At 40.0% G+C, this 72,089-nt stretch overlaps 3 protein-coding genes and 2 pseudogenes across 3 annotated transcripts; all 5 read left to right on the forward strand.

Moving 5' to 3' along the window:
• The first annotated feature begins 11,639 nt into the window (after positions 1-11,639).
• Positions 11,640-12,572, forward strand: LOC108388439 (olfactory receptor 7G2-like; annotated as a pseudogene).
• Positions 12,573-17,947: 5,375 nt separating this feature from the next.
• LOC108388438 (olfactory receptor 7G1-like) lies at positions 17,948-18,945 on the forward strand (annotated as a pseudogene).
• An 8,194-nt stretch (positions 18,946-27,139) lies between these two features.
• LOC108388437 (olfactory receptor 7G1-like) lies at positions 27,140-28,114 on the forward strand. The gene has a single exon (XM_017646934.3). It carries the CDS (start codon positions 27,140-27,142, stop codon positions 28,112-28,114), a length of 975 nt encoding a protein of 324 aa, XP_017502423.3.
• A 10,877-nt stretch (positions 28,115-38,991) lies between these two features.
• LOC108388440 (olfactory receptor 7G2-like) lies at positions 38,992-39,927 on the forward strand. The gene has a single exon (XM_037013156.2). It carries the CDS (start codon positions 38,992-38,994, stop codon positions 39,925-39,927), a length of 936 nt encoding a protein of 311 aa, XP_036869051.1.
• Positions 39,928-49,817: 9,890 nt separating this feature from the next.
• LOC118971485 (olfactory receptor 1M1) lies at positions 49,818-51,987 on the forward strand. Its single transcript, XM_037013056.2, has 2 exons — positions 49,818-51,158; positions 51,552-51,987. The coding sequence occupies exon 1, from the start codon at positions 50,031-50,033 to the stop codon at positions 51,027-51,029; it is 999 nt and encodes a 332-aa protein (XP_036868951.2). The 5' UTR covers positions 49,818-50,030; the 3' UTR covers positions 51,030-51,158; positions 51,552-51,987.
• Positions 51,988-72,089: the final 20,102 nt, after the last annotated feature.

A 72,089-nucleotide genomic window follows, 5' to 3' on the forward strand; every position in this document is an offset into this window, starting at 1 on the left:
TAATTTTGTCGTATGCTTTTTCAGCATCTATGGTGATAATCATGTGGTTTTTGTCCTTTTTGTTGATGTGGTGGATGATGTTGATGGATTTTCAACTGTTGTACCATCCTTGCATCCATGGGATGAATCCCACTTGGTCATGGTGTATGATGCTCTTGATGTATTTTTGAATTCGTTTTGCTAATATTTTGTTGAGTATTTTTGCATCTACGTTCATCAGGGATATTGGTTTGTAGTTTTATTATTGGTAGCGTCTTTGCCTGATTTTGGTATTAGGATGATGTTAGCTTCATAGAATGTGCTTGGGAGTATTCCTTCCTCCTCTATTTTTTGGAAAACTTTAAGGAGAATGGGTATTATGTCTTCTCTGTATGTCTGGTAAAATTCCGAGGTAAATCCATCTGGCCCAGGGGTTTGGTTCTTGGGTAGTTTTTTTATTACCACTTCAATTTCTTTGTTGCTAATTGGTTTGTTTAGATTTTCTGTTTTTTCCTTGGTCAGTCTTGGAAGGTTGTATTTTTCTAGGAAGTTGTCCATTTCTTCTAGGTTTTCCAGTTGTTATTATATAGGCTTTTGTAGTAGTCTCTAATAATTCTTTGTATTTCTGTGGGGTCTGTTGTGATTTTTCCTTCCTCGTTTCTGATTCTGTTGATGTGTGTTGACTCTCTTTTCCTCTTAATATGTCTGGCTAGAGGCTTATCTCTTTTGTTTACTTTCTTGAAGAACCAGCTCTTGGTTTCATTGATTTTTGCTATTGTTTAATTCTTCTCAATTTTATTTATTTCTTCTCTGATCTTTATTATGTCCCTCCTTCTGCTGACATTAGGCCTCATTTGTTCTTCTTTTTCCAATTTCAATAATTGTGACAGTAGACCATTTATTTAGGATTGATCTTCTTTCTTTAAATATGCCTGGATTGCTATGTACACTCCTCTTAAGACTGCTTTTGCTGTATCCCACAGTAGTTGGGGCTTTGTGTTGTTGTTGTCATTTGTCTCCATATATTGCTGGATCTCCATTTTGATTTGGTCATAGATCCATTGATTATTTAGGAGCATGTTGTTAGGCCTCCATGTGTTTGTGAGACTTTTTGGTTTCTTTGTACAATTTATTTCTAGTTTTATGCCTTTGTGGTCTGAAAAGTTGGTTGGTAGGATTTCAATCTTTTGGCATTTGCTGAGGCCCTTTTTGTGGCTTAGTATGTGGTCTATTCTGGAGAATGTTCCATGTGCACTTGAGAAGAATGTGTATCCTGTTGCTTTTGGATGTCGAGTTCTGTGGATGTCTATTAGGTCCATCTGTTCTAGTGTGCTGTTCAGTGCCTCTGTGTCCTTACTTATTTTCTGTCTGGTGGATCTGTCCCACTGGGCTGTGGCTTGTATCTTACCCCTTTAACCAGGCACTGGGTTCTCACAGGTGTGGTTGTAGTCTGGCTGTTTTCCTGTGTCTTCTGGTCTCTCTTTTAGGGATAGTTGTATTTTTTGTATTTTCAAAAATATATATGTTTTTGGTAGGAGATTCCCACTGTCCTACTCACGCTGCCATCTTGGCTCCACCCCCGACTGTTTGTTTTTTTAAGAAGAATCATCCCATCTGGAAAAAATTGAGGAAAAATAAGTTTTAGAAAGGCTTTGTAATAATATGTTGACAGAAGCAAGTAAAGCCCAAACCTAATCTGAAACATAGGGGAAAGATAACCTCAAGTTCCTACGGTGTGACACAGGTGGAATAATGATAACAAAAATGAGTAAGACATGTGTGGATTTCTCTTCTATTATTGGCCCTAAACTCAGGAAGACAATGTGGGAGGAAAATGCTTTCATGAACAAAGGTATGACCATTCCATCATTAAGTGTTATGTCATTTTACTAAAGAATGGTTCTATCTTGAGTGAAAATTAAGCTAGCAGGCAAAGACCATTACATATGCAAAATGGGAAAAAACAGACAATGATCCCAAATGTACATATTTAAGAGCAAGACAGATAGCTCTCTCAGAGCATAGGGATGTATGAAATGATTGGCAAAATCTGAAAGGTTTCACAGAACTGAACCTACATAAGGAATCACATACTAACTTGTCTCTGCCTTCTCCTTAAATTTAAAAGGCATTTGTTTTAAGTTTCCTGATTGACATTTCATAATGTATCTCTACCTTACCCCAACCAGATCTGTAGGCAAAACATTCATATATGTTGGGTGCTCACCTGAACAAGTATCTTGGAAAATTCTTGCTCCTACTGTGTCCGTGTTGTTTTCCAGCTCCATCTGAGTACTAAGAGTGGGTGTGCTGAGTGGATGTCTTATAATAGGAAAGGATACATGCGGGAGGACTCTGTAGTGTACAACAAAACTACAATCAATCTGTTGCCACCACTTTGTCTTTGCAGTGCTGAAGACAGACAAGTATGACTTTAGGAGCGGCAAAATTATGACAAATTTCTAATCAACAAAGCAACAGGAGTAAAGCCTTTGGGAAACTGGCTTCCAGAATGATAGAATAAGGGCCTGGTTAATTTGTCCTTCTTACAAAACTCATTATGGTCAAGGAAAAATATCAGAATCATTGATTTCATAAATCTGCAAATTAACCAGAGCCAAAGAACACACAGGAAATTGTCTATCCATGAGAAACTATGTTGATAGGTGAACAGGATGTGTGACATTTTAATCTGAGATTATTCCCCTCCATTCTCTCTTACCAGATCTATGGCACTATAGTCAAAACCCAGCAGCCTTGCAGTCAAAAGAGAGGTCTGAGATCTTTTAAAATAATCAGTATCCTTAATATATAATGTCCACAACTCAGTAGGAAAAAAATTACAATCCATTGAATTGGGAAAAGGGTTTAAATGGACATTTCTCCAAAGGAGATGTGCAAACCATGGCCAGTAACCATGTGAATAGATACTCAACACATTTGTCATTAGGGAAGTGTAAATCAAAGCCACAACGAGTACCATTCAGAACCAATGAGATGGTTCTAATTAAAAAAGCAATAATAAGCATTGGCAGAAATGTGAACAATTGGAGCCTTCATACATTGCTAGTGGGGATGTAAAATGATACAGTCAGTTTGTAATAGCCTGACAGTTCTTCAAAATGTTAAGCATGAAGTTACCAAGTGATCCAGTCATTCCACTCCTAAGCAGATAACTAAGACAAATAAAAACATGTCCACACAAAAACTTCTACAGAAATGTTTGAAGTAGTATTACCCACAGTAGGAACCATGTCAAAACTCCAAGTGACCATTAACTGATGAATGGATTGACAATATGTGGTGTATATATATATATATACAGAGAATGCTATTCAGCAACAAATAGGAATTAAGTAATTGATATATGCCACAAATGTATGAACCTTGAAAACATTATTCTAAGTGAAAGAAGCCAGTGCCAAAGACCACAAGTGGCATGACTCCATTAATATGAAATGTCCAAAATCTATAGAAACAGAAAATAGATTAATTGTGAAGGATAGGGAGACAGTATTGAAAGCAGAGAGGGACAGAAAAAAAAGATTACTTAAAATGGAAACCCCATCAGGCTATCAGCAGACTTCTCAGAAGAAACTTTCCAAGCCAGAAGGGAGCAGAATTAAATATTTAATGTATTGAAACAGAAGGACCTTTAACCAAGAATCCTCTACCTAGCAAGATTGTCATTCAAATTTGAATCATAGATTAAACTATTGCCAGAGAAAAGACGGCTCAGGGAATTGATAACCACCAAACCAGCATTATGGGATGTGAGAAAAGGATTGCTGTAGATGGAAATGTTCCTAAAGCTAAATAGCTTTCACCAGTGAAAATAAACTCCAGTAAAGGTAGTAGACCAATTAATTACCAAGCAAGTACAAAAATTAAATCAACTACTCACAAAATCAGTCAAGGAATATGCACAAAGTGCAGAGTATGATATCTAATACATAAAGTGTGGAAAGGGAAGAAGAAAAATAAGTAGTTTTAGATGATCTTTGAATAGAACAATCAGCACCTAAATATAGACTGTTGTACAGTCAGGAAGCTATCCTTGAACTGTATGATGACCACAAACCTAAAGCCTACAATAGATACACAAAAATATTTTAAAATAAGAATACAATCGCAACACTAAAGAAAACCATCACATAATCAGAAGAGTGTAAGAGAGGAAGAAAGAAACAATGATGAATTATAGAAATAACCAGAAAACAATTAATAAAATGGCAATAAGTGCACAACTATACATAGTTACCTTTGATGTAAATGGACTGAATGCATTAAACAAAAGACACAGAATGGCAGAATAGATAAAGAAACAAGACCCATCTATATGTACCTATGAGAGACTCATTTCAGACCCAAACACATAGACTAAAAGTGAAGGGATGGGAAAAGACATTTCATGCAAATAATAAAGTGGAAATTCTTTTTTCAGACAAAATACATTTCAAAACAAAGAAAGTAACAACAGACAAAGAAGGATACTACATAATGACAAATGGGTCAGTCCAACAAGAGGATATAAGCATTATAAATATATATTCACCCAACATAGGATCACCTAAGCACATAATAATGTACCTAAAGGAGGAAAGAGTTTGCAACACCTTCATTTAAGGAGACTTTAACACACTATTCACATCAATAGGCATATCAATCAGACAGAAAATAAATAAGGAAACAGAGGCACTGAACAATACATTAGATCAGATGGACTTAACAGGTTGCTAGAGAACATTCCACCCCAAAGCACCAGGATACACATTTTTATCAAGTGTACATTGATAAATGGAACATTGTCCAGAATGAATCACATACTAGGCCACAAAAAGATCCTCAATAAATATTTTAAAAAAGGAATTCTATCAATAAGCTTCTCAGACCACAGTGGTATGAAATTAGAAATACATTATATGAAACAAACAAAAAAGTCCACAACAAATGAAGGCTGAACTTGCTCCTAAATAGTCAATGGATGAATGAACAAATTAATACAGAAATCAAACAATACATGAAGACAAATGAAAACAAAAATAGAACAGACAAAATCTGTAGGATGCTGCAAAAGCAGAACTAAGTATATAGCAAAACAGGCCTACCTCAAGAAACAAGAACAATCCCAAATAAACAAGCTAAACTCACAGTTAAAGAAACTAGAAAAAGAGGAACAAATAAAATCTAAATTTTATTTAGTAGAAGGAGAAACATAATAAAGAACAGAGCATAAATAAATAAAATAGAGAATAAAACAATAGAAAAAAATCAATGAAACCAGGAGCTGGTTCTTGAAGAAAATAAACAAAGAAAAGGTAAACCACTAACCAGATTTAGCAAGAAAAAAGAGAGTACACAAATACACAAAATCAGAAACAAAGAAATAATAGCCACAACACATACCAAAAATATACAAAGAATTATTAGAGAGTATTATGAAAAATCATATGCCACCAAATTGAACAACCTAGAAGGAATGGACACCTTATTAGAAAAATACAATCTTCCAAGATTGACCCAGAAAAAAAACAGAAATTCTGAACAGACCAATTTACCAGTAATGAAATTGAATTTATGATTAAAAAAACTACCAACAAACAAAATCCATGACCAGATGGCTTCACAGATGAATTATACCAAAGGTTTAAAGAAGAGCTATTACCCATTCTTTTAAAAGTTTTCCAAAAAGTAGAAGAGAAGGGAATACTTCCAAACTCATTCTATGAGGTCAGCATCACTCTAATATTAAAGCCAGGAAAAGGGACCACCACAAAAAAAGTAAAATTATAGACCAATATCCCTGATGAACATAGATGCAAAAATCCTCAACAAAATATTAGCAAACTGAATCCAAAAATATATCAAAAGGATCATCCACCATGACCAAGTGGGATTTATTCTAGAGATCCAAGAATGGTATAATACATATAAATCAATCAACATCAGACACATCACTTAACAAAAAGGATAAAAAACACATGATCATCTCTATCAATGCTGAAAAGGCATTTGACAAAAGTAAACATCCATTCATGATAAAAAAAACTTTCAATAAAATGAGTATAAAGGGTATGTACCTCAACCAGATATGACAAACCCACAACTAACATCATACTCAATAGCAAAATCTAAAGGCTCTTGCTCAAAGATCAGGAAGAAGGCAAGGATGTCCACTCCCACCATTCTTACTCAACATAATCCTCGAGGCCCTAGCCATGACAATCAAACAAGATTAATTAAAAGGCATCCAAATTCATAAGGAAGAATTTAAACTGTCACTATTTAGAGAGAACATTATGTTATACATAGAAAACCCTAAAAATTCCACTACAAACCTCTTAGAACTAATAACAGAGTTCAGCAAAGTTGTATGATCCAAAATGAATGCATAGAAATCTGTTGCATTCCTATATACTAACAAAAAATATCAGAAAGAGAAATGAAGAAAACAACTCTATTATACAATTGCATCAAAAAGAATACAATTCATAGGAATAAACCTAACCAAGGAGGTGAAGACCTGCACTCTGTAAACTACAAGACACTAATGACAGAAATTAAAGAATATGCAAATAAGTAGAAATCTACCTTATGCTCATGGACAGAAAGAAATAGTATTGTCAAAATTGCCATCCTGTCAGATTCAATGTAATCCCCATCAAAACTCCAAAAGCATTTTTTGGTGAATGAGTACAAATAGTTCTAAAATTAGTGTAGAACTACAAAAGACCCTGTATAGCCAAAGCAATCATGATAAAGAACAAAGCTGGAGGTATTATGCTCGCTGACTTCAAGGTCTACTATAAAGTTACAGTAATAAAAACAGCTTGGTACTGGAAAAGAACAGACCCACACATAATGGAACAGAACATAGAGCCCAGATATAAAACCACACGTGTGTTTGCTCTGATCAATAGTGATTGGGATCTATACAGAGAGAACTCATACTGTCTTTTTAGACTTTCGTAACCACCTTTTTCAATTTCCACATAATAGATACAGTGTATATATTGCCCCATGTTTGGGGACTTTTGATTGAATTGTTATTCTTCATTTTTATTTGTATTTCAAAAAAACATAATGCTACTGAAAGGCAGTAATGTACAATTATGTTCATGAGTCAGTGAAAGGCAAATATTGCATGATCTTATAAGTGGAACCTAAAAAGTTCAAGTCATAGTAACAGAGTAGAATGATGGTTGCCAGGGACCGAGGGCTGGAAAAACGGAAAGATATTTGTCCAAGAGCATAAACTTCCAGTTATAAGATGAAATAGTTTTGGACTCTGATACCTAACTTGGTGACTGTAGTTATCAATTCTACCAATTCTCTATCTTGTACTTGAAAGCTTCATGCTTTTTGTTTTATTGAGGACAGACAAGACACTGGACCAATTCTTTGGGCCAATGTGGCATTGCAGGGAATATTTGGTACAATTAAGTAAATAGTGCTGAAGTTATTATTATAAATATTGGAAAAAGGAAATTGGGTTCATGGAACAGCATACATCACAAATCAAAAACCTCTGTTTCCAGAATCATATCATGTCCTTGCCAGTGGTCAAATTTCTCTATGCTTTTTGAAAAATTTGCAATCACTTTCCTGAATGAAAGAAATAAGGGCAAAGAGAACAATACTTCCCAATTCAATTTTTAAAAGGTCAAAACCTGTCAAAATGAAGGCTTATGTATTGTATTTTGCAGAATAGTGAAGCTACCAAGAAAATACAGGAAATTCTGACTAAAAATCAGAGTATTGGACCTTTCCTGAGGGAGACAGACAGGACATTGTTGGAACAGAATATTAAAGATACCATAAGGTGTGGAATTATTCTTTTTTCCCAGCTTAATGGAGATATTATTGACCTATAACATTGTATAAGTTTAGGGGGTACAATGTAATGATTTGGTAAGAAACATTCAATTACAACTTAAAGAATTGTAACTACAGTCACCTGGCTGTATATCAGATCCCAGATCTAATTCATCTTATGACTGGAAGTTTGTGACCTTTGACCAACATTTGTCAGTTTCCTCCACCACCCAGGCCCTGTTGACTGTCTACTCTCTGTTTCTATGAGATCATGTTTTTAGGTTCCACATATAAATTAGATCACACATTATATGTCTTTCACTGACTTATGCACATAATTTTGCACATGGTGACATTTCAGTAGCATTTTTAGGTAGATCACAATCACAATTGGTCAGAAGGAGATCAGACTCTTCTGCATGAAATAGAACAGAAATTATGGTACAGGAAACATTTGAGGACTCTCCAATGAAATACCCCTAGATGTTTGAATTTTACTGTATCTTAGCTGAATTTATAAATATGTTATTTATTCCTCACCCATAAACTCTGTAACCACACTTGAGATTGCCATCAGCCTTCTTTATGTCAATGACATAGATATACCTTTGCTGGTACTTAAAAACAGCAACTCTGGATTCACTACCAAAGGAGCATTCAATTTATGTGGTATGGAGGTGGGCTTGTCCAGGTAAGAGGGTGGGTGGTGGACACCTGGCCTCATGGGGTCACGGATCAGCCATCAGGAATTCCTCTACTGGGTTTTCTTGTTTGGTAAGGGTTTGCACAGCACAGGGATCAAAGTAACATGAAAAATATTTGTCAAATAAGCAACTTTGTATATTGGTCCCCCAGGGACATAGAGACCATGAGGAGTCAGCCTCTGACAATATCCTTGAGCAGCACTTAGCTAGTCAAGAGGTACACACCTGTGCTCCACGCTGGGAACGCCTTTCCTGACCAGAAGCCTCCTGCCTCACTTGGTATCTCTGCTCTTCCTGAGGACAGACCTTCCATCTTCAATATCCAGGTGACATGTCAGGAATCATTCCACACTGATGCTGGCAGGTAATTTAAATGTTTGGTAAGGGAAGCAATGAGGAGGGGACAGGCATTAAATGATGAGAGCCAAGTGTCCCATGGTCCCCAGTCTGTCTCTCTTCTCATTAACAAGTTCCCATGTGCATTGGTACCAATAGCCAGCCTGTTCTCAGTCTGTTGGTCTCTGAATTCTGTAAAAAATAGAACCTATTATCCCCATGAGAGGAATTCTGGCTCTTCTGAAATATGATGGCTTTTATTAAACTTTCTGACATTGACTTGAATTCTAGGTGATCATGGGAAGGGGTTTAGTCAGTTTTCCTTTTTTCTCCAATCCTGACTCTTGATACACCACTGTCCCAAAGTGTGTTTGTATTACTCACATGGCTGGGATTTAAGATGCAGAGGAGCAATCAGAGACACAGTGACTCATCTGCTGCCTTTCTAGTACACATGCCTCTCTATATAAAATTACCAAGAATTTTATATAAGAACAGCAAAGATAGTATGATATATTATTTTAAATATGACCACCCATCCATTCATTCCAGGATTAGCTAATATAAACATTCTGCTGTATCATCTTCAGATCTTTTCATAAAGTAACAAAATTATGTGCTTACAGGAGGCCCATATCCTGTATCCCCTTAGCCTTTATCTGTTTTCCCAGGGAAATGTCATCAGGAATTCGTGTGTACCCCACTTACATGCCAAATGTACTCTATGATTCTGTTTATATAAAGTTTTCAAATGCAAAACAATGCAATTTTATGGAGCAATAACACCAAGTAAAGTAAAAATTTCAGGGGAACATAGATGAAGATCATATATCAGTTCCCCAAGGAAGAAAAGGTGTGAAGTAATGTCAAATACAGGATATGGAGGCTTCACCTGTACCTGCATTACTTATTGCAGTAGAAACATCCAGAATGAAGATGGTATAGCGGGTAAAGTTTATCTTATTCACTGCTGTGTATTTAGTTCTTCATTGTTACCTCTGTTCCTATTTTATTGAATAATCCATAATAAAACTTAAGCTGCATGGGAATCATATGTTCATTTCAAATGAACAATGAGAAACCTGATATTCCTTTAGTCTCTTTCTGCATGATAAAGGTTCCCAGCTGGAGTTTCACATCATAATCTCTTTCCTGAAATCTGTACTTGGCTCAGTGGGGCTATTATTTCTTCTTTTGCACCACATTTCCTCAACTTGCCGCACACCACTACTTCCCTGTGGGGTGTGAAACATGCAGAGTGCCTGTGTTCATCACAAGAAAAATAGCCACAGTAGGAAGGTTGAGAATGAGGGTCCCATGTGGTTGAACATCATGCTGGATGTGTTTCTTCTATTCATGCTCATCACTGCAATGTCCCCACCAGGTTTGATGAGCATTCCCATTTTACAAATGGGGGCATGAGGCACCTTTTACAAATGAACAATTTCCCCCGTTCACAAAGCAAGTGCTAGTCTGGATTGAATTGAGGGTTTGAGTCTAAGTAATCCACTCAATGATAAAGGCTGTTGTGGCTGCACATCTCTCCTCCAGGCCATGAGGACCACTGCTTTATAGAAAATACCCTCATGGGATGCCTGATTATTTTGTAGATATTCTGTAAGTGTCTTATGTGTTCATTTTATGTCTTTGCAAGATCAAAAATTGTTATTTCCATCTAGTTCTTAGAAAACTATGCATTTCTTCCTCTTTCTCATTTAGATGTTTCTTTTTAATGTTATGTCACCTATCACCTTGGGGAAGAATCCCTTTTAGGGTGAAACAAAGTTTTCATTCACACTTGCCCAACTTCTCTGAGAATTAATAACTAGGGCAGATGTAAGCGTTTCCATGAGGGAACTTATGAGCTTCAGGGTGAAGGGCAACATATACTTATCTTTGTCAGATACAGAGCATAAACTTGTATGGATGCTGTGACCTGTTACACTCTACTACATGGGTACCCATGGGCATACCTTACAGATGAGGGAAAAGGCTAGTGGCATGGTTCAGGATGAAAAACTACAGTTTTACAGAGAAATTATGAAACCTGGAGTGTTGGTTTAGGAATACCAATGCAGTATCATGCAGAGGCATTAACAATGATTGGTCAACAGAGTCACCTTAGCAACCAGATGATCTAAGATCAGATTGAGTCTTTGACATGCACTGCACACTTCGTGTCCCTGATGTAACCTCATCTTCCCTGTTGCCCTATGGATGGGTGGAGTGGCAATGTCATCTAACACATTTGGATTTAGCAAGCCTTTCAGGGGACTCTGAAGAATGCCAATGTTTGAGCACCATACTGTGCAAGAGAGCTTGGGGAACTTCATTCTCATCATTCTCTTTCCTTGAAGCAAGAAATATTTCTGAAGGAAATGCCATGTCATGTCTTACATTTTCATCAGATTCAGCACATGGCACAGGGTGTGAAATGGAGTTGGTGATGAATAACAATAGGGACGTTAAAGGAGTGGAGGGAGGAGAAGGTGTACAAGATGGGGACGGAGGGGCAAATTAGCAGAGGGAAAGATATGAATATTCACCTGGCTTCACAATATACAGAGAGTTTTATTTATTATTATTTTATTTGGTTGTCAAACTTTAGCATACATGAAACCAACTGTAACGTTTCTTCAAATGTAGATTCCTGGTCTTCACCCAGGGCTTCTCAGCACTAAGCCAGTAGAGGAAATAAGAATGAGCATTTCTAACAGCTTAACTTCCTATGCTGCTGGTGCTCATCTGGGAACCATTTATATTCTTTTCATTTCACCCCATTCTCCCATCAGGTTCCTTAATTACATGGAACCCAGAAATCACAAAGACATTTCAGAATTTCTTGATTGACAGACGATCCGGAACTGCACCCCCTCCTCTTTGGGCTCTTCCTGTCCATGTACTTGGTCACCATCCTGGGGAACCTGTTCATCATCCTGGCTGTCAACTCTGACCCCCACCTCCACACCCCCATGTACTTCTTCCTCTCCCACCTGTCATTTACTGACGTATCTATAAGCACAACCACGATTCCAAAGATGCTGCTGAACATCCAAGCACACAGTCAGTGCATCAGTTACACAGGCTGCCTTACCCAGATTGGTTTGATCATGTTCTTAGGTGGATTTGAAAGCTGTCTCCTTGCAGCAATGGCCTTTGACCTCTAGGTGGCCATCTGTCACCCCCTGAGATACATGATCATTATCAACCCCCAGCTCTGTGTTCTGCTTATTCTGCTCTCTCTGCTCCTTAGTGCTGGGGATGCCCTGCTGAACAGTCTGATGGTGTCATGGCCGTCCTTCTGCACAAACGTGGAAGTACCCAACTTCTTCTGTGAACTTGCTCAGATCATCAAGCTGACCTGTTCTGATGCTTTCATCAATAAGATCATGATTTATTTTTGTGGCTGGCACCTTTGGGGCTCTTCCTGTCTCTGGAATAGTTTTCTCTTATCCTCAAATTGTATCTTCTATTTTGAGAATGCCATCAAGAGAAGGAAACCTAAAAGCTTTTTCCACCTGTGGGTCTCACCTGTGCATTGTTTCCTTGTTCTACGGGACTGTGCTTGGTGTGTACATTAGTTCTGTTATCACTGAGTTTTCCAGGAAGGTGGAAGTGGCTTCAGTAATGTACAGTTTGGTCCCTCAAATGATGAACCCCTTCATCTACAGCCTGAGGAATAGGGACATGAAGGGGGCCTTGAGGAACCTCATCAGAATTATACCTTCTTCTCTGTGATTACATCACCTGCTCTGGAATTGGTTTTCCATCTGTGTAGAATGATGGAAATTGATAGAACTACGAAGGAGTCATAGTGCCTGATTTATTCCATCATCAAGTATCTCTATAATAATGAACGGCCAAGGGCATTTTACTTGTGGTTGCCACCATATTTTGTTTCTTGTCTATCTCTATGAAGTTTTACACTTGATTTCAATTTGCTAAAATCAAGTTCCTTGCTCAAGTTCTATAGAAGAAGAGCCTGAGGCAAGGGTTATAGTTGTTTTGTTGTTGTTGTTGTTTACTCACAGAGGAAAGAATATTACTTAAAAAAATGTAGGACTGGTAATGCATTGAAAGAAAGCTGTAGCCATAGATAGAAAACAGCTTCCACCTGAACCATGGTAGGGCCATCCTACATGATTTATACCTACCGAATTATAGTGGCATAAGGGAGCTGACTTCTCACACAACTATTTAGTAACAAATTAGCCTGGTTACTGGTAAACTGCCTCCTTATTAATAACATTGGAATCTAGCATACTCAGTTTCATTATCTATGAAGTTTTCATAGTTAAATTATCTCAGTAGATTGAGGTGATTGTGAGATATTTGAACTTCATCAGTTGAAAGACTTCAGTTCTAATAAGAAAAAGTATATCTATCTCTAATATCACCCAACAATGAGAGAGTTACCTCTCCTTACAAGGACTTCAGAGGTGGAATGTCTTGGAACAGCAGAGTAGAGATCCAGTCAGTCTTCCATGTGTTGTCGTATCCTAGGAATGGTTCCACTGTGGGTCACCAGGTGGAGAAACACCCACAGACATGATGCCAGAGTCATAAAATTGACTGTTCTTTGAGTTAGGTGGTGATTAGAGAATTTTCCATGGAGTCAACTAGATGTCTCTGCAATGGACTGAATAGGGGTCCTCATCACATCCTACCTGTCCACATCCTATTTCCAGTAACTTATAAATATATGATAAAAGGATGAATTCTATTTACCTGGAATTAGAGTGTTGGTTGAGGATGAGCTTCTCTGAGACTATTTGCATAGGCACTAAATATAATCATTTATACCTTATAAAGTGGACAGAGGTGCAAAACAGCCAGAGAATAGGGAAATGTGATGTAACCAGGGCGATAGACACTGGATTTTTGCAGCCATTATTTGATTTCTCATATTTGATCTTTCCTTCCCCCTTTATTATGATAGAACTGACACATACAATTGTGTAAGATTAAGGGGTGCAGTGTGTTAATTTGATATATTTATGTGTTGCAAAATAATTATGACCATAGACTTAGCAAAAACATCTAAGCTGTCACACTGACATACTTTGAAAAAAAATTCCTCTTTTTAAGAAAAATATTTGAGAATATCTCAGTTCTACCCCTTTAGCAATATTCAATAGCCCAAAATATCAGTAACACAGGGTGACTAGTTATAACCACCATGCTGCACATGAGATCCTCATAAGCTGATCCTATACCTGAAAGCTTGTGCTTCTGGTGAGCATCTCATTTCCTCCAGCTCCCTTGTAACCACCCCTCTCCTGTTTCTATGATTTTCATTATTTATTTATATGTTTGCTTAGTATTTATAGAAATAGAGCTGATGCACAATATTGTACTGGTTTCAGGTGTACAACACGGTGATTCACATCATACAAGTTTGACTCTTACTTGTCCCTTGTGACAGTGTGGCTTTAGGTGCTTTTGGTGTCATATCCAAACAATCATTGCGAGGAACAACATCAAGGAAATTTCCCTGCATGCTCTTAGAATTCTATGGTCTCATGTTAAATCTTTAATCCATCTTAATATAATTTCTGGGGGGGGTTTAAGATAGTGATCCAATCTCATTTCATTGCATATGGTGACCCAGGTTCCCTAAACCATTTATTGAAGAGACAATCCTGAACCCACTGAGAAATCTCAGTGCCCTCGTCAAACACTGGTTGGCCATGTACATGTGGGTTTATCTGTGGGCTCCTGCTTTGGTTCCATTGGACTATGAGTCGGTTTCTATGCCAGGACCATTCTGCTTTGGTTACTCTAGCATTGTAGTAGAGTTTGAGGGTAGAAATCATGATGCCTCCATCTTTGTTTCTCTCAATATTGCTTTCACTATTCAGGCTCTTTTACCACTGTAATCAGTTGTAAGTGTCCAGGTCAGTGGCATTAATCACACTTACATTGCTGTGTTTCCCTCACCACCATCCATCCATACAATTCTTCATCTCCCAAACTGAAATCAGTACTTATTGACAGTCCACCCTGGTCCTCTTGTCCCCAGACCTTGGCAATCTCATTCTAATTTCTGTGACTGAATTTTACTACCCTTGGAACCTCATGCAAGTAGAATCAGACACTATGTATCACTTTGGGACTTAGTTTACTAAGCAGAATGTCTTCAAAGTTCATCCACGCTGCAGCATGTGTCAGAATTTCCTTCCTTTTAGGCTCAATAAAATCCCATTGTCTGTGTACCATATTTGTTCATCCATTCATCAGTTGATAGACAGTTGGGTTGCTTCTACTGTGTAGCCATTGTGAATAATGCTGCCATGAACATGGGTATACAAATGTCTGTTCAAGTCCTTGCTTCCATTCTTTGGGGAATACATCTAGAAGTGGAATTACTAGATCATAAAGTAATTCTACATTTAATTTTTTGAGGAAATGCCATATTGTTTTCAACACAAGGTCATCTAAAAAGTTAAAATGAAAAAATAAATTTATCAGTGAATGAAAACAGCAAATTCATTAATGATGAAATTTTAGTAATGAACAATAAAATGGAGCAACATGTTTACCTAGAATTTGAGGTTGAAATCTCATTCATTCCACTGACAGTACAGATCACTCAGCAGACAAGTGCTTTGCAGAAGATATTGTAATTTCTCATAACTCTATCAAAGATGAAGTGTCATAATTTCAACTTATGATCCTATGAAGTAAAAAAGTGCCCTGAACCTATTGAGATGAAATAGGAAAGGTGTTCAAAAATCTCAGGTCTGATAATGCGTGATCAAAACCGAAAGTTTCTGTGATGAATGCCCTTATACTGTTCACCATGTAAGAATTTATTCACTATGTAAGAATTCGTTCACCATGTAAGAACTTGTTCGTTATGCTTCAGAAGATTGGAGACTGACGAGAATTAGGCTTGAGATGGATTAATGATTGTACATTGAGCATTGACCCCCCTATACAGAATTTTATTGTTGTTAACAACCATTTGATCAATAAATATGAGAGATGCCCTCTCAAAAAAAATTTACCATCTTAACTATTTTTAAGTGCACTGTTCATATATTAAATACATGCATAATGTTGTGGGAAAAAAATCTCAGGTCTGTCTGCTTTGATGACAAACAGAAAAATGTTTAAAAATTCTACATCAGACATGCAGTTTGAAATAGAATGAAGATTAAGAATCAGGAAACATTCGGGGGATCTTGAATGAAATATCTGATTGCATTTCACCATTATTTAGGTTTCAGATGTAGAACATAGTGACACAATAATTTAATATATATATTTATATATGTTAAGTGTACCTATTATTTATTTCTATGGAAATACCTGATAATCCACTTGAGAGAGGATGATAATGTGTGAGAATTTGATAATCTTGACTGGTGGGTACATATTGATGTATATAATAAAAGTTAAGAATCATGATATCCATCAGCTTGGAAATGGAGAATTGAATCGTGATATGCAGTATAGAACACTCTACGATATTTAAAATGATGAGACAAAGTGAGCGTCAGTAATCTTATGTTTAGTTAAAAAGCCAATCGTTAATGCGTGCAGATCATGACTGTCCAGACAGCTTTAAAAGGCAAGAATGATGCATCAATTTTGCAAGAATAGTAGCTAATATAAGAAAAAGTGCTTCAGGATAATGGATATCAAGCTACTACAGCATTTCCCACAGGGAAGGAAAAGAACCCAAATTGTACAAACCTCAAATGTACATTCTTCTTACTGCAATAGAAACACCTATAGGAAGGATATGGCATAGAGTGTGAATTTGCTAATGTTGGCTGGAGGGTACCCCGTCCTCTGCCACCATTCTCTGTACTTTTTAATGCTTGAATAATCCCTCGTAAATAGACTTATCAAAGTCATTTAAAATGTGTTTAAAACGTTTGCATGCTACAGAGTTTATATTGAGCAATTGTATCTACTATAGATTTTCATTGCTTGTATTGATTCACATATCTAGTTTATTTTCGCAATTAATTTATTTTTATTGCCTTATGTCCATGCCAAATGGAAATTGATATGTTGGTCTTTCCTTCCTTTCCCTGTAATGGGGGATGCCTGGAGGGACTTTCAGCACATCAACCCATCTCTGAAATGGGCAGTTGGCACCCTAAGCATGTCCTCTCTTTCTTCCACTTCCTCAGCTGGCCACACCCACCTGGTCCATCCTAAGAGTGGAACATCCAAGTTGCTGCGGTTCATGGGAGAAAAAAAATCACAATAGGAAATATCACTATGCAGGTCCCATCCCGGGTCCCATTGTGCTAGCTTGTCTAACCTCTTCATTTCTTATGGTTATGAGAGTTCTCAAAATACAAACAAGAACACTGGTCTTCTTTCAACAGTTGAAAAGTTTTCCCCATTCACATAGCAAATTCTGGGGGCAGGATTAAACTCACATTGTCTGATTCTATATTATACCAAACAACTGTTCTCTGATGGCCATGATGTCCTCAGGAATCGGAAAGCCTTGAGTGCACAAGACACACCTGTTAGAATGCCTGGAGCTGGTGCTCTCTTACAAGTCTGTGTCTTCCCAGGACAAATTGTCATTATTTCTATCTACCTTTTCAGATTCCTATGCATTTCATCTTTCCCCATCAACTGGGTTTGTTTTTATCATATGTCCTCTCTTGCATAAAGGTAAGGTCCTAAAGATGAGACAGATTTTGTAATTTCATTCTTATATTTTTGATTGCTTCAAAATGTGGAATATTCTGAAGGAATAAACTCATGTTGTCTTTATTCTACTCCCATGTCTTGCCACAGTGTGTCAGACAGTCATTCTCAATAGAATTTGGGCTGATTACGTGAAAGGATTGTAGAGAAGGAGAGAGACAAGAAGGATAGAAGATCAAATCATTCCTGGATTCATGGTATGGATAAGCATATTTCTAGAACAGCAGCCCTCAATCATTAGCATAGGTCAGCAACATCTGAAGGACTTGTTAAAGCAGGTTACTGGGCAACAGCCCTGGAGCGCATCAGTAAGATGAAGTGGGACCCAAGGATTGGCATTTCTAACAAGTTCCCAGTTGCTGCTCCTTTTGGTCTATGGACCGTGTTTTATTTTCTTGTCACCCAACATTTTCCATAGACTCATTAACTACATGGATCCCAGAAACCAGACATATATTTCAGATTTCCTCCTTCTAGGATTGACAGAGGATCCAGAACTGCAACTTTTCCTCTTTGGGCTCTTCCTGTCCATGTACCTGTCACCATTCTGAGGAACCTGCTCATCATCCTGGCTGTCAGCTCTGACCCCCTTCTCCACACCCCCATCCATGTACTACTTGCTCTCCCACCTGTCCCTGGATGACATCTCTTCAAGCACAACCACAATCCCCAAGATGCTGGTGAACATCCAAGCACAGAATCAGCACATCAGTTACACTGAATGCATTGCCCAGGTCTGCCTTGTCCTGATTTTTATCAGTTCTGAAAACTGTCTCCTTGCAGCAATGTCCTATGACTGCTATGTAGCCATCTGCCATCCACTGAGGTACATGGTCATCATGAATCCCCGGCTCTGTGTTCTGCTCATTCTGCTCTCTCTGCTCCTTAGCACTGGGAGTGCCCTGCTCCACAGTCTGATGATGCAGAGGATGTCCTTCTGCAGGGACCTGGAAATCCCCCACTTCTTCTGTGAACTTGCTCAGGTCACCAAGCTGGCCTGATCTGATACCCTCATCAATAACCTCCTGATATTTGTTGTGTTTAGCCCATTTGGGGGTGTTCTCTCTGGGATCATTTTCTCTTATGCTCAAATTGTCTCCTCTGTTTTGCGAATGTCAATAGGGGTTAAGTATAAAGCCTTTTCACCTGTGGGTCTCACCTCTCAGTAGTTTCCTTGTTCTGTGGAACAAAATTAGGGGTGTACATTAGTTCTGCAGTTACAAACTCTTCCAGGAAGATTGCAATGGCTTAAATTATGTATGTTGTTGTGCCTCAAATGATGAACCCCTTCATCTACAGCCTGAGGAACAGGGACATGAAGCAGGCCTTTAGGAAACTCATTAGGAGGCAACCTCACTTTGGTAATGTGTCATCATATTTGGATCAGGTTTCTAAAATGAGTAAAAGGGGAAGTTTTCTATTGTTATAGAATTCCTAATTCTTCAATTATCGAGGTCTTCTAAAATGAGTAGAAAACCTAATGGCTAAGAACATTTCAACTTGAGGCTTCAAATATGATTTTGCTGTTTGTCTATCTTTGATTTTTGACAAATGACTTCAGGTTTTTGTGGTCATCTCTAGAGGTAGAACTTGAATCCTTGTATCCTGTTACAGTCATTATGCAGGACGACATTCTTAGAATAAAGTGGAGAAGGTGGAGAGGGGAGGGAGAGGCTATAAGCAAGACTGTGGTCTTAGGTAAAGACTTACCTCTACCTTATTCCAAGACCAGGACCATGTGAATTTCTCTCCAGACTTAGGCAAGGGAGCCTACTTTTCTAACCCAAGTTGTTAATTGCTTGAAGTCGTCTCTATTAAACTCTGCCTCTCTGGAGCAATATGTGAATCCACCACACACAGATTCATCATTATAACATTTATATAGTTAGATTATCTCAGTGTTTTGAGACAAATATGAGATTTGTGAACTTCAAGTTGAAGATATCTTTGGTTCTAGCAAAAGAAAGATAATCTGTCTCCAATATTCTTACACAAGAAAGAGAGCTACTTTTCATTTTATGGACTTCAGAGGTTTAGAATATATGATGATAAGAGAATAAGGATTCATTCACTTCTCCATGAGGTTGCTTCATTCTGGGACTACCTGAATAGTGTATACCTGGTGGTAGCACCTACTTGAATAGGACTACCTGGAGGCAGTAGATGCAGGTGTCATATTTGGTCGTGATACCCAGATGACAGAAAACTGACTGTTCTCTTCTGTGTCATTTGATAACTAACTTGTCCACAGTGTCACAATAAGATACCCCCTCAGTCTGACACTGAGAATAGACTCACACACCCCTTCTTAATCTAATTACTGGTGTGTGGAAAACAACTAGTGTGAAGGTCTTAGACTGACTAATTGGGTTAATTCCTGTGGGGCAAAAGTCATACTCATTACAGGAACTTAACACAATAACTCACTCAATGGTACTCAAGAACATGTTACTGGTATCATAGGTTTTCATATTTTGTCTATATGCATAAATCTTGTAATCCTTTTACACTCACATATTTTTACCATCTGCTTCAGTGTTTAGATTTGTTTACCTTTATAGTGGGTTTTTCTCATCTGAGTAATATAATCTGATCTCTAATTACTGAGTAGGCAGGATAATGGTTGTTAATCTTTTTTCTGATATCTTAGTTGCTCTGGCTCCTTCCCACTGATTTATGGAGAAGAATCAATCTGACCTTTTGCTGATCACTTTAGTGAACACTTCTTACTGTATTTCCTACTCATCCTTGTGTAGTCCACACAGAGAAACATAATTGAGTGAAATGAATGGAATGACTGAAGTTTTATACCCCTGGCTGCATGATTAGGGCTCTTAGGCAAAACTTTATGATATATCTTTATGAGGAACACAATGTATTTTGTGGAGGGGATGTTTAATGTTCTGAAGCTAGTATTACAACTGGAGGAAAAAAAATGATAGGGTTAGATGCCATCATTTTCCACAATCACAGAAATGTGGGACCAGAACATCTTTCTGGATGTGTGTTAAGGAGAGAAAGATGGAGATCTCCCTGGAAAAATCAAGAAAGAGCCCTTCATGTGTGTGGAAGGGAGATACTGTTTCAGCCCCGCAATCAGTGGACAGCTCCCTGTCTGCTTCCCTTGGTGTCTTCTGTAGACTTTCCTCCACTGACATTCATAGAACACCTGCAGCAATGGATGACTTGGGGTCCTTGTTCATACCACAGGTTTCCATATCTCACCCAAGAACACCTGACTGCTGGGATGGTGTCCAAAGGATGAGTTTTTAAATGAGCACTTTGTGAGTTTCTGATGCACTCTGAAGTCTGAGAAATGTGACTTAAGTATTAAAAGGACATGGGAGGATATATTTTTATTTTGGAAGGTGAAAAGCCTTACCTTGATTTTACTTGTTAAAATATCAAATATGAAGTGATATTTAAAACAGATTTCTAGTTCTTAAATAGTAGCAGTATGATGAAAACAAATATACCCATTACCAGGTTAAGAATTAAAGCATGGCCCATACCTGAAGAATTTCCTCATCAACTCTCCTTTCCCAATCCAGTGATAACTACTCTCCTGAATTCTATGTTTATCATTTTTTTAAGTTCTACTAGGTTGAATTCTATGAAATTAGCAGTATTTTATCATGTTAATCTCCACACTGACATATTCATAGACTCAACCACATGTCATATATATCCCCATACACACCTGTATATATCGCTATGCTAGTTATTAACTCTGTTTTAAAAATAATTTCCATCCTTTTGAACTTACTAAAAATTCATCTTATGGTTTGAATTCTGAGTCTGGGTTTTGTTTTGTTTTTGTTTTTGCATCATTTAGCCACCATGTTTCAAACATGTTGTTGATGGTAGCACTAATCTGTTCACTATCTGTGCCATGTAAGTGTATATAATGTAAGGTTCTATCACAAAATAGTATCTTTTCTGATGTGGATAGAGATCTAGGTCAATCTGCTACTACAAATATTTCTGTTTGAATAATCTTATACATGTATCCTGGTAGAAATGAGGCAAAATTTTATATTAAGAGAGGAGTTATTCAGTATATGGGGATACTTCCCCTCTGTAGTTCCAAAGAGTTTTCCTGGGAGTTTGAACCAGTTTTCATTCCACAAGACTCTTCTGGAGATCTACACTATTTCTATCATGTTTTCCTTAACTCTAACAATCGAGGGATTATAAAATATTATCTAAATAATTTACACTTATCTTACTGAGATTCAGAATATTGTCATATGTCATAGGCCATTTAAGTTTATTCTATGAAATATTTGTTTATAGGATTTCTATTGCCCTACCTATTTTTTTCATTCATTTGTAACAGCTCATTGTTTAATTGAGATAGCACATTTTTCTTAGCTATATGTATTGAAAACCACCTCAATAGATTGTGGTTTGTCTTGTAAATCTTTTGTAATGTGTTTTCAGTGAACCTAAATACCAAGTTGTAATATAGTTCAATTTTCCAATATTTTACTTGGTGGTTTATTCTCAATATGTCTGGTTCCTATCAGCCATACTTCCCCCAAAATAAAAAATTTCTCAGTTGGGCTTGTATGTTTGAGGCACAAATCCACTTGGAGTTGAATTTTTTCTTTGAAGATAAGATACTTAACTTACTTATGTCCCCATACCTTTTCATTAGTTCATCCATTTACTATAATCCCTCTTCAGCAATAGATAACCTATCCATTTATGTCTTGGTTTTTCTCTGGGCTCTCCCTCTGACCAATAAGTCTGTCATACCTCTCCCTGTCTTAATGACTGTATCATAACAGTCAGGTACAAAACTGTTATAACAAACAGGCCCAAAATCATATGGTATGTCCTCAAAGTCACATTGTATCACAGACTGACTGATCCTCTGATAATTTGCAATTTACTGCAACAATATTGACAACCAAGAACCATAATTCCAACCCATGGTCCATCATATGACAAAGAAAAGCATATTGAAGCCACTGATTTCAGAAAGTGGAAGTGAAGTACTAAAAAGGAGAATCAATGCCTGTTACATCCGAGTACACAGAGTATAGAGGCAATTGATAAATAAAATACTGACCATAAGACTCATTAGTCAGTGAACCATGCACAAAATTAGCCTTTAGTTTTTAAATTTTGGGGTACATTTCCAATGGCATCAAAGTATTTCTCCAGGTAATATATATCCACGCATATAAGGAAACTATATTTTTGAGCTTATATATAGTACCAGTCTTCCTGACACTGTTATTAGAACAGGGTTGCACTTAAATGTTCCTTTGAAGCAAAGGATAGAATCTAATAACTGTAGAAAGATATCCTTTGGTGGGCAGGTGACTTGAAAGCCGTGAGCTAAACAACATGAAGGAAGAAGATGGCATTTGTTAGCCTTCACCAGGTAAGAGATCAGATAAAACCAAGTTATTCATCTTTGAGCTTTGCTCTTCAAGTATTTGTGCTGTCCTGTGATCACATGAGTGTAACATGTTTGACTAATGAGGAATTTAGGATATTGAAGTCCCAAGGGACACAGAGACTGCAAATAGTCTTCCTATGACCACCCACTCAACATCTGTGCCCAAGTCATATGCAGCACACCTGAGCCTGGCCCCAGTGACCATGATTTCTGCACCGAAACCCAACTGCTTCACTATCTTTCCATGCTCCTTGAGTACATAGCTTTCCATTTTTGCCTTCACATACAGGAAAGAACTAAATGCCATTCCTTATTTTTGGCACCCAGGTTATCTGGAAGTCCCTACTTTCTGTTTTGCAGGAGAGACAGGTCTGTTTTCACCAGTATCGCTGGAGGGAACTGTGAGACAAATACATGCAGACAATAGCAGAATAGGCCACCTGAAAGGTGTCTACCTAATGGTCTATCATGTTCTCCTGAACCTGTTTTCTTCTGCCTTTGCACCTTTCCATTGTTTTTCCCTTGATAGCAAACATTTGAGGACTTTTAAATTCAATACCCCTTGGTGTTTGAATTTTACTGTATCTTAGCTGAATTCATAAATACATTTGTCCCCAACCCATAAACTCTGTTGTCACACTGAAAATTGAATTCAGGCATCCTTATGCCAATGAGATAGAGATGCCCTTGCTGGTACTTAAAACAGCAGCTCAGGATTCACTAGCAAAGGAGTGCATGTACCTGTGTGCATTTTATGTTATATGGAGGTAGACCTAACCAGGTAACAGGCTAGGTGGTGGTGGGCACCTGGCCTCAAAGAATCAGGGATCAGCCTTCAGAAATTCCTCTCTTGGGTTGTCTTGGTCTATAAGGATTTGCAGAGCCCAGGGATCACAGTGACGTGAAAAATAGTTGTCTAATGAGCAGTTGTCTAATGAGCTTTGAATACCAGCCCCCCAGGGATGTAGAGACTGTAAGGATTCAGCCCGTGACCACCTCCTTGAGCAGCACTTACCTAGTCAGGAGTCACACACCTGCACTCCATGCTGGGATGACCTTTCCTAACCAGGAGCCTCCTGCCTCACTTGGTGTCTCTGCCCTTCCTGAGGACAGACGTTGCATCTTCAATATCTAGGTGATATGTGAAGTGTTGTCCTGCACTGAAGCCAGCCAGGTAACTTAAGTACTTTGGTGAGAACAGGTGTGTAGTGCACCTGCATCTATGGGAAGCAGTGAGAGGGGTACGGACATGAAATGATCAGAGCCAAGGGTCACATAGTCCCCAGCCTGTCTCTTCTCACTGACAGGTTACCATGTGCATTTGTACCAACAGCTTGCCCTTTCTGAGGTTGTTGGTCTCCAATTTCTCTAAAAAAGGGAAGAAACTATTATCCCCATGAGAACAATTCTGGTCATTCAGAAACATGTTGACTGCTGTATAACTTTCTGACATTGACTTGAGTCCTGGTGTGGTCATGGGAAGGGCTTTAATCAGCTTTTCTATTTTGCTACATTCCTGGATCTTGATACACCTCTTCCCAGAAGTGTTCTTGTATTATTACCATAGCTGGGCTAGAGGATGCTGGGAGAAATCAGAATCACAGACTCATCCAGCTGCCTTCCTCATACACCAGCTTCTCTTTATAAAATTACCAAGAATTATATATGAAAACAGCAAAGATAGTGTATTACATTATTGAAAATATGACCACCCCTCCATTAATTCCAGAATTAGCAAATATGGACCTTCTGCTGTATCATCTTCAGGTCTTTTCATGAACTAATGAAATTATGTGCTTACAGAAGTTCCATCTCCTGCATCCCTGTATCCTTTCTCTGCCTTCCCAGAGACCACATCATCTGGAATGTGCATGTACCCAACGGGCGTGCCAAATATACTGTATAGTTCTGTTCATATAAAGCTTTCAAATACAAAACAATGCAATTTTATAGACGCAATTAGGACCAATGCTTTAAAGAAAATATCCCAATAAGATGCTTGATTATCTTGAAGATATTGTTTAAGTCTCTTTCATGGTAATCTTTTGTCTTCCAAAGGTCAGGAATTGTTATATTAGTCTCATTATAGAAGAATACACTTTTCTTTTTCTCTCTCATTTAGCTGTTGTTTCTTTTTGATGATATTCCACCTGTCTCCTTGGGGAGGAAGTCCCCCTGGGATGACACAGATTCTCATCACACTTATCAATAATGCCAAGTGTAGTAAAAATTTCAGGGGAATAACATAGATGAAGATCGTGTAGTGGTTCCTTAGGGAAAAATAGGCATCAAGTTATGTCAAATACAGGATGTGGGGTCTTCACAGGTACCAGCATTATTTAATACAATAAAAACATCTGGAATGAAGATTGTGTAATGTGTAAAGTTTATCTTATTCACTGCTAGGTACTTAGTCCTTCATTGTTATCTCTGTTTCATTTTCATTGAATAATCCATAATAAAACTTAATCTGAACAAGAGTCATATGCTCATTTCAAATGAATAATGGTAAACCTGAGGCTCCTCTACTCCCTTTCTACATGACAAGGTTCCCAGCTACTGTTTCAGCTCAGTCTCTTCCCTGACATCTGTATTCAGCTCAGTGGGAATACTCTCTCCTTTCACCATATTTCCTCAACTTACCCCACCCCAGTACTTCCTTGTAAGGAGTAAAACATGCAGAACGCTCATGTTCATGACAGGAAAAATAACCCACAGTAGGAAAGGTGAGTATGAGGGTCCCATATGCTTGAACACCATGCTGGGTGTCTTCTATTCATGCCTCATCATGATAATGTAGTCATGAGTTTTGATGAGCATTCACATTGTGCCGATTGGGACATGAAGCACTTAATACAAGTGAGAATTTTCCCTATTTACAAAGCAAGTGCTGGTTTGGATTGAATTGAGGGTTTGAGTCTAACTAATCCACCCAATGATGAAAGCTGTCATGAAGACACATCTCTCCTCCACGCAATTAGGACCAATGCTTTAAAGAAAATATCCCAATAAGATGCTTGATTATCTTGAAGATATTGTTTAAGTCTCTTAGATGGTAATCTTTTGTCTTCCAAAGGTCAGGAATTGTTATATTAGTCTCATTTATAGAAGAATGCACTTTTCTTTTTCTCTCTCATTTAGCTGTTGCTTCTTTTTGATGATATTCCACCTGTCTCCTTGGGGAGGAAGTCCCCCTGGGATGACACAGATTCTCATCACACTTACCAAGCTTCTCTTAGAATTAATAAATACTGCAGGTGAAAGCATTTCCATGAAGGATCTTATGAGCTTCTGGTTGATGGGCAACATTTACCAGTCTTTTTCAAATGTAGAGTGTTTACTTGTATAGATGCTCTGACCTGCTACATCCTACTTCATGGGTATACGTGGACATACTCTATAGACAAGGTAAAAGGTTTGGGGCATGGCTCAGGATGAAAAACTATAATTTTTTAGGAAAATTATGAAATCTGGAGTGTTGGTTTAGGAATGCCAATGCTGTATCATGCAGAGGCATTAACAATGATCACTCAAAAGAGTCATCTCAGCAGTCAGATGATCTAAGATAAGACCGAGTCTTTGACCTGTACTGCCCACTTTGTGTCCCTGATGTAACTTCACCTTCCCTGTTTCCCCGTGGATAAGCCTAGTGACAATGTGTTCTAACACACTGCGATTTAGCAAGCTTTTCAGGGGACTCTGAGGCATGTCAATGTTTGGGTACTCTACTCTGCAAGAGAGCTTGGAGAACTTCATTTTCATCATTCTCTTTGAGGCAATAAATACTTCTGCAGGAAAGACCATATCATGTGTTACAGTTTCTTCAGTTCAGCACTTAAGCAGGGTGTGAAATGGAGGTGGCAATTAATAAAAATTAGGGACATAAAGGAGTGGAGGGAGGTGAGAGATGGGGATGGGGGTGGAAATTAGCAGAAGGAAAGTTGAATATTCACCTTGTTTCACAATATACAGAGTTTTCTTAGTTTTTATTTAATCACTTGACAAACTTTAGCATACGTGAAACTAACTGGAACATTTGGTCAACTTAGATTCCTGGTCTTCACCCCAGAGTTTATGAGCACTAAGCCAGTAGTGGCATGAAGAATTAGCATTTCTCACAATGTCCTTTGCATTGCTGCTGGTGCTCATCTGGGGACCATTTATATATTTTTTGTTTTCACTGTGTATTCCCATCAGATTTCTTAAATACATGGAATCCAGAAATCACACAGATGTTTCAGAATTTCTTCTTCTGGGATTGACAAAGGATCCAGAACTTCAGCTCCTCCTCTTTGGGCTCTTCCTGTCTATGTACCTGGTCACCATCCTGGGAAACCTGCTCATCATTATGGCTGTCAGCTCTGACCCACACCTCCACACCCCCATGTACTTCTTCCTCTCCAGCCTGTCATTTACTGACATCTGTATAAGCACATCCACAATCCCCAAGATGTTATTGAACATCCAAGCACAGAATCAGCACATCAGTTACGCAGGCTGCCTTACCCAGATTGGCTTTGTCCTGGGTTTTGGTGGATTTGAAAGCTGTCTTCTTGCAGCAATGGCCTATGACCGTTATGTGGCCATCTGTCACCCACTGAGGTACACATTCATCATGAACTCCTGGCTCTGTGTTCTGCTGATTCTTCTCTCTCTGTTCCTTAGCACTGTGGTGGCCCTGCTCCTTAGTTTAATGGTGTCACGACTATCTTTCTGCACAAACCTGGAAATCCCGAACTTCTTCTGTGAACTTGCTCAGATCATCAAGTTGGCCTGTTCTGATACCTTCATCAATAAAATTGTGATTTATTTTGTGGCTGGCCTCTTTGGGGCTCTTCCCGTCTCTGGGATAGCATTCTCTTATGCTAAGATTGTCTTCTCTGTTTTAAGAATGCCATCAAGAGAAGGAAAGATGAAAGCTTTTTCCACCTGTGGGTCTCACCTGTGCATTGTTTCTTTGTTCTACGGGACAGTGTTTGGTGTGTACATTAGTTCTGTCATCACTGAGTTTTCCAGGAAGATGGCAGTGGCTTCAGTGATGTACATTGTGGTTCCCCAAATGATGAACCCATTCATCTATAGCCTGAGGAACAGGGACATGAAGGGGGCCTTGAGGAAACTCATCAGAGGGTTATCTTCTCTCTGTTTTTATGCCATCTACTCTAGAATCAAGTTTCTAAAATGAGGGAAATTGATAGAACCACGAAGGAGCCATAGTAACTGATTTATACCAAATTTAAAAATTTGTCTACAATAGTGAATGGCCAAGGACATTTCACTTGTGGTTGACACCTGATTTTGCTTTTTGTCTATCTCTATGATGTTTTACGCTTGATTTCTGTTTTCTAAATTTAAGTACTTTGCTCCATTTCTATGGAAGAAGAGCCTGAGGCAAAGGTTCTAGTTTTTTTTTCTTGATCACTCATAGAAGAAGGAATATTGCTAAAATTATGTAGGAAAGGGAAAGTATTGGAAGAAGGCTGTGTTCATAGATAGAGACTGGCTTCCACCTGAACCATGGTGGGTCATCCAATTACACCTACAGGATTATAGTGGAGTAAGGGAGCTGACTCCTCACACACCTATTTGGAAATGAATTAAACTGGTCACTGGTAAACTGCCTCTTTATGAAGAACAATGGCATCTACCATACTCAGTTTCATTATATATGAAAATTGCATAGTTAAATTATATCAGTGGGTTTACATGATTGGGAGATATTTAAACTTCATAAGTAGAATTCCTCAGTTCTGGTAAGAAAAAGTATCTCTATCTCTAATATGACCCAATAATAAGAGAGTTATCTCTCCTTACAGGGACTTCAGAGGTGGGGAATGTCTAAGACTTGGGGAGCAGGGATCCATTCAGTCCTTCATGTGTTGTCTTCTTCTAGGACTGGTTCTGCTAAGGGTCACCAGGTGGTGGCACCAAATGGGGAAACATCTGCAGACGTGATGCCAGGAATGAAAAACTGATTGTCCTTCTCTGAGTCATGTGATTAGAGAATTTTCCATGGAGTCACCTAGAAGATAACTCTGCAATGTTGAGTAGTGACCCTCATCACATCCTACTTGTCCACATCCTATTTCCAGTAAATTATTGTTCTATGTTGAAAGGGTGAGTGTATTTACTTTAAATTAGAGTCTTTGTGGAGGATGAGCTTCTCCCAGACTATCTGGGTTCAGCACTAAATAGAATGATATGTATCCTTTTGAGAAAGATAGAAGCAGAAAGCACCCAGAGAAAGGAAGATGTAATGTAACTGAGGTGTCAAGAATTGGATTCATGCAGCCATTATTTGATCCTTTCCTCCCCCCATTATTATGATAGAATTGACACTTAAAAATGTGTAAGATTGAGGGGTACAATGTGTTGCTGTGATATCTTTATGTCTAGCAAAATTATTACCACCATAGCGTCAGCTAAAATCTTTAAGCTCTCACAATGACCTCTTTTGAAGAAAAATTTCTTTTTTAGAGAAATATTTGAGACCATTTCAGTTCTACCCCCTTAGCAATATTCAATAGCCCAAAATACCAATAGCACAGCATAAAACTATCATGGTACACATGAGATCCTCATAAACTAATCCTATACCTGGAAAGTGGTGCTCTCTGATGAGCATCTCCTTACTTCCTCCAGCTCCTTTGTAACCACCAACTCTACTGTTTCTATGAGTTTGGTTACTTATTTATATGTTTACTTAGTATTTATTGAGATAGAGCTGATACACAATATTATACTGGTTTTGGGTGTACAACCTGGTGATTCACATCACATGAGTTTGACTCTTACTTGTCCCATATGACAATGTGGCTTTAGGTGCTTTTGGTGTCATATCCAAACAATCATTGCCAAGAACAACGTGAAAGAAACATCCCTGCATGTTCTTTTATAATTCTATGGTCTCAGGTCTCATGATGTCTTTAATCCACCTTAATATAATTTATGTGGGGGTGTAAGATGGTGATCCAATCTCATTTCATTGCATATGGTGACCCAGGTTTCCCTAAACCATTTATTGAAGAGACAATCCTGAACCCACTGAGAAATCTCAGTGCCCTTGTCAAACACTGGTTGGCCATGTACATGTGGGTTTATCTGTGGGCTCCTGCTTCGGTTCCATTGGTCTATGAGTCAGTCTCTATGCCAGGACTATTCTGCTTTCATTACTCTAGCCTTGTAAAAGAGTTTGAGAATAGGAATCGTGATGCCTCCATCTTTGTTTCTCTCAAGATTGCTTTCACTATTCAGGCTCTTTTACCACCGTAATCAGTTGTAAGTGTCCAGGTCAGTGGCATTAATCACACTTACATTGCTGTGTTTCCCTCACCACCATCCATCCATACAATTCTTCATCTCCCAAACTGAAATCAGTACTTATTGACAGTCCACCCTGGTCCTCTTGTCCCCAGACCTTGGCAATCTCATTCTAATTTCTGTGACTGGATTTCACTACCCTTGGAACCTCATGCAAGTAGAATCAGACACTATGTATCACTTTGGGACTTAGTTTACTAAGCAGAATGTCTTCAAAGTTCATCCATGCTGCAGCGTGTGTCAGAATTTCCTTCCTTTTAGGTTCAATAAACTCCCATTGTGTGTACTGTATTTTGTTCATCCATTCATCAGTTGATAGGCAGTTGGACTGCTTCTACTGTGTAGCCATTGTGAATAATGCTGCAATGAACATGGGTGTACAAATTTCTGTTCAAGTCCTTGCTTCCATTTTATGGGGAATACATCTAGAAGTGGAATTACTAGATCATAAGATGACATCTACATATAATTTTTTGAGAAAATACCATATTGTTTTCAACACAAGGTCATATAAAAAGTTAACATAAAAATAAATTTATCAGTGCATGAAAACAGTGAATTCATTAATGATGAAATATGTGTAATGAAAAATAATATGGAGTAACATGTTTACCTATAATTTAAGGTTGAAATATTATTCACTTCACTGAGAGTACAGATCTCCCAGCAGACAAATGCTTTGCCCAAAAATTGTAATTTCTCATAACTCTATCAAAGATGAAGTGTCATAATTTCAACTCATGATCCTATGAAGTAAAAAAGTGCCCTGAACCTATTGAGATGAAATAGGAGAGGTGTTCAAAAAATCTCAGATCTGTCTGCATTGATGACAGTCAGAAAAATGTTTAAAAATTCTACATCAGAAGTGCAGTTTGAAATAGAATGAACATTAAGAGTCAGGGAACATGGAACAAGGTCCAGAACGCACGAAGGGGTGTGGTTCTCAAAAGAGAACACACCCGGTGTGGCTGCGACCCTGTGCAGTGCTCTAGGCTAGCCTGAGGGTGGCCCCATCCACAGAAGTTCAGGATATTGTCCCAGAGTCTATTTCCAGTGGGCGGGTAACTGGCACAGGCAGGGGGAGCCAGAGCAAGGTCCAGAAGGCATGAAGGGGCACGGCTCTCACAAGAGAACACACCTGGTGTGACTGCAACCCCGCACAGTGCTCTAGGCTAACCTGAGGGCGGCCCTGCCCATGGAAGCTCAGGAGAGTGTCCCAGAGTCTGCTCCTGGTGTGTGGGTAACTGGCAAAGGCAGTGGAGAAGAGCAACGCAAGCAGCAAGCAGAAAGGGACTGGGTTCTCCCAGCTGATACATGTGCCAAATGCCTGCAACCAGTTTTATCGCCATGAAAAGGCAGAAGAATCAGGACCAGTGAAAAATCACTCAGACAACCCCAAAGAGAGTGCCTGGTGAGATAGATATGACCAATCTTCCTGAAAAAGAATTCAAAATAAAAGTCATAACCATGCTGATAGTCCTGCAGAGAAAGAGCTAAGAGATGAAGTCTGGTGGAAGATAACAGAAATGAAACATCTATGGAAGGACTTAAGAGCAGACTGGATGATGTGCAAGATACTGTTAATGGAATATAAATCAGAAAACAGGAACACAGAGGATGAGGCAGAGAGAAATAAAAGGTTCTCGAGGAATGAAAGGATATTAAGAGCACTGTGTGACTGATCCAAGCAGAACAATATTCACATTATAGTGGTACCAGAGGAATAAGACAGATAAAAAGGAATAGAAAGTGTCTTTGAAGAAATAATTGCTGAAAACTTTCCCAAACTATGGAAGGAAATAGTCTCTCAGACCATGGAAGCTCACAGATGTCCCAACACAAGGGACCCAAGAAGGACAAAACCGAGACATATAATAATTAAAATGGCAAAGATAAAAGACAAAGGGAGAGTATTAAAGGCAGCCAGAGAGGTAAAAGATTACTACAAAGGAAAACCCATCAGGTTATCATCAGACTTTTCAACAGAAACCTTACAGGTCTGAAGAGAATAGCATGATATATTTAATTCAATGAAACAGAAGGGCCTTGAACCAAAAATACTGTATCCAGCATCATTATCATGTAAATTTGATGGAGGGATTAAACAATTTCCAGATAAGCAAAAGTTGAGAGAATTTGCCACCCATGAACCACCTTTATGGGGTATTTTAAAGGGACTGCTCTAGATGGAAGCACTCCTAAGGCTAAATATATGTCACCAGAGAAAATAAAATCACAGTAAAGAAAGCAGACCAATCAAATACTAACTAAAGGCAAAAATCAATATCAACTATCCACAAAAACAGTCAAAAGAAACACAAAAGAGTATAGAATTAAACACATAACAAATAAAGAATAGAGGAGGAAGAATAAGAAGAGAGATAAAGAAGGAATCACCAGACTGTGTTTATAATATCTTAGTAAGTGAGTTAAGTTAGATGGTTAGATAGTAAACAAGCTACCCTTGAACCTTTGATAACCATGAATCAAAAGCCTGCAATGGCAACAAATACATACCTTTTGATGGTCACCCTAAATGTAAATCGACTGAATGCACCAATCAAAAGACACAGAGTAATAGAATGGATAAAAAAGAAAGATCCATTTATATGTTGCTTACAAGAGACTCACCTCAAACCCGAAGATATACACAGACTAAAGTGAAGGGATGGAAAAAGATTTCACTCAAACAATGGGGAGAATAAAGAATGTGTTGAAGTATTTGTAAAAGACAAAATAGACATCAAAAAAAGAAAGTAACAAGAGATAAAGGCCATTACATAATAATAAATGGGGCATCCCAATAAGAGGATATAACCATTATAAATATCTATGCACCCAACACAGGTGCACCTACATATGTGAAACAAATACCAGGAATGAAATTGAAATGGAAATAAAAAAACTATCCAAGAACAAAACCCCCAGGTCAGATAGAGACACTGAGAGACACTGCTTAATTTTACCAGATATATAGAGAAGACATAATACCCATTCTCCTTAAAGTTTTCCAAAAAATAGAAGAGAAGGGACTACTTCCAAACTCATTCTATGAAGCAAGCATCACTCTAATACCAAAACCAGGCAAAGACGTCACCATAAAAGAAAATTACGGACCAATATTCCTGATGAACATAGATGCAAAAATACTCAATAAAATATTAGCAAACCAAATTCAAAAATACATCAAGAGGATCATACACCATGATCAAGTGGGATTCATCTCAGGGATGCAAGGATGTTACAACATTCAAAAATCCGTCAACATCATCCACCACATCAACAAAAAGAAGGACAAAAAACGCATGATCATCTCCATAGATGCTGAAAAAGCATTTGACAAAATTCAACATCCATTCATGATTAAAACTCTTAACAAAATGTGTATAGAGGGCAAGTACTTCAACATAATAAAGGCCACAAATGACAAACCCACAGCCAACATCATACTTAACAATGAGAAGCTGAAAGTTCTTCCTCTAAGATCAGGAACAAGACAGGGATGCACACTCTCCCCACTGTTATTCAGCATAGTATTGGAAGTACTAGCCACAGCAATCAGACAAAACAAAGGAATAGAAGGCATCCAGATTGGTAAAGAAGATGTCAAACTGTCAGTATTTGCAGATGACATGATATTGTACATAAAATACCCTAAAAACTCCAGTCCAAAACTAGTACAACTAATATCTCAATTCAGCAAAGTTGCAGAATACAAAATTAATACACAGAAATCTGTTGCTTTCCTATACACTAATGATGAACTAGCAGAAAGAAAAGTCAGGAAAACAATTTAATTCACAATTGCATCAAAAAGACCAAATACCTAGAAATAAACATTACCAAGGAAGTGAAAGAACTATACTCTGAAAACTACAGGACACTTCTAAGAGAAATTAAAGAGGACACTAACAAATGTAAATTCATCTCATGCTCTTGGCTAGAAAGAATTAATATTGTCAAAATGGCCATCCTGCCTAAAGCAATCAACAGATTCAATGCAATCCCTATCAAAATACCAACAGCATTCTTCAATGAACTGGAACTAATAGTTCTAAAATTCATATAGAACCACAAAGACCCCGAATAGCCAAAGCAATCCTGAGAAGGAAGAATAAAGCAGGGGCATCTTGCTTCCCAATTAAAACCTGTACTACAAACCAACAGTAAGCAAGACAATTTTTTACTGGCCCAAGAAAAGACCCACAGACCAGTGGAACAGAAAGAATACAGAGTCCAGATATTAACCCAAACATATACGGTCAATTAATATATGATAAAGGAGCCATGGATATACGATGGGGAAATGACAGCCTCTTAAACACCTGGTTTGGCATAACTGGACAGCTACATGTAAGAGAATGAAATTGGGTCATTGTCTAACCCCATACACAAAAGTAAATTCAAAATGGATAAAAAACCTGAGTGTATGTCATGAAACCATAAAACTCTTAAAAAGAAACATAGGCAAAAATCTCTCAGACATAAACATGATCAACTTATTCATGAGCATATCTCCCCAGGCAAGGGAAAAAAACACAAAGATCAACAATTGGGATGATATCAAGCTGAAAATCTTCTGTACAGCAAAGGACACCATCAATAGAACAAAAAGGTGTCCTACAGTATGGGAGAATATATTCATAAATGACAGATCTGATAAAGGGTTGACATACAAAATACATAAAGAGCTCACTCACCTCAACAAACAAAAAGAGAATAATCCAATTAAAAAATGGGCAGAGTAGCTGAACAGACAGATCTCCAAAGAAGAAATTCAGATGTCCAACAGACACATGAAAAGATGCTCCACATCGCTAGTCATCAGATAAATGAAAATTAAAACCACAATGAGATATCACCTCACACCAGTAAGGATCGCCACCATCCAAAAGACAATCAACAACACATGTTGGCAAGGTTGTAGAGAAAGGAGAACTGTCCTACACTGTTAGTGAAAATGTAAACTAGTTCAACCAGTGTGGAACGCAGTACGGAGTTTCCTCAAAAAAGTCAAAATAGAAATACCATTTGACCCAGGAATTCCACTCCTAGGAATTTACCCTAAGAATGCAGCAGCCCAGTTTGAAAGAGACATATGCACCCCTATGTTTATCACAGCATTGTTTACAATAGCCAATAAATTTAAGTAACCTATGGGTCCATCAGTACATGAATGGATAAAGAAGTTGTGGTACATGTACACAATGGAATATTATTCAGCCATAAGAAGAAAAGAAATTCTACCATTTGCAAAAGTATGGATGGATCTGGAGAGTATTTTGCTCAGTGAAATAAGTTAGGTGGAAAAAGACAAGTATCAAATAATTTCACTCATTTATGAAGTATAAGTACAAAGAATAAAACTGAAGGAACATAACAGCAGCAGACTCACAGAAGCCAAGAATTGACTAACCATTACCAAAGGGAAAGGGAATAGGGAGGATAGGTGGGAGTGAGGAACAAGGAGGGAAAAGGGGCATTATGATTAGTAGACATAATGTAGGGGAGGGCACAGGGAAGGCTGTACAACACAGAGAAGACAAGTAGTGATTCTACTATGTCTGCCCAGCATCTTACTATGCTGATGGATAGTGACTATAATGGGGTATGTGAGGGGGACTTGGTGATGGGGGAAGTCTAGTAACCACAATATCACTCATGTAATTGTAGATTAATGATACCAAAGTAAAAAATAAATAGAAATTAATTAAAATTTTAAAAAAATAAAAAATACTTAGGGAACTTTCAGGGGATCTTGAATGAAACATCTGAGTGCATTTTACCATTACTTAGGTATATTTTAAAATGTATTTTTTTACACAAAATATAAACTATATTTTTGCACTTAAGTTTAGAATCAGTTTCCTCATAACACTAACTGGATTAGATAACATAGCTTCTACAGAAACATACAGACTGGGTCCTATTTGAGAAGGCGGAACTTTCCACATGACAAGGTGTGTGCAATGGGAAGAGAGAAAAGGATGGTAAACATGGTAAACACCTGGCCTCACAGTGTAAGGAAGCAGGCATCCCAATTGCCTTCCTTCTAGAGTCTTGGTCTTTAAGGGTTTGCACTGTCTTGGGACCTAAATAATAATAAGGTTTGTCTAATGAGGAGCTTTGGATGTGGAGCCCCCAGAGATGCAGAGGCTGCAAATAGTGGGTCTGTGATCACCTCACTCAACAGCGCTGCCCAGCCAGGAAGCAAAAGCTGGGCCATTTCCCTGCTATGGTCCCTCTTGCCCAGAAACCCAGGATTTCACTGTGTCTTTCTGCCCTTTGCAAAGGCATCCTATGTCTCCATTGTTCGGTTTCCAGGAAGCATGTCAAGCATCATCCTGCAATGATGCCACCCAGGTAACATAATATCCACTAGACAATGCTCTGACAAGAGGTCCGGATTTAGGAAACATGCATCTTCACAAGCTGCCAGGAGTGCTCCTGCCTAAGGTGATCGGCTTCACCTGAAGCCACTTATGTCCACCCACAGGAAGAGCTGGTGTCATGTTGGCTGCCTGACTGTGAGGTCTGAGCAGGAGGAGGGCACGCCCAGACCCACAGATCAGCCTGCCTCCTTTGTCTACTAGTCCTTCTTCATTGTTTTGAACTATAAGAGCAGCATAATCAATTGGGAATGCCACTGTTAACCCCTTTCCAGAATTACCAGACATTGGCATTCTGCTATTATCAGCTTCATGCCTATGCTTTTTAATCAACACATTTGTAGAAATACAGGAAGCACCCCTTTCAACTTCCTCTTAATTCCTGACTCCATCCACAGTCAGCACCAGTGTGATGGTATTCCCCAGGCATGCTTTCATATTGTGATCATATATATATATATGTGTGTGTGTGTGTGTGTGTGTGTGTGTGTGTGTTTGTTTAGTTTGAGTACAGTTGATATACAATATTATGTGGGTTTCATATGTAGAACATAGCAATGCAATAATTATATGCATTACTAAATACTACTGTGATATATATTTTTTAAATTACATATTATTTATTCTGATGACAATATTATAATACCCTCAGCTGGAAATGGAGTCCTGAGTCAGGATGTACAATATAGAATAATCCACAGTAGTTAAAAAGAGTGAGGTAGGCTGAACATCAATAAATGTATGTTTAGAAGGAAAGCCTATTGTAAATACAGGCAGAGCATGATTCTGTGCGTGCACACCTCCTTAAAAAGCAAGAACAATGCAGTTGGTTTTGTGAGCAGAGTACCTAATATAAGAAAAAGTGCAGGTGGATAATGGATGTCAAGCTAGTGCAGTGTTTCCTGCTGGGAAGGAAAGGAACCCAAATTGTACAAACCTTGATGTGGGGCTTCAGATATACCTCTTGTTTACTGCAATAAAAATACCTTTTGGAAGTATGGGGAAGAGTGTGAATTTGCTAATGTTGGCTGGAGGGAACTCAGTCATTAACCACCATTCTCTGTAATTTTTAATGCTTGAGTAATCACTCAAAGTAACACACCAAAGTCATTTTAAACATATATAAAATGTTTGCATGCCATAGACTTTCTATCAAACTATTTTTTTCTACTGTAAGTTTTCACTGTATTGATTCATGTATCATGTTTATTTTACTATTTAATTCATTTTTGTGTTTTTATGTCCATGCCAAATTGATATGTTGGTATTTCCTTTCTTTCCTTGTACATGACCAATATTTCTGGAAGAACTTTCAGTCCATCAACCCATCCCTGAAATGTGCACTTATCACCCTAGGCATGTTCTCTCCTTGTTCTTCTTTCCACAGCAGGTCCATTTTAGGAAGGGAACAAGCCAGGTGCTATGGTTAATGGAAGAAAAAAATGTCACAGTAGGAAATATCAGTATGTGGGTACCGTTTGTGGTCCCATGTGCTGGTGGGTCTAATCTATTCACTCCTTATCATTGTGAGAGTTCCATGCTGGGGTTCTTTCTCAGCAGTTAAAAAGTTTTTCCAGCTCCCATGGCAAGTGCAGGAGCCTGGATTAAAGTCACAGTGTCTGAGTCTACATATTATACCAAAGACCAGTCCTCTGATCTTCTCTCCTCAGGAGTCAGAGAACCTCGGGTGCACAGGACAAGCCTGTTAGGATGCCTGGTGCTGGTGCTCTCTTATGTATCTGTGTGTTCCCAGCACATATTGTCACTCTTCATATCTGTCTATTCAGTCTCTTATGCATTTCATCCTTCCCCATGCAGCTGGGTTTTGTTTTTATCATATAATGTCTCTCACATTAAGGGAAGACGATCCTGAAGATGAGAGAGATTCTGTAATTTCATTCTCATCTTTCTGATTGCCTGGAGGAGTGGAATATCCTGAGGGAATAAACCTATATGATCTTTATTCTGCTCCCAGGACTTGGTGAAGTGTGTCAGACAGTCATTCTCAATAAAATATAAGCTGATTGAGGAAGAATAGGGTAGAGAAGGAGGGAGGGAAGAAGGATAGAGAGAAATAAAAGGTGAGGAAAAGATTTTTGTATTACCTGGGGTTGATGGGATGCACGAGCATGCTTCTAGGATAACAGTTCTCAGTCATTAGCGTAGGTCAGTGTTATCTGCAGGGATTTTTAAAACATGTTGCTGGGCACCAGCCCCGGGATATATCAACAGTAAGACAGAGAAGGACCCGAGGATTGGCATTTCTAACAAATGCCCAGGTGCTGTGGCTGATAAACAGACTGTGTGTTTTATTTTCTTGTCACCCAATATTTTCTATAGGTTCATTAACTACATGGATCCCAGAAACCACACAGATGTTTCAGAATTCCTCCTCCTTGGACTGACACAAGATGCAGAACTGCAGCCACTCATTTTTGGGGTCTTTCTGTCCTTGTACCTTCTAACCATCCTGGGAAACCTGCTCATCATCCTGGCTGTCAGCTCTGACCCCCTTCTCCACACCCCCATGTACTTCTTCCTCTCCCACCTGTCCCTGGGTGACATCTGTTTAAGCACAACCACAATCCCCAAGATGCTGGTGAACATCCAAGCACAGAGTCAGCACATCAGTTACACAGGATGCCTCATGCAGATCTGCTTTGTCCTGGTTTTTATTGGTTTTGAAAGCTGTCTCCTTGCAGCAATGGCCTATGACCGCTATGTGGCCATCTGTCACCCCCTGATGTATACGGTCATCATGAACCCCCGACTCTGTGTTCAGCTGATTCTACTCTCTCTGCTCCTCAGCATCGGGGATGCCCTGCTCCACAGTCTGATGGTCTTGAGGCTGTCCTTCTGCACAAACAGGGAAGTCTCCCACTTCTTCTGTGAACTTGCTCAGGTCATTAAGCTGGCCTGCTCTGATACCCTCATCAATAACTTTGTGATATTTGTTATGTTTAGCCTATTTGCAGGTATTCCTCTCTCTGGGATCATTTTTTCTTATGCTCAAATTGTCTCCTCTGTTTTGCAAATGCCCTCAGCAGGGGGAAGGTATAAAGCCTTTTCCACCTGTGGGTCTCACCTCTCAGTTGTTTCCTTGTTCTATGCAACAGGAGTGAGTGTGTACATTAATTCTGCAGTTGCTGGCTCTTCCAGAAAGGCTGCAGCAGCTTCAGTGATGTACACTGTAGTCCCACAAATGATGAACCCCTTCATCTATAGCCTGAGGAACAGGGACATGAAGGGAGCCTTTAGGAAACTCATCAGGAGGATACCTCTCCTTTAATGATTTTGTCGTCCTATTTGAGTCAGGTCTAGAATGAGTCGAAAAGAAAGGCCTTCTGGTGTTTCAGAGTGTCTAACTTTTCAGTTACTAAGATTCTGTAAAATGACTAGAAAATATGATGGCTAGGGGCCTGTCAACTTAGGCTTGAAATATGATTTTGCTCTTTGTCTCACTCTGGGATGATTGACAAATAATTTCAGCTGTCTAAAGTCAGTTATGGGCCATGTTCCATACCTGGGCCCTGGGATCCTCTTACAGTGTTCTGGGGAGAACATTCTCAAAATAAAATGGAAGATGGTGGTTAGGGTAGCAAGAGTATGTAAGCAAGGCCATGGTCCTAGGTGGGAATTAGCTTCTGCCTTATCCAGTGGTTAGGACTGTGTAGATCTTGTCCCAGATTTAGGCCTACTGACAGGAAGGGAGCTGGACTTTCTTACCCCAATCTGGTCATTATTGAGACATATTTCTATTAAACTGTTTCCCAGAATGATATCAGAACCCACTGAGACAGGGAAAAGACAGGGGACAGCTCCTGTCCAGTTAGAGCAGGATAAGGGCCTCAGGAAAGGACAAAAACAGGATGCTTACTGAGAGCCTCAGGAATGTGCAAAAACATGATGCTTGTGGCGTGAATGTCCTTGCATTTTCTTTCATTTTGATGGCAGATAGGCACGAGCATGCTAAATTTAGTAATATAGACAACTTTCAAAGAGATTCATCAAAACAATGGACAGCATTCCAGTGGGGACCCATAGAAATTAGAAACTCTGCTATGTCTCGGATATAGAGCCCTAGACAAAGACCAGACATGGGCACTCTTGTCTCCTCCCAGCATGCACTGAAAGTTCTGTATTTATGCTTTCTCTGAATAAAAAGCCTTTTTCTCCTGCTTTCCTACCTTGAGCATTTGCAAACTTCATTCTTTGACTCTGTGAACAGGAAGCCAGTGTCACCACTATACTCAGCTTTGTCTTTCACAGTATTGGTATGGTTAGGATATCTCACTTGTTTGAGTTGATTTTGAAACACATGAACTCAAGCTGAAGAAATCTTGGTTATTAAAAAAGAAGAGGTATAATTCTTCTCTATGGACATGCTACCAAATTATTGGAAGTATAACACAATTTATCATTTTATAGGAAAGATTATTATCTAGTAATGCCATTTTCTCCACCCTTTTCTTCTGATGAGCATGTTGACGGTTGAGAACCCTTTTTCTTCTGTGTGCATTGGACAATCAGCCAGGCAGGTTCTCTGAATAACCTGGCAGGGTGCTGCATCTTTAGATGTAGGGCTTTCATAAGATCCTACAGCTAATGCTATTTGACAGGAAACATTTGACAAATTAAACAATTTGTCTTTTATTTTGACAATGTACTTCTGCCATTCAAATCTTTCCCACAGTCTGTAGCAGAATCTGTCAGCTGATGTCACCAGGGTCACAACCCACAGACCTTCTTGACCTTCAGTCCCCCTTTGCTTCAGTGACATAGGCCTAACTTGATGAAGAGTTCTTCCCCGTGGTTGCACTCCATAAATCTCATGAGTAGAAGATTAGGTTATTAGTCATGCCACATTTCAATTACTGGAAGTGTTCATGGTTAATGGGTGTTTGGGGGAGGTTCAGGGGAGGTAAAATTTCCCTCATGAAAAATTAACATTAACCATTAAGTGTTTTTAATTCATTGGTGTTAGTTACCTTCCTGCTATTGCAACTCTGGGGCTCTTTTTCCCAAATCTTTTGCATCCCCCAATAGAAACTTTGTAACTGCCAAGACAGTACTGCCAATTTCCCCTCTCTCTAAAACTTGGTAATTTCTAAACAACTTTCTGTGTCTGTGAATCTCTTTACCTTAAAAATAAAACAGCCATTTTTTTTTACTAGCAAAATGGATTTATTTGGGAATAGCAGAGGATTGTAATTTGGGCCATGCAGGCAGGGGAAAAACATAGTCTAGTATAATAAACAAAGGAGAGGAGCCTTATTTTATGGAAGAGGAGAAGGAAGTTGAGAAGGGTTGTTCTGTGGAGAAGCAGGAGCACAGGGTGATGACAGTTGCTCATTGGGTGAATTGCAGGGCAAATGAGTCTCTCGAAGGACATGCAATGTGCATCATCTGTCTGCTGGAGTTTGCAATTGATAGGGAGTGGTGCTGCTCAGCTTCTAGCTTCCTGATTCTACCTTAATGAGGTTTGCTTTTATTCCTTTTGACATATAGTACAATATATATCTTCTGGTGTCAGGCTGACTTTGCTTAGCATAATGTTTTCAAGGTTCATCTAGATTGTGCCATGCATCAGAATGCCATTCCTTCTCACGGCTGAATAATATTCCACGGTGCGGATGGTCCACACTTTACCTATTCATCAGCTGATGGACATGGGCTGTTTCCACATATGGGCAGCTGTGACTAACACTTCTTTTATTATTGACCCATGAATATCTCTTTGAGCCCCTATCTCAGTTCTTTAGAGTGTATAGTTATACTCTGAAGTAGAATTGCTCAGTCATCTGATAATTCTGTTTAGCTTTCTGAGGAAACAACAGATTGTTTTCCATAGTGGCTGTACCATTTTCCCATTCCCACTGGCAATGCATTAGGGTTGCCATGTATTACACAAAAGTTTAAATTTGTGATGAATTCCAATGTAGCTATTTTCTGTTCATCGTTTATGTTTGCAGTGTAATATCTATGTGTGCCAGTCACAGTTATTTAGGCATTCATAGGGTTGTGAATGTATTTAGTGTATCCAAAACTATCACCTCTATCTAGTTGTCATATATTTTCATCACCCCACACGCAGGCATGCACACACACACATCCCACACCCATCACACACTGCCTTACAGATCCTGACTTGAAGTCACCCAGCCTGGGCACTAAGACCTCATAAATACCCTGCCTTGATATCCCCATTCTGGAACAGTATTGAGATTCTGTCAAGATGGGCTTCTCCTTTGTTGCATTAGGTCTAATAAACTTAGCATGCATCTTCTAGAACATTTTCCGGGTGGTGTTCTGAAGCATCAACAGCTGGCAGCACCTTTAAGATAATTGGTTCCATGATACTTTAAAAGTCCAGGTGGGGTACAGTGACACCTGTGAGATGGCACTGTGGAAGTGTCTAGCACTTATTTCCTCCCAGAAACATCAATTGAAACAATTATCCAGGCAGGACAATACCTTCCCAAGAGCTCATAAGTCCAGCTAGGTGATTGTAGCACTGAGCAAAACACAGAAGTAAGAAAGGATGCATAGAAGTAAGACAGGTTTGCATCACCTCTGCCACCCCTCCTGAGGCCAGGCTGCCTGAACAGACTCCCTTCTCGTGACAGAGGGAGAAGGCAGTGAACCACCAGCCTCACTACTGGGGCTGGCACAGATGCCCATCATTGTCAGGCTGGCTCTCCTTGCCCCAGGCCCCAGCCACCCCAGCACCGGGTGGGCTCCAGCAGCCCCAGGCTCCAGATAGGCTCCCCCATCCAAAGTGACTGACCTCAGACCCTGGTCCTGGCTCACCTCAGGGCCAGGCCAGCTCCCCTTTTGCCAGGTCTGCCCCAGCACTGGGCTGAATGCCCTGACCTCAGACTCCTGGCCTGTCCTAACCCCTGCCCATTCCTGTGGACCTATAATCCAGACAGCCTCCCCCAGATACAGGCTCCCAGCACACTGTGGCACTGGGCCATCTCCTGTGGTCCTGGCTGCCATGGTCCAGGCATGACCCCAGCTCACCCTGGCCTCTTGTTGAACCCCATTGCTCCAGGCCCAGGTGGGGTCTCAAGCACACAGGCTGTGACTCTCCTTTGTGCTGAACTGGCCCCTACACCCAGGCCAAGTGCCACACACCCAAACCCCAGGCCCACCATCCAGTAATGGTCACCAGTGCCAGGATCCAGGCCAACCCATAAATGCTCAGGGGCCAGGCCCACACCATGAATCCAGGCTGGTCCCCATGTATCTAAACCCCAGTCCTGCCCACTTGCTGACTCAGGGCACAGCATAAGTATGCCAAAAGCTGCAAGTTCTGTTGGTCAAACATGGTGGAATATTGACAGTTTCATAGGACTCAGCCTAGTACTATGTTCTTTACCTTTGTCTTTAATTATAGGTTTTTAAATTAAGGGTTTTTAAAAACTGGCACTTAATGTATCAGTCAGTTCCATTGGTGTTTATTGAGTGGACACATGATCCAATTATCTTGCAATGAACCCATAAAACTGAATTCCAACAAATGCAAAGATAGAGACTCCCATGATGCAACCCTAGGTCCTGCACAGCCCCGTCTCTGTGTGTGCCCATTGGGGGAGATTCTACTTGCTGCCTTAGCAGAACTGGGAGGAAACCATGGCGTCTCTATAGAGAGTTGCCCCCTTGAGGGGAAGGCAATTGGAAGCAGTCTTGTTTCTTGGTGTTATATCACTGGGTAAATGTAGGGAGATGTTTCTTGGTTCCTAAAGTGGTGAGGAAGACTGGCTTCAAGGAAGAATGGAAACCTCCTCTGTGACCAGCCCTGGATCTTGGAGAGACAGAGTTTAGGAGACCAGGGGAGCTTATTCCCCAAGGACAGGAAAGTTGGAAACATACAACTTGTCCCAAGTTGCCTCCTGAAGACCTAGAATAGTCAATTCGGGCTTCCTGCTGCCTTGTCCCAGTCCCCATAGGAAACTGAACTATTCTGGGAATGGAGGCGAAATTGGACATTTTGTCTAACAAGAAGCCTTGGGAATTGATTTCTTATGGGCCCAGAAACTGTAAATATTCCCTCTGTTCCTACCATTTATCTTCCAGCCCGGCTTTTCCACTTTGTACCAGGGGTATGACTACCTGTGCCTCTATGAGGCATCCTTCTGCCTCCCAGATCTAATGCCACCATCTCGGTCTACTCCTGGAGGCAGAGCCAGCATCTTATTGTCTCTCACCAGGGAGGGTACTGAACCAAGTTTGACTCATGCCTCTGTGCTGATGTCAAGGAGAGGAAAGATATCCCAGTAAGTGGACTTGGAGGACCAAGGAAAGAAAGGAGAGAGAGAAAGGGGGTGGGGGGGGAGAGAAAGAGAGAGAGAGAGAGAGAGAGAGAGTAGAGGAGTAGGAGAGTAGGGGAGGCTGGGCTCCATGAGCAGTAATATCTGTGGTGCAAAAGCTGGTGAAATTGGCAGAGTCCATGCAAATCATTAGTTTTTTCTTCAGTGGTGAAATCTGCCATGTGTGTTGGCAGAGCAAATCTCCAGGAACTGGGATCACCTGCCAGCTCTGTGGCTGATACTGTGTGGCTTTTCTTCCTTTTGTTCAACTGTCTCTGTACTTTTTAGCTTTGCCAGTTTGGGTGGGATAAGATGTAAGTGAGTCCTGTGTGGGGAACCCCAAAAGGCTGGAGAAGTTGGTTGCTCACCTCACTCTTCATTTCCTGGTTAAGGGAACTCTTTCTGGCTGGAAAGGTCTGTCGTGGTGCTGAGCAATGCTGGCTTGAGGAATGGGTTGAAGTTGGCCAAATGGACCTGTTGCTACAATTTCTTAGGTGGACTCTAGAGCACTCACAGGTCTGTTTTTGTTCACAGATAGGTCTTTAACTGTTTATCTTTGTCAGGGAACAGAGGGACAGAGGGACCCTTATGATGCCACTTTGATGTCTCACGCTTCCTGGATGCTTTTAATCAATATTGGATGGTTTAAAAATATCCTGTAGTTATAATGAAACATAAACCTGACTATAAAATTTCTCAGTGAGTCTTCCTAGCAAGTCATTGAACCTCAGGGCATTCCCCAAACCTTCAGCTGTCAGACGTGTGGATGATCTAGTGGACTGTGTTTGCTTTAATTACATAGTGCACCAACTCTCTACAGTTTGCATCCATGGGATTCACTAGCATGACTTGAACTCAATGGAAAAACACCTGCTCATCCTTCCACATTGATTCTTGGATGGCCTCAGGGTCACCCTATGCATGGCACTGCAGCTCTGTTGTGATCAGTCCCTGGAGGTAGAAGTTATCCATTAAATTTAGATGTGATGGATCCAAACCCCGGGAACCAACTCACAGAATGCATTCAGAAATGTAAACTAGCAAGAAACAAGCTTAGTTTCCATGCACTCACTTCTTTATTGCTTCCTGTAATAGCTCAAATGGAGGTGAAGGAAAATGTCATAGCAAATCTGACACCAGTCCAAGTCTGGATTTGGGGCAAAGGAAGTTCACACACAAGCTGAGTTGCTGAACACATGGGTCCGGATAGGAACAGATACTTACCCTGGACTGGGCTTTACATCCCGGGTGGCAGACAAAGATGTTCAAATTACTGGAAAAGAACTGAAGCAGAAGATAGTGTACCAACTTGGACCACTGAATCACATCAGACCAAGAAGCACATTTTCAGCCTCAGGGTAATAGTGTGGGTCAGAGAGAGCATTTGAAACAGTTGTCTAAAAGAAATGGGGTGCATGAAGGCATGAAGTGCAGGCTTACACACCTTCCCAAAGATGACCTCACTCCATCCTGAGGGGTCTGGGAGATACCTCCTCCAGAATGGTTGCTCCACCTTTCCTGGAAATCAAAAGAAGTGAGTTTGGAGGAGGATGGTGTATGACTATGTGATTCTCCTTCACATCATCCTGTCTTAATTTTTTCCTTTCTGATGCAGTGGGTGCCAGGTTCAGACATGACCCCTAATCAAGAGCCTGTAAGAACACTTTTATTTACTTTTTAAAATATTTTAATGGAATTATAGTTGGCATATTATATTCTATTAGTTTCAGGAGTGAAACATAGAGATTTGACATTTATATACATATGAAATGCTCACCACAATAAGCATAGTTGCCATCTGTCACCATGCAGAGTTATTTCAACATTATTGACTATATTCCCTGTGCTGTACCTTTCATCCCCATGACATTTATTTCATAACTGGCATATTATACCTCTCAATCCCCATCACCAATTTGCCAGGCCCCCTCCACCTGGCAATTACCAGTTTGTTCTCTGTATTTATGAGTCTGTTTCTGTTTTTTTTCTGTGTGTTTGTTTGTTTTAGATTCCACATCTAAGTGAAAATATATGGGTATATATATGGTAGTTCTCTTTGCCTAGCCTATTTCACTGAACATGATGCCATCTAAGTCCACCCACATTGTCACAAATGGCAAGATTTCCTTCTTTTTATGGCTGAGTAATATTCCATTGTGTATATGCATCACATCTTCTTTCTCCATTCATCTAGAGATAGACAGTTAGGTTACCTCTATGTGTTGGCTCTTGTAAATAATGCTACAATTACCAAAGGGGTGTAGATATCTTTTCAAGATAACATTTTTGTTAAGAAACTGTAACTATACTTTGAAATCTTTATGGAAGAATTCCTAAGAGCCTGATGATTTAGAATTTTGCCTTCAACCAAAATTCAGAAATTTTGGTGTGCACTTCAGCAAAATCAGGATTTACCGCTAATAGAGCTATTTTACCTAGTAGTCAGTATAGCTGCTGCTTCTCTGCTTATGTAATTTTGGCCTTTATAAATGGGAGCAGGCAGAGGGAAGGCACTTGGTTGGCTATGATTTCTGCCTACCCTCCAGACCAGCACAGTGGCAGACAAACGTCTGAACGATAGGCAAAACAAAATGATAAATGGATAAAAAGAGGAACACAGGCATACCTTATTTCAGCATGCTTTATTTTATTGCACTGGGCAGATATTTCATTTTTTTACATATTGAAGATTGATGACCCCTTTGCCTCAGGCAAGTTCATTGGTGCCATATTTCCAACAACATTTGCTCACTTCATGTCTCTTTATCACAGTTTAGTACCTCTCACAGTATTTCAAGCATTCTCATTACTATTGCGTTTTTGGTGGGGATCTGTGGTCAGCGATGACCATTCGCTGAAAGCTCACATGATGGTTAGCATTTTTTAGCAACAGACTATTTTTAAAATTAAGATGTGTACATCATTTTTAGACGTTATGCTTTTGCATGTTTAGTAGACCACAGGATAGCCTTAACATGACTTCTATGTGTCTTGGGAAACCAAAACATTCATTTGACTTGTCTGATTGAAATATTTGCTTTATTGTGGTTGTCTGGAACCAAAGCCGCAATATCTCTATGGTGTGCCTGTAGTAAGTAAGGGCAAATGAATAAATAAATAGATTAGGCAGTGAGGGAAATACAGTATTACACTGGTGGCTTGGGACAGGCCCTGCGTGAAGGCTGATATTGTCTCTTAACTCAATTATACCAGATGTCTGAAAGAAAACAGTCCTGCTTTTGGAATGAAACCCAGTCAAATGGAAGCCTGCAACTCTGACTGCCATGGTCTGGGTGACGCTTTGGTCATACGCTATGATCGTGGGCTAGATTAATTGCCTGTGACCAAGTGGAACTCTAGTAAGGTTCCCTTGTCTTTGAGTCTTATTTTTTAGGTTGCATCTATTGCCATTCTACAAAACTGTATCAGGAAATTGTGGTAAAGCCTCTTTGCTGTGTAATGGTAGTGGAAAATGACTGGCCTGAGGAAGAGCTGAATTTGCAAAACATTCGTTACTTTCTAAGCTCAATTATTTTGTACGAATTTCTAGTGTAATGTATAAATAAAGGTAGATCAAATTAGAAAAACATGAAAATGGATGTGATCACTTTATAGGATGGATTAACCATTTATTTAAATTTATCCATATTCTACATTGGCAGCACCAAATGTTAGGCATATGATCTTCTTGCTGCAAGAGTCTTAGATAAGGATGTGCGTGAGGGGATTGCCTGTGTGATAAAGAATTTATCCTCACTCTAAAAGCTTCTGGGAGGTAATCTCTGAGTTTCAGGAATGTCATGCTTGGTAAGAGGGTCTTGGTTTGCATGGAGATCTTGGGTCATACACTGTGTGACCTGGGGTAGGGATTGGCTATACCAGATAGTCTTAGGGAGGCAATGGCCCCAACAGGTAGTCATAATGTGATTGGGGGGAGGGGGGATTTGAGTCATGCCTTATTGGCTGACATGAGTCATGTGGGCAATCAATCATGCCTATTGATGGAGCCTAAGTAAAGAGTCTGAGGCTCAGGAAAGCTCTCCTGATTGGCAATATTCTGAGTGCATTGAAAGTAATGCAGTCTATGAGGCCTGGGAGGAGCGAAAATAAAGATTCTTTATTGGGTTGTTTTTTGGACTCTGCCTTTGGTGAGGCCTCTATTGGATGATTTTAATCTGTACGCTTTAGCTGCAATGAATGAAACCATGAGTATGACAGTTGTATGTCTCTCTAGTAATCATCAAATTGTGAGTTGTTAAGGGAAGCTCTTAAACATGCAGTTTGTGTCCCATTGGAGGCATCTTTTGGAATATATTCCTTCCAACTTAATTGTAGGCCAACTGCCACATCCTAAATCCCAGCTTTTGGTGATTCTCATGTATAAGTATTCACACAGTGGTCAATTTTAAGTTAACATGCGTACAATTAATTAAACTTCAAGAATCAGTTCTTGTGAATTAGTGTGAGTCAACTTCCACATACCTTCCCTGTTCCAATTGGTTTGATAAAAATCTGTTTATTTCTAGCATACCCATAGTACCAATCTTCAAGTTTATTTTATATCCATTATTTTAGTCATTACATGTAATCTTTTATCATTAATGCTTGACATAAAATGTGTAAAATACCCAATATTTCAATTCCAAAATTGAATATAAGAAACTTAGAGAACTTTTATTAAAATTACCTCTCATACTATCTGTGGTTGCCTAGTATTTTAATTCACCCTGTGCATATACATTTTACGATGATTATGTTTTACAGACTCAGTGGTTTGTTTAAAATTATCCTACCAATATACCAATTTCATGATACATGAAGGCTTCTTGGACATGACTTACCCTAGATTCAGTTTATTTTAGCCCAAAGCATATCCTTTAATGGTTCTTTCAGCAAAGATCTATGCATGCTATCTTCTCATAGTCTTTATCTGAAATGGGAATATTCAGTCAAGGTCCCCTGAAGTAAGTCTTGAAACCTGTACTTTATTAAGAGCTCAAGGTCCAAAACATATATAACCTAGTGTTGCAAAGAGTACAGGTAGGAAATTCAGTAAGAACACATTTCATTTTCCATAATAATGTTCATAACATTCATGTACCTTCCCTTTTTCAATACTTCCAGAGGAATCATGCCAATGGAAGCCAGGAACCACACAAGTCCATCAGGATTCATCCTCATGGGGCTTTCTGATGATCCAGAGCAGGAGTATCTCCTCTTTTCTCTGTTCCTCTGCATGTATGTGGTCACGGCCTTAGGGAACCTGTCCATCATGCTGGCCATCAGCTCAGATGCCCACCTCCACACCCCCATGTACTTCTTCTTAGCCAATCTCTCCTTGGTTGACTTTGGCCTGGCCACCAACACTGTTCCCAAGATGCTGGTGAATATCCAGACCAAGAGCAAGTTCATCTCCTATGCCTGCTGCCTGACCCAAATGTACTTCTTCCATTTCTTTGGCATTGTTGACAGTCTCTTAATAGCCATGATGGCTTATGACAGGTTCGTGGCTATATGCCACCCCTTACACTACACCACTGTCATGAGCCCCCGCCTCTGTGCCCTGCTGGCCAGTACCCCATGGGTGTTTTCCTGCTTCATCTCCCTCACTCACATCCTCCTGATGACACGCCTGGTTTTCTGCAGCAACAATGAGTTAACTCATTACTTCTGTGACCTCACCCCACTTCTCAGGCTTTCTTGCACTGACACCTCAGTGAACAAGATGTTTGTGCTCATCGTGGCTGGGCTGGTGATTGCCACACCTTTCCTCTGCATCCTGGCCTCCTATGCCCGCATCATCATGACCATCCTGCAGGTCCCCTCTGCAGGTGGCAGGAAGAAAGCCTTTTCCACCTGCAGTTCTCACCTCTCTGTAGTCGCCCTGTTCTATGGGACCACCATTGGGGTCTATCTGTGTCCCTCATCTGTACACACAGCCATGAAAGAGAAAGCCTCTGCTGTGATGTACACTGCAGTCACTCCCATGCTGAACCCCTTCATCTACAGCCTGAGGAACAGGGACCTGAAGGGGGCCCTGAAGAATCTCATCAACAAAAAAATCACCTCATCTTCCTGACCACAAGGACACCTGGGAACTTCCCAGGAAGTATCATCACAGCATCGAGGGTCTTGGACAAAAGTGTGGAATTGCATGGCTTGGAAGAGTTGAATTTTGAGTTGCAGAAGTTTAAAATGAAACCTCAAGGTGATCTTGTAACTATTTTCTCAATTACCAGGACCAGTAAGGATCCTACTGGGGCATGCCTCAAGGTGTCTTCCCAGAAATATCAGTCTGGATTTATACTTGTTCTGAATCCATTTAGCACTCAACAAATGTTTGTTGAGTACTTATTCTGGGCTTGGTGTTCCATGCTGGTCATAAAGTGGTGATCAGGAGAGACAAGACACCTATAGCTTGGAGTTTACTGTTGGATGTGGGAGAAGATACTGGTCACTTAATTATAATAGAATGAAATGTGAGTTTGGGAGGAAGGATAGGATACAATAGGAGCACCCAACAATGTGTAAGGGAGAATTAGAGAAGGCTTTTCTGGGAGAGGTGATTCTAAACCTGAAAGGTTATAATGATGTTTTCCAGGCAGATATGAAGAGAACGGATGCGACACAAAGAAAACAGCATGTGTAAAGGTGAGAGAGCAGGACATAGAGAGAGAGAAGGACGTATTCATGAAGTCAAAGATCAACTTATGGTGATAACTCAGGGATGCCAGGTCGATAAAAGCATTAGAACCCTCCTGAGAGTGTGGACTTTCTCCTGAGAAGCAGGCAGTTAGTTTGACTTCATGGGACCAATGTCAGGGAGCATGTTGATGAGATGCATGACGTTGCCACCCTCACCTCAATCCTGTCATCTCAGGGAGGGAGCAAGATGGTGCATGCTAGATCAAAATCATACAAGGTGAAGGAGAAAGACTTTCAGACGATGCATGGATGAGATGCAGAACCACTACCTGATGGCACCAACTTCACAGCCAAAGAGGAAAGTACCCATTAAATGAATCCTGACTCTAACCAGTAGAAAGTGGAGGCAAGTCTCAGTCACTATCTGTGTCTGTAGGATGCATATCGGTAGTTGCACTGCTTATAACAGGAATAAGAGCTATTTGTTGGGTGTTTTCCTTATGCAATTTTGCCACATTTCCTTACACCAGCTCATTTCATCATTTAAACATCTGTATGAAGGCAATACATTTCATTTATGGCTACTGTGGAGTCATCCTAATCTTCTTATGGAGACAAAACAAAAAAAGGAATGAGCAGTGACTTCTCATGGGCCATAAATTTTTAAAATATATTCTTTATGGAAGTATAGTTGATATGCAATGTTATAATGGCTTCAAGTGTACAACATAGGGATTCAGCAGTTACACACATTATTAAATCTTCATCCAAACTAGTGTAGTTATTATCTGTCACCATAAAAAGATGTTACAGAACCACTGACTATATTCTCTACGCTCCATGACTAATGTATACTGTGATTGAGATTTTGTGCCTCATAGATTTCCAAATGGTGCTAAGGAGCTGATATCATCTGAAGCAGAAGGGCTTTGAATAATCAACCATAAAATCTGCTCATGTTACTTTCTTTCCAGGAGAATTAAATTCAACTTGTTCTCAGTTGATCAAAGAGACCTCCAGACATGGCCCTGTTATAGACCAGAAAGATAATGCTTTCTGGTGGGTAGCCTTGTGAATAAAACTCAGAATTGAAGAATATTGTAGTTTGCCATGGGGAGCAAGTCCTTGAGGCTGGTCAGAGCACTTTTAGAAATAACCAAAAATCTGGTGAAAGCTGAACCATGACTTTCTTTCCTCCTAAGTTTTCTATATTCTCCTGCCATATGTGTGTGTGTACAGTTGACCCTTGAACTGTAGGATCTGAAAAATCAAAAGTTATCATAAGTACAGCCATCTTAAAGGCTTAAACACCACCCTCTAACCTAGAAGGAGGAAAATTATTAGAATCTTGAAAAACAAGTTAGTCAGCCAGTGTTAAATGTAGTGACCTTTAGTTAGCTAACCTCAAATCAGTTAATCATACATACCAAGCTTATCTTGCTAGAACCACCCTAAACATTCCGAAGGTAACTTTATCTAACCAGACCCCCAGGATGTGGCGCCAGCCAAAGATTTATGTGTCTATGGAAAAACACTATATTGTAGTTGTGAGAAATGTTGCCCCTTTGAAAATGCTATAAAAACTTCTGGCTTTGTGTGTTCAGGGTCCTTGTTGAGACCTGCTGCATCGGGCTAACTTGGACCCCAGCTAGCTGGTTCCTGAATAAATTCCTCTTGCTTGTTGCATCAAGAGACGCCTTTTGTGAGTGATTTGGGGCGGCGTCCTCTTCTGGGAGAATCCAACAGAACAACACAGGGATTAGGGGTATCAATAGCTCTGCACTGTTGAAAATCTGGGCATAATTTCTGACACACTGCAAAACCTAACTACTAATAGCCTGGTGTTGACAGGATGCCTTATTGATGACACAAACAAGTAATTCACACATATTTTGTATGTTCTACATACTATACAACATATTCTTACAATACAGCAAGACAGAAAATACTTTTTCAAATTGTCACAAATCTCCAAAAAGTTTTCCAATATATTTATTGAATATCTGCATATAATTGGACTTGAGCAGTTCAAATCCTTGTTGTTCAAGGGTTACAATAATGGTTGGGATGGCTGGAGAGCTGGGGAGGATTATTAGAACTTTGGGGCTCATAGAATCTTGTGAAAACCTATTTCTCTGTATCCAGCTGGAGCTGAGGCACTAATTTAGCTCCCTCCACCCATTATGCAATAAAGGATGCCTCACACCAATAAAAATCTAAAATTCTGTCAGCCAAACTACCTCTGTCATGTTTTGTGTTAAGTCAAGGCCAGGACTCCAGGAGAGATCTGTCCTGGTCACCCTTACAACATTTGTTGCCATCAACATATGTTTCCTCCATTCATTCAGCAAATATTTAACAAATGCCTACTCTATGCACTGGCAATAAAGCAGTAAGCCAGTGACTATAAAGGTTTAGTGCAAGGGGGTTTCTCTGTGAGAGGTAGAACTCTTCTGTATCTTAATATCAGAGTAATGATTTTAAAGGTGCAGAAATTTAAATGGTGCTCTACCTTCCTGATCCCACAAATCTATGTATGGGGTTAAATTCCCAAGAACTATACATGAGGAAAAAAAGTATTTTTGTCAATATTAATTGAAAATTAAAATTAAACAATAGAAGACAAAGCAACCATACCCAGTCCAACAGAGAAAATAGAAGTTAACAGAAGTAATGTATGTGTCAGATAATGACCGAAGTGAGAAGAAATTCAAAGGCAGAAGAGAGGGTATGGCAGAGACAGATAGAGAGTATTTTAATCTGGGTATTTCTGCGGGCAACCAGTCTGTTAAGATGACTTCTGACACCTGAATGTATTTCTGTAACAGAGGAGGGAACGGTGTGCCAGAAGAAGGGAATTACATAGGCAAAGTCAAGAAATAGCATTTAAATAAGTTGAGTTGTCTGTGGGATTTTTTTAGATTTGTTCCCTTCTCAAACTTGGTATAAAATCCTGCAAGTGTTATAAACCTAACATATATCTTGGCTTAAGACACCAACAGTATTATCTCACAGTTTCTGTAGGTCAGGAAACTGGGAGTCACTAAGCTGGGTGACTTGGTACGACTCTCAATGCAATCAAGGTGTCAGCAGAGATGTGGCCACACATGGCCAAGTGGGACTTGGGATCAATCCCAAGTCACTGTGAGTAGGTATCAGTTCTTTGCTGATTGAAGACAGCAGGGACTGGACATAGGGACCTCACCATAGGACAGAGAGAGGCAGAGAAACAGAGAGGCAGAAAGACATATACAGAGAGAAAGCAAGTCAATAAGTCCAACCCACAGTTGAGAAGGAGGCATTCAGCTGGAGGAAATATCCGGGGGCAGGTCTTTGGGAACTTAGCCATCTTAGAGGCTGCCTGGCCCACCAGCATTTTCCTGGCTGCCCTCCTTTCAGGAGGACTGCATGCTGTGTCGTGGAGGTGGAGGGCTCCCTCAGAGCTGGACTTTGCACTGGTCTGGATGTTCAGAATTGAGACACAGAGGGGCAGCAGAAGCGTGCAGCTAGGATGTCTCATGCCCTTCAAGTCCCTTGAGCAGAAATCCAGAGACCATCTGTGTATCTGGTACAGACCTAGCTAATCATGGCTCCTTACCCCATTCCCACAGGGAAGCCACAAGCTCAGTTTACCAAGGGCTTCCCAAGTTGGGCACATTAGAAGGTGGCCTGAAAGTGTCCCAGATTTCCCATCCTTCACACCTCTAGTGTTAGGCAGGAAAATATGTATGAGCTGTGTAGAAAGAGATAAAGGCCAGAAACCTAAATTAATCAATTAAAGCTCAAAAAGCCAAGAGCAACTTGGCCTGGAATGTTTGAATATTTCCCAGATAAAGGAAGGTAGCTCAGCATAGCCATGTCATTCTTGTGTTAATCATGAAGGCCCAGCTAACTTTCTTTACCTTTACCTATATGCTGATTTTTTCTCCTTCCAGCCCTAGTTAAGTACTTTGTAACCTAGACAACTAATTTAGCATGCAGGCCCGGCCATAAACAACACAGTAAAAGGCAGGAAAGGTTTCACCTTAAAGATTGTATTTTAATACCCAGAAAGTTAAAAATGTAAGATTCTTAACTTACTCTTTAGCAAATAGGCAATAACTCAGCCTGCCTTGGGGGCTCTGCAGGTAGCCTGTTTGATCTGCTCCCAGACCTAGATGCCGGTATCCCAGGGAGAAATCAGAGCAGGAACTTCCTTGTGTTAAGTTAATTCTAAGTACCCAAAGACCACTTAACAAGTATGCATCCCCAGCCCTTACTCACATTCCTAAAGAATCCTTAAAATGGGGAACCCCCAGCCTTTCAGGGTGCTCCTCTCTCTGAGGACACACACACTTTCTAAGTGGGTAAACTTTTAATCTTAAACTTTTTCTCTTCAAAACTTTCAGGATGCCTCTCCTTGCTGAGGTTGACTACTGCACTTCTTCTCTCTTTAAGTTACTTTAAATGAAACTTAAACTCTGCTTCACTACTGTGTCTCTGCTCTTCAATTCTTTGTCGTGCTGGGGACAAGGACTGAGGGAAATACACATTGCTCCCCAACACTAAGACTCCCTGACTCTTTGCACCCTCTTCCCAACCACCTGGATGAGGCCAACAGAGTTGCTCATTAGGGAGATGTTTGCAGAAGAGAGAGAGAGATAGAGGTGGTGTTTGAGAGACTGAGGAAGGTACTGCAATTGTGGTTAAAAATAAAACACTATGAAGAGGAGGAGACAAGATGGTGGCATGAGTAGTTCAGTGGAAATATCCTCCCAAAAACATATATATTTTTGAAAATACAACAAATGCAACTATTCGCAAACAAGAGACCAGCAGATACAGTACAACAGCCAGGCTACATCTATATCTATGAGAACTCAGCATCACACAAAGGGGGTCAGATACAAGCCACGGTCTGGCGGGACCTGAGCACTGCCCCCCAACCCCAGTTCACTGGCAGAAAGAAAGGAATTGGAGCAGCGAGGGAGTAAAAGCTCCAGACTGCTAAACAACCAGCTCTAGTAATCTGCACCAGGAACACAGACACATGCTGCATGGTGTGCTGGATATTAGAGAAACAGAAAAGCAAAACATGCTAGTGGGTCCCACAACCAGCTTGCTTGGGACAAAAGAAAAGTGAGTGTTTTTGAAAGTGTTAAAGGAACAGGGGCATCACAGCTGGACAAAATCATCCTGGCACACTCAGCCCAGAAGCTGGGAATCCTGGGGAACTTTAAGCAACCTAAACTCCTGGGCAGCAGTGCAGTTCTGAAGACCCTCATGGCAATAAACAGCCTGCCAGTTGTTACCCTGGCTGACATGGACACCGACACACTGGTCCAGTAGCAGGAGAGCGGCCGTGCTCACCCATGGCGGCAGTGCCAGAGGGGCTGAGGAGAGGCCCACATGCACTTGGCGGTGGTGATGCCAGAGGGGCCTGGGAGCAGACTGAGTGAGCTGGTGGTTGCAGCAGCAGCAGAGTAGCCCAAAAGAGCCTGCGGCAGTGGTAGCTGAGTGGCGCACGCAAGCCCAGGGTGGCAGTGGCCAAGCGGCCTGGGAGTGGCTTGTGCAAGCCTGCAGCAGCAGTGGCAGAGCGCCCTGGGATTACATATGCCCCAGAAGCCACCCACAACCACCTCTGGATGCACAGCTTCCCAGGCCATACCCAAAGGCTGCCTCCAGCACACAGCTGCCAGGCAGGGGCAACGCTCTCACAGGAGAACTTACCCAGCATGCCTGCCACTCCCCACACAGGGCACTCTACCACCTTGATGGAGACCCCGCCCACAGCTGCTTAGGGGATTAAACTGGGGCTGCTCCAGGAATGAGGGTAACCAACAAAGGCAGCAGAGAAGGGCAAGGCAACCAGCAAGCAGGAAAGGACTTTGTTCTCCCAGCTGACACATGTGCTAACTGCCTACAGCTACCTTTAACACCATGAAAAGGCAGAAGAATTTGGTCCAGTCCAGAATTACACATACAACCCCTGAGAGAGGGCCTGAGGAGATAGAGTTAACCAATCTCCCCGAAAAAGAATTCAAAATAAATGTCATAACCATGTTGATGGATCTGCAGAGAAATATGCAAGAGTTAAAGGATAAAATTGGGAGGGAGTATAAAGAAATAAAACAATCTCTGTAAGGACTTAAGAGCAGACTGGATGAGGTGCAAGAGGCCATCAATGGAATAGAAATCAGAGAACAGGAACACAGAAAATCTGAGGCAGAGAGAGATAAAAGTATGTCCAGTAATGAGAGAATATTAAGAGAACTGTGTGACCAATCCAAATGGAACAATATACGCATTATAGGGGTACCAGAAGAAGAGGAGAGAGAAAAAGAGATAGAAAGTGTATTTGAAGAAATAATTGTTGAATATTTCCCCAAACTGGGGGAGGAAATAGTCTCTCACAGAACAGAAGCCCACAGAACTCCAAAAATAAGGGACAAAGGAGGACAACACCAAGGCACATCATAACTAAAATGGCAAAGATCAAAGACAATGACATAGTATCAAAGGCAGCCAGAGAGAGAAGAAAAGGTCACCTACAAAGGAAAACCCATCAGGCTATTAGACTTCTCAACAGAAACCTTACAGGCCAGAAGAGAATTGTATGATACACTTAATTCAATGAAACAGAAGGGCCTTGAACCAAGGATAATGTATCCGGAATGATTATCATTTAAATATGAAGGATGGATTAAACAATTTCCAGACAAGTGAAAGTTGAGGGAATTTGTCTCCCACAAACCAACTGTACAGAGTATTTTAGAGGTACTGCTCTAGATGGAAGAACTCCTAAATTCTAAATAGATGTCACCAGAGAAAATAAAATTACAGCAAATAAAGCAGACCAACCCAATACAAACTAAAGGCAAAAAATAAAATCAACTACTCACAAAAGCAGTCAAAGGAAACACAAAAGAGCACAGAATAAAACACCTAACATGTAAAAAATGGAGGACGAGGAATAAGAAGAGAGAGAAATAAAGAATCATCAGACTGTATTCATAATAGTTCAATAAGCAAGTTAAGTTAGGCAGTTAGATAGTAAAGAAGTGAACTTTGAGCCTTTGATAACCATGAATGTAAAGCCTGCAATGACAATAAGTACATATCTTTCAAGAGTCACCCTAAATGTTAATGGAATGAATGGACATATCAAAAGACACAGAGTAAAAAAATGGATAAAAAAGCAAGACCCATCTATATGCTGCTTACAAGAGACTCACATCAAACCCAAAGACATACACAGACTAAAAGTCAAGGGATGGAAAAAGATATTTCATGCAAACAATAGGGAGAAAAAAGCAGGTGTCGCAGTACTGGTATTAGACAAAATAGACTTCAAAACAAAGAAATAAACAAGAGATAAAGAAGGACATTACATAATGATAAAGGGGTCACCACAACAAGAGGATATAACCATTATAAATACATATGCACCCAACACAAGAGCACCAACATATGTGAAACAAATACTAACAGAATTAAAGAAGGAAATAGAATGCAATGTATTCTTTCTAGGAGACTTCAACACACCACTCACTCCAAAGGACAGATCAACCAGACAGAAAATAAGGACACAGAGGCACTGAACAACACACTAGAAGAGATGGACTTAATAGACTTCTACAGAATGCTACAATCAAAACAGCAGGATACACATTCTTCTCAAATGCACATTGAACATTCTCCAGAAAAGACCACATACTAGTCCACAAAAAGAGCCTTACTAAATTCAAAAAGATTGAAATTCTACCAACCAACTTCACAGACCACAAAGGCATAAAACTAGAAATAAATTGTACAAAAAAACAAAAACGATCACAAACACATGAAGTCTTATCAACAAGTTTCTAAATAATCTGGATCAAAGAACAAATTAAACAGAGATCAAGCAATATATGGAGACAAGTGAAACTGACAACATAAAGCCCCAACTTCTGTGGGCTCAGTGAAGGCAGTATTAAGAGGAAAGTATATTGCAATCCAGGCCTATCTAAAGAAGGAAGAACATTCCCAAATGAATAGTCTAAAGTCACATTTATTGAATTTGAAAAAGAAGAACAAATGAGGCTCAAGTCAACAGAAGTTGGGACATAATAAATATCAGACAAGAAATAAATAAAATTGAAAACAATAAAATAATAGAAAAAATAAATGAAACCAAGAGCTAGTTCCTTGAAAAAATAAACAAAATAGGTAAGGCTCTAGCCACACTTATTAAGAGAAAAAGAGAATCAGAACCCAGGAAGGAAAAATCACAAAGGACACCACAGAAATACAAAAAAAGTATTAGAGAATAATGTGAAAATCTATACGCTAACAAGCTGGAAAACCTGGAAGAAATGGAAAAAATCCTAGAAAAATACAACCTTCCATGACTGACCAAAGAGGAAACAAAAAATCTAAACAGACAAGTTACCAGGAACGAAATTGAATCTGCAATAAAAACCTACCCAAAACGCCTGGGTCAGATGAATTCACTGATAAATTTTATCACACATATAGGGAAGACATAATACCCATTCTCCTTAAAGTTTTCCAAAAAATAGAAGAGGAGGTAATACTTCCATTCTCATTCTATGAAGCCAGCATCACTCTAAAACCAAAATCAGGCAAAGACCCCACCAAAAAAGAAAGTTACAGACTAATATCCCTGATGAACATAGATGAAAAAATACTCAACAAAATATTAGCAAACTGAATTCAAAAATGCATTAAGAGGATCATACACCATGATCAAGTTGGATTCATCTCAGGGATGCAAGTATGATACAACATTCGAAAATCCATCAACATCATCCGCCACATCAACAACAAGAAGAACAGAAACCACATACTTATCTCCATAGATGTTGAAAAGCATTTGACAAAATTTAACGTCTGTTCATGATAAAAACTCTCAAAAAATGGGTATAGAGGGAAAGTACCACAATATAATACAGGCCATATATGACAAACCCACAGCCAACATCATACTTAAAGTGAGAAGCTGAAAGCTTTTCCTCTAAGATCAGGAACAAGACAGGGATGACCACTCTCCCCACTGTTATTCAATATAGTACTGGAGGTCCTAACCATGGGAATCAGACAAAACAAAGAAATACAAGGCATCCAGATTGGTAAAGAAGTCAAACTGTCACTATTTGTAGATGAGATGATATTGTACATAAAAAACCCTAAAGACTCCATTCCAAAACTACTAGAAGTAATATCTCAATTCCACAAAGTTGCAGGACACAAAATTAATACACATAAATCTGTTGCTTTCCTATACACTAATGATGAACAAACAGAGAGAGAAATCATGAAAACAATTCCATTCACAACTGCATCAAAAGAATAAAATGCATAGGAATAAACCCAGCCAAGGAAGTGAAAGACCTATACCCTGAAACTTCCCGACACTCCTAAAAGAAAGAGGACACTAACAAATGGAAAATCATTCTATGTTCTTGGCTAGGAAGAATTAATATTGTCAAAACAGCTGTTCTTTTTAAAGCAATCTACAGATTGAATGCAATGCCTATCAAATTACCAACAACATTCTTCAGTGAACTGGAACAAAAAGTTTTAAAGTTCGTATGGAACCACAAAAGACCCTGAATAGCCAAAGCAATCCTGAGAAGGAAGACTAAAGCAGGGGGCATCTCTCTTCCCAACTTCAAGCTCTACTACAAAGCCACAGTAATCAGAACAAATTTTTACTGGCACAAGAAAAGACTCACAAAGCAGTGGAACAGAATACAGAGTCCAGATATTAACCCAAACATACATGGTCAATTACTATATGGTAAAGGAGCCATGGAAATACAGTGGGGAAATGACAGCCCCTTAACAGCTGGTGTTGGCAAAACTGGTCAACTACGTGTAAGAGAATGAAACTGGATCATTGTCTAACCCCAGACACAAAAGTAAATTCGAAATGGATTAAAGACCTGAATGTTAATCATGAAACCATAAAAGTCTTAGAAAAAATATAGGCAAAAATCTCTTGGACATAAACATGAGCAATTTTCTCATAAACATATCTCCCTGGGCAAGGGAAAGAAAATCAAAAATGAACAAGTGGCACTTGTCAATCAAACTGAAGCTCCTTAGTACTGGAGGTCCTTGCCGTGGCTAGGACCTCCAGTACTAAACTTGTTCATATTAAGCTGAAAAGCTTCTGCACTACAAGGGACACCTCCAAGAGAACAAAAGGAATCCTACAGTATGGGAGAATATATTCATAAATGACAGATCCGATAAAGGGTTGACACCCAAAACATATAAAGAATGTATGCACCTCAACAAACCAAAAGCAAAAAATTCAATTAAAAAATGGGCATAGGAGCTGAACAGACAATGCTCCAAAGAAGAAATTCAGGTGGCCAACAGACACATGAAAAGATGCTTCACATAGCTAGTCATCAGAGAAATGCAAATTAAAACCACAATGAGATATCACCTCACACCAGTAAGGATCACCAGCATCCAAAAGACAAACAACAACAAATGTTGGAGTGGTTGTGGAGAAAGGGGAACCCTCCTGCACTGCTGGTGGGAATGTAAACTACTTCAACCATTGTGGAAAGCACTATGGAGTTTCCTCAAAAAGCTTAAAATAGAAATACCATTTGACCCAGGAATTCCACTCCTAGGAATTTACCCTGAGTAAGCAGCATACCAGTTTGAAAAAGACATATGATCCCTATGTTTATAGCACCACTATTTACAATAGCCAAGAAATGGAAGCAACCTAAGTGTCCATCAGTAGATGAATGGATAAGGAAGATGTTGTACATATACACAATGGAATATTATTCAGCCATAAGAAGAAAACAAATCCTACCATTTGCAACAACATGGATGGAGCTAGAGGGTATTATGCTCAGTGAAATAATCCAGGCAGATAAAGACAAATACCAGATGATTTCACTTATATGTGGAGTATAAGGACAAAGAAAAAAACTGAAGGAACAAAACAACAGCAAAATCACAGAACCCAAGAATGGACTAACAGGTACCAAAGGGAAAGGAGGACTGGGGAGGATGGTTGTGAATGGATGGATGGCAGGGGAAGGAGAGTGGGTATTACGAATAGCATATGTAATGTTGGTGGGGCACAGGGAGGGCTGTGCAACACAGAGAAGAGAAGTAGTGATTCTACAGCATCTTACTATGCTGATGGACAGTGACTGTAATGAGGTTTGTGGGGGGGACCTGGTGATAGGGGGAGTCTAGTAAACATAATATTCTTCATGTAATTGTAGATTAATTACACAAAAATAAAAAAATAACAATACATTAATTAAAAAAATAAGACACTAGGAACAGCAAACATTTGTGGAGTCACAAGTTCAAAAGGGTCCTTGAGTCAGGTCAGGGTGAGATAGGGGACTGTGGGTATATTCAGAGAAGTGTGAGGGCCCCAGGGAAAAGCAGGACAGAATATTTACAATCAGAGCAATGTAACACTGGGCAAAGAAGTCCCTATTGAAACTCTGTGTTAAGCATTATGCAAAGTCAAGGTCACACTAATTCTCTAGGGAAAAGATACCTAACTAAGAACATAGACATTTTCAGTGAGATCAGTTAAAGGTCAAAAGGCCAGGAGCAACTTGGCCTGTAATGTTTGAGTGTTCTGCAAGGGTATCTCGGCATGACCCATGACTTCACTGTAAGCCCTAGCAAACAGACAAAAGCCCAGTCCACCTTGAGGTCAGGGAAGGTGGTACAAGTCCACAACCCTAAGCCTTTTTTTTCATGGTCCTCCAAATCCTCAATTGCCTATAAAACACCTAGACAAGGGGAGCCAAGATGGCGGCGTGAGTAGAGCAGTGGAAATCTCCTCCCAAAAACACATAGAGCTATGAAAATATAACAAAGAAAAATCTTCCTAAAATAGAGACCACAGGACACAGGACAACATCCAGACCACATCCACACCTGCAAGAACCCAGCGCCTTGTGAAGGGGGTAAGATACAAGCCCCAGCCCGGCGGGACCCGAGCGCCCCTCCCCCCGGCTCCCGGCGGGTGGAGAGAAACCGGAGCAGTTTTTTTTTTTGGCGAGCGCTTTTTGGAAGCCTTAGAGGGACGGGCCCCCGTTGCTGGGGAGGCAGGGTGGCGGGACCGGTGAGGAGGTGCCTGGGAACAGCGCCGGAGGACAAAGAATATCCCGCGTTTCTCCCTGCGAGACCTGGGGGCGGGTGCCTGAGACCGGTGCCTGAGGACGGAGGAGGTCGCGCGTTTTTCCCCTTTTTTTTTTTCTCTTTATGGCAAGCGCTTTTTGGAAGCCTTGAAGGGACGGGGACCCCAGTGCTAGGGAGGCACGGAGGCGGGACTGGTGAGCGGGTGGCTGGGACCGGCGCCTGAGGACAAAGAATATCCCCCGTTTTTCCCTGCGGGACCGGTGGGCGGGTGCCTGAGACCGGCACTTGAGGACAGAGGAAATCGCGCGTTTTTCCCCTTTTTTTTTTCTCTTTTCTGCGAGTGCTTTTTGGAAGCCTAAAAGGGACAGGGACCCCGGTGCTAGGGAGGCAGGGCGGCGGGACTGGTGAGCGGGTGCCTGGGACCGGCACCTGAGGACAAAGAATATCCCGCATTTTTCCCTGTGGGACCGGTGGGTGGGTGCCTGAGACCAGCACCTGAGGACGGAAGAAATCGCGCATTTTTCCCCTTTTTTTTCTCTCTTTTTGCCAAGTGCTTTTTGGAAGCCTTGAAGGGACAGGGACCCCGGTGCTAGGGAGGCAGGGCGGCAGGACTGGTGAGCGGGTGCGTGGGACCAGTGCCTGAGGACAAAGAATATTGAGCGTTCCTTCCCTGCGGGACCGGTGGGTGGGTGCTTTTTGGAAGCCTTGAAAGGACAGGGACCCTGGTGCTAGGGAGACAGGGCAGCAGGACCAGTGCGCGGGTGCCTGGGACCGGCACCTGAGGAAAAAAAAAAAAAAAATCGCGTGTTTTTTCTTTTTTTTTTCCTTTCTGTTCCCTCTCTCATTGTTGCTGTTGTTGTTTTGGTTTGGAGAGTGCTTTTTGGAAATCTTAAAGGGGCAGGACAGGTCACTTAGACCAGAAGCAGGGAATCTGGGGATCTCTGGGCACTCTAACCCCCTGGGCAGCAGGGAGCACAGAGGCCCCTTACGGAGATAAATAGTCTCCTGGCTGCTCCCCCTCTAACGGGGCTCCACCATTTTGGAGGAACAGCCCCAGCCAGGCCAAGCCCACAGCAACAGTGGAGATAAACCCCAAAGCAACTGGGCAGGAAGCAGAAGCCCTGTCTGCGCACAGCTGCCCAGCACAAGCCACTAGAGGTCGCTATTCTCCCAGGAAAAGGCTACAAACCAACAAGAAGGGAAGCTCTTCCAGCGGTCACTTGTACCAGCTCTGCAGACTATCTCTATCACCATGAAAAGGCAAAACTACAGGCAGACAAAGATCACAGAGACAACACCTGAGAAGGAGACAGACCTAACTAGTCCTCCTGAAAAAGAATTCAAAATAAAAATCATGAACATGCTGACAGAGATGCAGAAAAAAATGCAAGAGCAATGGGATGAGATGCAGAGAAAAATGCAAGAGCAGTGGGATGAGATGCAGAGAAAAATGCAAGAGCAGTGGGATGAAGTCCGGAAGGAGATCACAGATGTCAGGAAAGAGATCACAGAAGTGAAACAATCCCTGGAAGGATTTATAAGCAGAATGGATAAGATGCAAGAGGCCATTGAAGGAATAGAAGCCAGAGAACAGGAACGTATAGAAGCTGACATAGAGAGAGATAAAAGGATCTCCAGGAATGAAACAACACTAAGAGAAATATGTGACCAATACAAAAGGAAAAACATTCGTATTATAGGGATACCAGAAGAGGAAGAAAGAGGAAAAGGGATAGAAAGGGTCTTTGAAGAAATAATTGCTGAAAACTTCCCCAAACTGGGGGAGGAAATAATCGAACAGACCATGGAATTATACAGAACCCCCAACAGAAAGGATCCAAGGAGGACAACACCAAGACACATAATAATTAAAATGGCAAGGATCAAGGACAAGGAAAGAGTTTTAAAGGCAGCTAGAGAGAAAAAGGTCACCTATAAAGGAAAACCAATCAGGCTAACATCAGACTTCTCAACAGAAACCCTACAGGCCAGAAGAGAATGGCATGATATACTTAATGCAATGAAACAGAAGGGCCTTGAACCAAGGATACTGTATCCAGCACGACTATCATTTAAATATGATGGTGGGATCAAACAATTCCCAGACAAGCAAAAGCTGAGGGAATTTGCTTCCCACAAACCACCTCTACAGGGCATCCTACAGGGACTGCTCTAGATGGGAGCACCCCTAAAAAGAGCACAGAACAAAACACACAACATATGAAGAAGGGAGGAGGAGGAATAAGAAGGGAGAGAAGAAAAGACTCTCCAGACAGTGTATATAACAGCTCAATAAGCGAGCTAAGTTAGGCAGTAAGATACTAAAGAAGCTAACCTTGAACCTTTGGTAACCACGAATCTAAAGCCTGCAATGGCAATAAGTACATATCTTTCAATAGTCACCCTAAATGTAAATGGACTTAATGCACCAATCAAAAGACATAGAGTAATAGAATGGATAAAAAAGCAAGACCCATCTATATGCTGCTTACAAGAAACTCACCTTAAACCCAAAGATAAGCATAGACTAAAAGTCAAGGGATGGAAAAACATATTTCAGGCAAACAACAGTGAGAAGAAAGCAGGGGTTGCAGTACTAATATCAGACAAAATAGACTTCAAAACAAAGAAAGTAACAAGAGATAAAGAAGGCCACTACATAATGATAAAGGGCTTAGTCCAACAAGAGGATATAACCATTCTAAATATATATGCACCCAATACAGGAGCACCAGCATATGTGAAGCAAATACTAACAGAACTAAAGAGGGAAATAGACTGCAATGCATTCATTGTAGGAGACTTCAACACACCACTCACCCCAAAGGATAGATCCACCGGGCAGAAAATAAGTAAAGACACACAGGCACTGAACAACACACTAGAACAGATGGACCTAATAGACATCTATAGAACTTTACATCCAAAAGCAACAGGATATACATTCTTCTCAAGTGCACATGGAACATTCTCTAGAATAGACCACATACTAGCTCACAAAAAGAGCCTCAGTAAATTCCACAATATTGAAATTCTACCAACCAATTTTTCAGACCACAAAGGTATGAAAGTAGAAATAAATTCTACAAAGAAAACAAAAAGGCTCACAAACACATGGAGGCTTAACAACATGCTACTAAATAATCAATGGATCAATGAACAAATCAAAATAGAGATCAAGGAATATATAGAAACAAATGACAACAACAACACTAAGCCCCAACTTCTGTGGGATGCAGCGAAAGCAGTCTTAAGAGGAAAGTATATAGCAATCCAGGCACACTTGAAGAAGGAAGAACAATCCCAAATGAATAGTCTAACATCACAATTATTAAAACTGGAAAAAGAAGAACAAATGAGGCCTAAAGTCAGCAGAAGGAGGGACATAATAAAGATCAGAGAAGAAATAAACAAAATTGAGAAGAATAAAACAATAGCAAAAATCAACGAAACCAAGAGCTGGTTCTTTGAGAAAATAAACAAAATAGATAAGCCTCTAGCCCAACTTATTAAGAGAAAAAGAGAGTCAACACAAATCAACATAATCAGAAATGAGAATGGAAAAATCACGACAGACTCCACAGAAATACAAAGAATTATTAAAGACTACTATGAAAACCTATATGCCAACAAGCTGGAAAACCTAGAAGAAATGGACAACTTCCTAGAAAAATACAACCTCCCAAGACTGACCAAGGAAGAAACACAAAAGTTAAACAAACCAATTACAAGCAAAGAAATTGAAACAGTAATCAAAAAACTACCCAAGAACAAAACCCCGGGGCCGGACGGATTTACCTCGGAATTTTATCAGACACACAGAGAAGACATAATACCCATTCTCCTTAAAGTGTTCCACAAAATAGAAGAAGAGGGAATACTCCCAAACTCATTCTATGAAGCCAACATCACCCTAATACCAAAACCAGGCAAAGACCCCACCAAAAAAGAAAATTACAGACCAATATCCCTGATGAACGTAGATGCAAAAATACTCAATAAAATATTAGCAAACAGAATTCAACAGTATATCAAAAGGATCATACACCATGACCAAGTGGGGTTCATCCCAGGGATGCAAGGATGGTACAACATTCGAAAATCCATCAACATCATCCACCACATCAACAAAAAGAAAGAAAAAAACCACATGATCATCTCCATAGATGCTGAAAAAGCATTTGACAAAATTCAACATCCATTCATGATAAAAACTCTCAGCAAAATGGGAATAGAGGGCAAGTACCTCAACATAATAAAGGCCATATATGATAAACCCACAGCCAGCATTATACTGAACAGCGAGAAGCTGAAAGCATTTCCACTGAGATCGGGAACCAGACAGGGATGCCCACTCTCCCCACTGTTATTTAACATAGTACTGGAGGTCCTAGCCACGGCAATCAGACAAAACAAAGAAATACAAGGAATCCAGATTGGTAAAGAAGAAGTTAAACTGTCACTATTTGCAGATGATATGATACTGTACATAAAAAACCCTAAAGACTCCACTCCAAAACTACTAGAACTGATATCGGAATACAGCAAAGTTGCAGGATACAAAATCAACACACAGAAATCTGTAGCTTTCCTATACACTAACAACGAATCAATAGAAAGAGAAATCAGGAAAACAATTCCATTCACCATTGCATCAAAAAGAATAAAATACCTAGGAATAAACCTAACCAAGGAAGTGAAAGACTTATACTCTGAAAACTACAAGTCACTCTTAAGAGAAATTAAAGGGGACACTAATAAATGGAAACTCATCCCATGCTCATGGCTAGGAAGAATTAATATCGTCAAAATGGCCATCCTGCCAAAAGCAATATACAAATTTGATGCAATCCCTCTCAAATTACCAGCAACATTCTTCAATGAATTGGAACAAATAATTCAAAAATTCATATGGAAACACCAAAGACCCCGAATAGCCAAAGCAATCCTGAAAAAGAAGAATAAAGTAGGGGGGATCTCACTCCCCAACTTCAAGCTCTACTACAAAGCCATAGTAATCAAGACAATTTGGTACTGGCACAAGAACAGAGCCACAGACCAGTGGAACAGATTAGAGACCCCAGAAATTAACCCAAACATATATGGTCAATTAATATTTGATAAAGGAGCCATGGACATACAATGGCAAAATGACAGTCTCTTCAACAGATGGTGCTGGCAAAACTGGACAGCTACATGTAGGAGAATGAAACTGGACCATTGTCTAACCCCATATACAAAGGTAAACTCAAAATGGATCAAAGACCTGAATGTAAGTCACGAAACCATTAAACTCTTGGAAAAAAACATAGGCAAAAACCTCTTAGACATAAACATGAGTGATCTCTTCTTGAACATATCTCCCCGGGCAAGGAAAACAACAGCAAAAATGAGCAAGTGGGACTACATTAAGCTGAAAAGCTTCTGTACAGCGAAAGACACCATCAATAGAACAAAAAGGAACCCTACAGTATGGGAGAATATATTTGAAAATGACAGATCTGATAAAGGCTTGACGTCCAGAATATATAAAGAGCTCACACGCCTCAACAAACAAAAAACAAATAACCCAATTAAAAAATGGGCAGAGGAACTGAACAGACAGTTCTCCAAAAAAGAAATACAGATGGCCAAGAGACACATGAAAAGATGCTCCACATCGCTAATTATCAGAGAAATGCAAATTAAAACTACAATGAGGTATCACCTCACACCAGTAAGGATAGCTGCCATCCAAAAGACAAACAACAACAAATGTTGGCGAGGCTGTGGAGAAAGGGGAACCCTCCTACACTGCTGGTGGGAATGTAAATTAGTTCAACCATTGTGGAAAGCAGTATGGAGGTGCATCAAAATGCTCAAAACAGACCTACCATTTGACCCAGGAATTCCACTCCTAGGAATTTACCCTAAGAACGCAGCAATCAAGTTTGAGAAAGACAGATGCACTCCTATGTTTATCGCAGCACTATTTACAATAGCCAAGAATTGGAAGCAACCTAAATGTCCATCTGTAGATGAATGGATAAAGAAGATGTGGTACATATACACAATGGAATACTACTCAGCCATAAGAAGTGGAAAAATCCAACCATTTGCAGCAACATGGATGGAGCTGGAGAGTATTATGCTCAGTGAAATAAGCCAAGCGGAGAAAGAGAAATACCAAATGATTTCACTCATCTGAGGAGTATAGGAACAAAGGAAAAACTGAAGGAACAAAACAGCAGCAGAATTACAGAACCCAAAAATGGACTAACAGGTACCAAAGGGAAAGGAACTGGGGAGGATGGGTGGGCAGGGAGGGATAAGGGGGGGGAAGAAGAAGGGGGGTATTAAGATTAGCATGCATGGGGGGGAGGGAGAAAGGGGAGGGTGGGCTGCACAACACAGAGAGGACAAGTAGTGACTCTACAACATTTTGCTAAGCTGATGGACAGTAACCGTAATGTGGTTGTTAGGGGGGACCTGATATAGGGGAGAGCATAGTAAACATAGTATTCTTCAGGTAAGTGTAGATTAAAAATTTAAAAAAAAAAAAAGAAAGAAAGAAAGAAAGAAAAGGGGGATTACTCCTTAACAGGATAAAACTATTGGTAAATCAAAGATCAACGCATGCTTTAAATATCCTTAATGTTGATCACTTAAAGGGTGTCAGATGATCAGCTATGGAGGTACTCTTTTCTGATAATATTCCTTTCTCTTAATTAAAAAAAAAAAAAAAAAAAGCAGTTACTGTGTGCTGACCTCCAATGAGTTCTGCACAGTGGTATAGAGGGCATGTCAAAGTGTGGGCAAAGGGTCTGTTTGTTTCTACGCAGAAGATCAAGGCCTAGCTTGGATACCCAGAAAATGAACTAAGATACGATATGAGGAGGAGCTTCCGGCATCAGCACTCTCTGGAGGACTCGTGCCGGGGGATGATCATCAAAAAGCCTCCACAGGGATCCGGACGATGCTGCGGTTGTGGCTGCATCCAGCCCACCATCTCCTGGACTTGCCATGAGAAGGAGGAGGGAGATGTCTAGGCTGGCATGTGCATACAGTGAGACAACGAATTTGACCGGATCTGTCTGTTGGAACTCAACCAGGAGTTGGGAGGGGTGCAAGTTGTAGCACCCCAAAATCTCATGACTATAGACTATCTATGGTTAAAAGAACATATGGGATGTGAACAGATCCCAGAAATGGGCTGCTTTAATTTGTCTAATGGTTCAAGTACAGTTGGAAAATATCCATCATATCATAGATAAATTTTCACAAATGCCTAGGGTGCCTAAATGGTTTTCTTGGCTTCACTGGAGATGGCTGGTAATTATAGATTTGCTTTGTTTATGTCACCGTATTCCTATTATGTCAATATGTGTGTGCAAATTAGTTAGTAGTTTAAAACCTATACATACTTAAGGTACTATACAAGAAGATATGTCAAAGAAATAATCAATCCTCCCAAGTTTCCTTCATATGCTACATCTATAGCTTTTCTTCTTCCTTCCTAATTACAAACTTTAAATAGAATTCGTGCCTCATATCGAATTTACCGAGTATCATAATTCCTCCAGGTGGTAAAGATACCTCGAGACAAGTGCTGGGCATAGAAGCCACAGGGCATAAATCTGCAAAGAAGTAAAAAGCTAACCTTTGCAAACAATATGGCTTCTCTCTCACTTACCAACTTTACATTTCCCTGTATGGCCCCGGAAGATGACTGGTTAGCCAGAGACGGGTAAGATTCCTCAAGGGAGGAACAACCTAAGACAGGCACAGTCGCAGGGGGGCCATCAGGTGAGAATTTGGGGATCAACAGAGGTGAGGCTCAGAACCTCACCCCCCCTGTTTTGAGAGAAATCTTCTGCATCCGTGGATGTTTTGCTGCCCTTGTCTAGCCTGGATTAATACTTAGTCCATAGGCACACACCTGATCATCTGATCATCTACATTTGCCTTCTTACAGCACTAAACTATGTTTTCTACCTTTATCTTGCATCTACCTACCACTTCAGCATTTTATTAAAAATAAAAATAATAATAATAATAGGAGAAATGTGGGATCAACATATAAATCAAGTACAAAAATCAAATGAATATTCATATTTGACCTGATGGTTTATAGGTCATATTGCATGATCAAAACCGAAAGTTTCTGTGATGACTGCCCTTGTACTGTTCACCATGTAAGAATTTATTCACTCTGTAAGAATTCGTTCACCATGTAAGAACTTGTTCGTTATGCTTCAGAAGATTGGAGAATGACGAGAATTAGGCTTGAGATGGATTAATGATTGTACATTGAGCATTGACCCCCCTATACTGAATTTTATTGTTGTTAACAACCATTTGATCAATAAATATGAGAGATGCCCTCTCAAAA

The sequence above is a fragment of the Manis javanica genome, chromosome 13, assembly GCF_040802235.1.
Source record: "Manis javanica isolate MJ-LG chromosome 13, MJ_LKY, whole genome shotgun sequence".
Taxonomy (NCBI): Eukaryota; Metazoa; Chordata; class Mammalia; order Pholidota; family Manidae; genus Manis; species Manis javanica.

Bases quoted from the DNA above. Each gene is read 5' to 3' on its own strand.
- LOC108388437 (XM_017646934.3), top strand. From the start codon at position 27,140: ATGGAATCCAGAAATCACACAGATGTTTCAGAATTTCTTCTTCTGGGA.
- LOC108388440 (XM_037013156.2), top strand. From the start codon at position 38,992: ATGGATCCCAGAAACCACACAGATGTTTCAGAATTCCTCCTCCTTGGA.
- LOC118971485 (XM_037013056.2), top strand. From the start codon at position 50,031: ATGTTCATAACATTCATGTACCTTCCCTTTTTCAATACTTCCAGAGGA.